Genomic DNA, 72,089 nt, shown 5'->3' on the forward strand with positions numbered 1-72,089 from the left:
TTCTTTTACCATTTCACCATCTCTTATTGTTAATTCTCTGTGAAAGAGCACAGTTTTGTGGTTTAACAAGGTAAGAAATTCACTCTTCACTCCGCACTCTGATTATATATTTTTTAACTTCTTTAGCTTACCCAAGAGACTAGAGCCTCTCTTTTCATTAAACGGATCTGCATTCTAATGTGTGCTATGGATATTAAAAATGCAAGCAAGACGTCTAGAAAACACCACTCAGCGCTAGATTCCGACTTCCCTTACAGCAATATTTATCTGAGGTAATTATACTTACCCCTTTGGAGTGTCTCTGACTTTACACTGGTGGAAATGAAACTAGAACTCGACATACCTGCCATTCACTTTAATTATTGCCATTTAAAAAAAAAGGTCTTAACAACAGAGTTGTACCTAAACTCTCTGCATTTGTTTCGATTCTAAGTAGTTTTTTTGATTTCCATAATTACAGTAAATTAGTGAACATCATATACTAGCAATACATGGCAATAATGCTAGTGCCAGGTGATTTTAACTGTAGCAACCTTGCTCATGTAACATAGCATTTAGATTACTATAATAACGTATGCTGTGATGATTAGGTAATATATGGAAAATAAATGCCATATTTTTGCAAATTGCATACACCCCACTCTCCGTCACCCCAAAAAGACATCCACCTCCTTTGGGAAGGCAGAGTGAAGGAGAAAATAATTCCTTTTTAACCAAACTGTTCAGGTTAGCTTCCTTATTTAGGATGTGCACCCCCACTTTCAATGGCCAATATTTGGGGGAAAGGTGTACGGTAAGCAAATAAATAAAGGTAAGTGTTGTCAGCAAAGGGCTTGATGATTCGAGCCCCTTCTCATTTCACTGATATCTCTGGCAAGACTCCTACTGCCAGAGGAGTATGACCAAGATTTCACCCTTAGTTTTATCTCCCGAAGCTGGAAATAAAAGGTAAATGGGAAGCTGAGAGCAGCATTTCTCAGAACCAGGGTAGGGAAATGATATGGCAGGATGTCAAAAATACATCCAAGGACAGGTCTTCAGCTGGTGCACACTGTTTTAACTTCATTAAAGTCAATGAGTCCCAGTATACATCTATCTATCGGTGGTTAATTGACAGCAGTAAGCGGTTCTGGAACTGACAGTACCTTGTGGCTTACAGACTTGGGAGAGATTTGGATAGTCCATTTTGCCTCATACATTTGATCATATCCTTCACTAAGATTCACTGGAAAACTTAGCAGTTCGTAACACAAAGAAAATGCCAGACTTGGCTTGCAGTGGGATATGGTCTGTGTAGCATCAAAATAGCAGGGGTAGCTTAAACCGGCTATGAATTTCTGGCAGACAGGGAGCTCGAAGGTACAAGGTTTCCTATCATCCCTGCTTCTCTTTGGGCTCCTGGCAGATGTTACACTTAAGGCGTGATTAATCATTTAATTGTGTCTTAAGTAGCAGCTACACATTTATGCAATGAATGGTGCGATAAAACAGGGAAAAGGCCATAACATTATTATGCATATTTTGTGCAATAACATTGTGGCTGGTTCCCATCGGGCCATACATGAAATGTGTGGCATTCCCAGGCCTGGAAGTGCCCTGAGAGTCTCAAAGGGCTCATGTGTGCTCCTGCAGCTGGGAACATACAGACCCTGACTGGTGAGCCCAGCCACAGGGGTGCACAACAGCCCTTCAAGGCTCAAATTTCGGGCTTCCCTTGGCACCAGCAATAGGGCATAGTTGTGGGATTGGGGATCAGATCCCAATCATGTGTGTCAGGGCACTAGGCGCATTTGTTGGGATCGTGGATCACGTCCCATTGCACCTTTAACTGAACGTCTGTCAGGGGCCCTGGCTACTGCACTAGGACCAGGATGGTAAATACTACCCTGCATTCGATATTTTTTGTGACAAACTTTCATCCCCTTCATTGAAGGGCTGCTTTACATAGGAAAGCTACTGCAATATAAGCTGAGGTGTGGATTTGCACTATACTAGCTAGTCCACACAAACTCCCTGTGTTCCCACCATTACTGTACAATAAATGGAACAAACTACAAAGGCATTTGAGAGCAGGGGTGGGAAAAATATGGCAGATTCAGCCCACAGAGGGACTTTGTCTGGCCTGCGGCATGTCCTTTAGTTCTGCCTGGCAGGACCCAAGCCCCAGGCTAAGCACACTGCCCCAGCCCCAGTCTGTCCCGTGCAGAGGGTCCTGGTCCCTGCAGCACTCATCCCGGACCTGCCCACAATGAGCGGCAGTGGTGGCCAGGCAGAAGCTGCTGCTGGGTGTGGGAAAAATGTGGGACCTGGCAGTAGGTATGGCTGCCTCCCCCTTGCTACTGCTGGGCCTTTCTTGCTGCTTCTGCCTGAAGTCTGCCCTGGGGCTTCTCCCCACCACCTCCACCACCAGCAGCACTGGGCACCCAGGCCTGGCAAGGCAGTGGTGACGGGGAGGAGCTGCAGGGCAGCCCCAGTGGCGGGCTCTGGGCAGTGGCAGCAAGAAGGACCCAGCGGCAGTGAGGAGGAGGCAACTGCATCCACTTCTGTGTCCCCGTTTTCTCCCACGCTCAGAACCAGCTTCTGCCCAGCTGATGCCACCTCCTCCATGCCTGGGCCACTGTCGCTGAAGCCAGGCAGCAGCTCCAGCCCCTCCTCAGGGTAGAAGGGTGGCCCATGGGTGGCACAGGTGGTGGCCCCAGCTGAGTTGCCTCTGCTGAAGCTGCCACCTGCCCGCATCCACGCCAGCTCCCTGTCCTCCATGGTCCCATTCCACATAAGGAGGTTTGGTGAACTGGGGTGGGGAGGGATGGGCTTGCTGTTGCAGCCCGCAACAGCTCCCCCAAACCTTCTATGTGGTCCACAGGCCCAAACAATTGCTAACCCTTGCTCTAGGGCATGTCTGAACTGTTGTGCCTGGATGTGCCAGATAGGACATGCTTCTATAGTGGCAAAGGCATGCCTTTAGCATGCACTAAGTGCCCACATGGGGAGTTAATGCATGGTAGTTCACACATTGGTCTACTTCGCAATTACTTTCCCATACAGACATGCCTGAAAGGTCCACACAGGCTTGATATTCCATTGATTTTAATGGCAGGTCACTTCCTGACACCATCAGATGAGTTAAGGAGCAGTGGAGGTGGGTTAATGTGGACTGAAAGCCAGCTCTATTATTCATACAACAATAGACCCTGGGCTTTTTAGATAACAGGATTCTCTATTAACTTATCAAGAAAAAAAGCATCAGGCAATTAACATGGTTCTTAGATAAAAATCAGTACCTAATGGTGTGCTCTACTATGCTAGAATTAATTTCCACAATTGAAAGAGTGACCTTCACAACCCACGAGCTACTCAAATGTTCATGTGTTGTGGGACTTCCTTTCCCTTTCATGCATTTTTATATTAATTATGGAGGTCAGGACTGGAAAGAAACTGTGGAGATAATGAGATGGAACAATACTCGCTGCAGTAGTTTGGCTAGGATTAATACTCTCCCCCGCCCTGGAAAGTCTTTGGGAGTTTGTTAGCAGGAAGGAAATCTCTGCAGGGATCTTTTTGTCCCATCTTATCACCTACCAGTGTGCTCCCACCACGGAAAATGCCACAGTGCCCATTCAAAAGCTGTCAGATTCAGAGGAGACTGATGCCCCGGTGTGGGCTCTGGTTCCCACCTCTGCTTCTCAGGTGGAGTTTGTAGAAACATAATTAGCTGCAGCCTGTATTATCTTTATAAATGAAATTCCCCAAAAGTAGAGAGGGACAATTTGTACCCTCTTTGCTTTGCCAAACACAGTCTGCTCATTCCCTCACCCCATGAACCCTTGCAGAAGAGGACATGGCCAAGCCAGAGACATAAGAAGAAGGGGGATGAGGCACAGTGGAGGAGAGGAAATGCAAACACAGGAGGGTTCCCCTCCATGCTTAGGCTTTGCTGGGAGGATATTCAGTCTTTACATATCAATAGTTACCAGAAATTCTCTCTCCATTAATTTGATATGAAATACAGATGTTACCTTTATGGCTCTCCCTCACTGTGCAAGAGGCTTTCCTGTAACGCTGACATAGCAACCTCTTAGGAGGTGCTCACAACTTGACCCTTAGAAAGGTTGGTTCTAGATGACCAGTCGATCAGAGGTACCAGGATCTGCTCTCGTAGTTCATCTTTTAAAGATCAGAAATACAATCCCACATGTTTAAAAGCTTTGCGGGTTGTTGGCACAGCCTGCCATTTATCATACTCCACACCCAAATGTACAAAAGGCTACACCGAATATGCCAAATTGCTTTGGGAGTCTTTGAGGCTGCAGTTTCTGTTACGGATCTGGGTGACATGTACAAACCTCTCGAGGCCCTCCTCTCACGGTTTGTACTGCCAAGAGAATTGCTAATGAATAGTCTTCTCTCCTGACCTGATTCTTATTCACTCACATAAGGTGCTAGGGCTTGAGGGCTCTGGATCTGGTATTCTGTATATACATACATAAACTAACAAGCATGCATGCTTACCCCAAGTTAACTCTGTAGCCAACTAACTCAATTCTCATTTTCACTGTCTTTGCATAGCTCCTCTCTGGACTTTCCTTATTTTCTAAGGCAGTGATAATTCTAGGACTTTCCATTTAGGATGGCTGATAATTGCCTAATGGGGCAGAAGACATATTTAAAGTGCTGAAAATGATAGAATTTGACATTAATTTATAACATCCGCTTATCCCCCAGCAACTCCCTGCACGCCAAATTCCGTCTTCAAATACAATGCATCTAAGGACAGCCTTTGGACATAAATTAAACAACTGAAACCACTGCAAACAACGGTGGGAGGAAAGACACCGTGAACTAGATTCTCAAAGGTACTTCCTAACCCAGTCCCACTGACTTCAGTGAAAATTAGGCACTGCATATTTTTACAGATCTGCATCTCTTGTGCTGTTGCTAAATGACAGCGGGGCAGCCTTCTCTGACTATTGTTTTCCATGTATTCCCTTACATCCTCTGCTTTTGGATACACAACCTATACCAAGACAAAGTGCCTTTATGCAAAGCGATCAGAGTTTACAGTGATACTGCCTAAACATTGCCTCTGCATGGTCCTCATAGAGTTAAGTCCAATGAGAGTTCAAATGAGTGCAGTTTTAAGGAAAGCCCTTCTGACAGCCCTGGAGTTCGTATGTGTGTAGGCTTCCTCCGTGAAAACCTATTATTTATGCTCTAGATAGCCAATATTCAGAAAAGGCTCTTCTTCCTCCTCCTCTATGAACTGTTATTTCATTAGTGAAAACACTGGCACTGTGAAATCATCTGAGAAGTCTGTGTTTGACTGCTGTTTAGCTTTACTGGACAGCCTGCCCCATGCACATTTGTTGGGGGTGAATAGAGTGGTTTCCTTAAAACCTGATATGCTCATTTATGTCTTGTTTAAAGATTTGGGCTTTTGTTATACATTGACTTACGAAGCTAGAGAATGCAATAGTACTTCAGAAACATATGTAAGTAAAGACTGTATCAAGCACGCAAGGGAAGTCAATCTAAGGTGGCACACAACACCGTAAGTCACAGGTGGTTTGGATTTGCTTTGCATTGAATGGCTGTCTCCTTGAAGGGGGGAGTGCGCTTTCCAGCCACCCTGGCGGGTGCTCCTGATTGCGCTTCAGGGGCCCAATCCTGCGCTCTCTGGGAACTTCCATGTCCAGGGTGTGTAGGATCAGACCCCTGATGCCCCAGAAGCGCAGAGCGTCTTTAGGCCTCCTCAGAGGCATTGGGTGTTGGCTGCAACCAAGACTGGGAATTTTGACTGATCTGTGCCAATGCTCCTGCTGCGACGTAAAGCCAGAGGTTCTTGGCTAGAGGGTCTTGCTCCTCCACTCAGGGTCAGACCAAGCGCCATATTTGGGGTCAGGAACAAATTTTATTCCATGGTCAGATCATCATTGACTGCAAACACCTTCCTTTTCAGTGAGGGGCATGGTCCTCTTCCTTGGACCTCTTGTGTATAATAACAATTTTTTATAGAAACAGGACATCAGCTGCCGTGGTCCCAGAGCTTTCCCTGCAGCAGGTTAAGGTGCTATTTATTTACATCAGGGTTGAGGGTAGTTTTACAAAGAGGTTAGATTATGGATGTGTGTGGGATAGCTTGGACAGGGATGATCCCACCTCAGGCAGCGGGTTGGACTAGATGACCTCTGGAGGTCTCATCCAGCCCCACTTCTAGGGTTCTTCCCAGGGTCTCCCATTTGCAAAGGTGTGCCCCGAGTTGGATTCTGGGGTTTCCCTGTTTGCAGAGAGGCACACCTGAGGAATCTGATCGGGGGTGCATCTCTGCAAACAGGACCAGGATGCTTTGGTTGAGAATCCCTGCTCCACAGCTATAATACACACCAGAACAGTATGATGCTAGGACCACGAGACCAGCCCATACAAATAGCAGTAAAAACCAAAGAAACCCATGTTATAGCTACCCAGCTAATATAAATATTTCCCATGCTGGTCCAAGAATAAGAATATAATCCACTGACAGTCCTCATTCTTCTGCTTCACACCACAAGTAACCTGCACTAGTGTTGTCAAATATCCCATGTCTGTATATCAGTCAGCTATAGTCAAGCTTTTGGCAGATTTCAATTTGATAGTGACCTTGAAGCTCTCAAGAACATCTTAATTCTACTGTGTTATAACCTATGGTCAAGCAAGATAGAAATCCTTTGGTGACCGGGCACAGCACTATCATCGTCTTTAGATGAGACCAGATTTCTCTGCAGTGTTGTATAATAGAAGTATGCTATAAGGACACATCAGGCCCCTTATTTAAATCCAGCCATTTTGTTTTGCTGGCAGGTCAATATACCTGAGACCTTAACTTGTCAACTGATGCAGGGAAATTTCAATCAAAATCTTTGTGGCATAAAACACATCTCTGCAGCAGCAGCAGTTTTTCCCCGAGTTTATTATGGCTACCCATAAACTCATATAAACTCATAAAATGTCCTCCACCTTATTTACTGATGTGCTACTGATATATAAGGTTTGGTTTACACAGGGAAGACTATCTGAATTAGGGTAGGGTGTAAATTTAAAGCAGAACAGCAGTTCCCAATTAACTACTCCAGAATAAAAGTACCTTTTCGGGTTTCACCTAGTCCATTTTCAGTATAGATTAAGATGATTCAGATTAAAGCACACTTACTTTGGTATAAGGGTGTGTGCACATGAACATGCATGCGTGCGTGCGTGCATGCACGCACACACACACACACACACACACACACACACACACACAGTGTTAATATGGAGACCATTCTGTCAAGGATTATGCCTATTGTATATACAATCTAGGAAAGAACAACTATAGAACTGTGAACTGTAGTTCCTGTTACACCGTTTTCTACTGGTGTCTCTCCACTGACATCACTGGACCTACTATCTAATATATACAGGTGTAGTTAGCTCAGATTCAGGTCCCTATATAGTATGGAACTGATAGACACTGTCTAACAGGGAGAAAGGAGCTCCTGGCTCAATGTTCCTTCTGCAAAGTAGCACCAACATTGGACTCACTCAGCCCACATTCACGGAAACGACAAGTGTCAACTAAAAACGTGGTGTGGAGGTTAAGAGGAGGGGAAAGAAATAAAGCCATTAAAAAAATCTTGGACACAATAGGACTCAAAACTCCTGACCTTCTTTCCAGCCCATCGCCCCCTCTAGTGCGGCTTGAGGGGCCTGCTGCCCCTGACCCCTTCAGGGTCGGACAGCCCTGACTTAACTAACGCATTGAAATTCTAGGGACAGCTGCAAAAAGAGCTCCAAACTGCCCGCAGACCATAAAAAATATTCAAAGACAGCCAGGTGGTTCCTTTGCCTGAACTGGACTGCAATTATTCCACAGATTGACAAAGTGTGTCAACACATCATTATCGCCTGCTTTTCGCTAGTGCAATTTATTTCTCAGCATCAACATCATTTCTGTTTCCTAAAGGCACGAGGTAAAGAATAACTACTTATATCTCAATCCCCACCAACAATTCACACTTTAAATAAATCTCAACAAATCCAAGAGGGCAAAAAGTTCCCAAATCCTATCAGCTTGGTGTTTCTTAAACCTTTATTATTTTTTTTTTAACATAAAGAAAACATTACAACTCTGTTTTTAGCATTATATACTTGAAATATCTTCAAGATCAAATAAAGAAAGCATAGCTCTACTATTTTAATTTCCAACTGGATCTGAATGTCTATGTTCCAATTTCTAATTAATGGTTTGGTCAAAGAGGTTTGACTTTGAAGATAACTAGTGGCTGCTATCTTTAGTTTCCCCGCCCTAGATCTGTCAGTAATACCATAAGAGTTTGCCACCTTTCTCAATCGCTTAACAATCTAGACTGATTTTATCATGTGAAATCATTTGTAAAGAAATGAGAAAATACATGAAGGTTCAAGCAAATGATGGCTAGCTGGAAGCCTCGCATAACACAAAACCTCTTCCCCTTTGGAAAATGAAGTGTAAAATTAATAGAAGGAAAACTTCAATATGCAGTTCAGGTGAGAATCACACAGAACATGTCGGAATCTGTTTAAGCCTGGACATTTCAAGGGTAACTTGCAAGGTCTCCTGAGGTGTGCTTGAACAATAAATCCAGTGGGCCTAGTTTCTCCTAACATTTTAGTGCCTTTTTGTCCAGATGCAAGAACTCAAGAGGGGCAAGAAAATACTGGGACTTGACTGGGAAGTCCATGTTTAAAAGAAGATAGCTAACAGAGTGATCTGATGCTGAGGATTTGATTTGAGTAGGGAGCAAAGTTAGGATCAGTTTTAGTCTGCTAATTCAAATAACCAAGGAGGTGGGGTTTGAGAAGACACAAAGGGCAGATAAGCAACCAATCCCTTTCGTTGGCCTTGTGCTTTTAAAACTTTCCCCCCGAACTCTGGATTTTCTGGGAATAACATTCTGAACTACTGGGGATAAGTACAGACAGTCAAAAAGCCCGAGGCTGAATCGATTCAATCTTCACAGGTTAGTCTAAGCTGTGTAGATTGAACTGATCAGCAAGTGAGCGGACATTCACTTTTGATTCTGGAAATGCAGGAATGCAGGCAATATGCCTGTAGTGGCCCAAGCCAGAAGTCAGGGGGGGAGGTGCTATAGCATGCCTCTCTGCTTGGCTGGAGCAGACAGCTTGGGCCAAGGCTAGCCTGTCCACCCTGCGAGGGGGTGGGGGTTTACAGGGGAGGTGCAAAGTATCCTGAGATGCTGGGGGACTGTGCATTAACTTGAATCTGGAGGGGATCTGGGACCAGACGCTCAATACACGAATTTAACCTAAATCAGTGAAGTCTGATACTACTTCCATCCAGGTCTATCTTAAACCAGGTGGCCATTTTGAGAGCAGTTTGTGTGTGCTGCACTTCTGGGCTAGGAACACACATTACACATAAACCGGTTTAAGTGATCAGAAACTGGTTTAAACCTGTAACAGAACAGATGTTCAGTGCACATAAACCAGTTTGAATGGTCGAATGGTTCGAAATGGCTGAAACTGGTTTGAGATAAACCTGGCTGAATGTAGTATCAGACTTGACTGATTTGGATCAAACTGGTTTATGCAATATCTGTCCCAGACCCCCAGCAACTTAAATCAGAGTCCCCCAGCATCCCAGTTGCTTTGCTGCCCTGAGTGGGGCTCTCTGCTCCAGAGCTGGGCTGGCCTTGCCCCTCTGCTCCCTGGCTGCAGCTCTGGCAGAGACTGCAGGCACAGTGGCATCTACCTGGTTTCCTCCTGCATCGCCCCCCCCACCCTTCCTCTCTCCCACAGCACAGACCGTAGCCAGCACATGGTATGCTAACTAATGCTGAGAGGTGGCCGTGTAAGGCAGACAGGACAAAGTGTCTGCTTAGGGCTTGTTGATTAGCTCCAACAAGCCCTAAGCAGACACTTTGTCCTGTCTGTCACGCCCCCCTCCCCCCCTCAACTCAGCACTATATAAGGGAGGGAGGGCTGCTCTAGTACCCCCTGGCTTCTAGCCTGAGCCACTGCAGGCATGTGCCTGCATTTCTTCAGTCCAGAGGGGATGTCTGTATACTTACAAACTGGTTCAGCCTAGCCAGGTTAGACTAACTTGCAAAGACTGAATCAACCCAGGCTCAGGCTTTTTAATGTCTGTCCCTAGCCCTGTTATGTTACAGATTTGAACTAGTTTCTGATCACTTACCTAGTGTATGTATAATTTCTGTCCCTGGCTGGTGCTCAAATCTACAAATCCTGTGGTTTCAGAACACAACATCTGAGTAGTGATTTATGCTAACCATTCTGCAACATCTTTATTTCTAAAGTGAAAGGCCACAAAGCCCCTTGTTCCTTACAAATCATTTCCATACCTTACACACATCTCCAGAGCTTCCTATGTAAACTTATCTCAACTTTAGAAGAAGTGCTGTGTCTTAGCTAGTTATCAAGTACCAAGCCCATTGTTAGCACATAACATATAAAATTAGGCAATCAGAACATTTTATGATAGTTGCAACTTGATCTGTGTTTAAGGATCGTTAAACATGAGATCAGGGACAATTCTGGGCAGCACAGAAGGTAAACAAAGCCAGTCTGAAATTTCTGCTCCTTCCCAAAGGGAAAAAGATGAGTACAAATCAATTATGCCTGTGTAGGAAGGCAAACTAGAGCCTAAATATTTAAGGAGATCAGATATACACCAACGTCACTTTGAATAAATTGTCACGGTTTATAAAGCAATCTTAATACTGTGCCCTTCCTAAGAGCTTACTGTGCCTATTTAGGATGGTATTTTCCATGCCACAATGTTTTCTGCAGGCTGTTCTCCCCTCCCAACTCATCTTTCAATTCAGTTGCCAATTAGATGCAACACTCACTGTTAAAACTTTTCTTTTTTTAACCTTCCTGGATAATGGTTCTTTCATAGTTGATTATTTCACACTGTGCTCCTTACATTAGACTGTGAGATGTAAACCTTCGTATATTCGAGGCCATTAAAGATTAAGACAGTATAGAGACGAATGTACTTTGTGTGTTTTAAATATACTCTGCAGCTCTGGACTTGGGTTGGAAAGTTAAGAGGAGAAAGAAAATATGGTTTAGTATATAGAAAAGGAACATAGTTCCATAACAGAAATATATTGATTTTGCTGTTCAGAGCTGTAGAGGCAACAAATTAGGTGCCACAGAGATCAGAGTTCAAGACACAGATATACTCCATGCTCTCAACAGCAGCTGGAAAAGATGAGCCTTTTCCTTACCCTGGTTTTGAACTGGCATAACTCTACTGACTTCAATGGAATCACTCCAGATTTACCCAATTGGAAATGTGCAGAGAATCGGGATCACGATGCTCAGATCTGTCCTTATAGCCTGCAATGAACTGTTACCAGGGTTGGTTTTATTATGGTTTGCATGCAGCTCCCCTGCCCTTTATAAAGGCAGGGCCATGGAAAGCCAGAAAATGCCAGGTGAAGATTACAGATACAAAAACCTGCCACGTGCAGCTTTTCTTTGTTCTTAGCCCCATCAATAACAATTGGAAACTCAATGAAAGAAAATGTCTGACTAAAAAGGAACCTTAATTTGCAGCATTTAGAAGACCAGATGGAAATGGGGATCGGTGAGCGCGTTGAGAGTGCTCTCTCTGATCTGCTGTATTCTGAATGAGGGATGACATAGTTAAAGGACCAATAACAAGATGTTATGTTCACTGATATATTAAATGATCGTATGTTCTACGTAGTATGACTTTTTTTTTTTTTTAAGCGGTGGATTCTAGAACCAGCACTTTTTTCCCCTTTGTAACTCACTTAAATGAATACCAGGTACAAGAAAAAATAAAAACCTGTTGTAAGGCTGCATTCTTCTAAGCAATCTCTGCCTTTGAAGTAAACCCTTTATAGAATAAACACTATGAAATGAATATAATTCAGACCCAAACTCAGGTCCAAATGCAGAGAGCTTTATATAAAATCATGGGCTTGTCATATACATCTACAGAAATGCACATAAATCTTTCTGTGCTTTAGCCATCTGTTTTGCCCAGAAATTGCTTAATGTGCCATACAAATGCTTTCAGACAGATAAAAAGCTAATAGAGAACTCAAGGTTTCATAGAGCTGAATCTTACATTGAACTAAGTGCTATTTTTTATACATACCTACAGAGGCTGGCATCTCCCCCCACTGTAAAACAGTTTCTTTTGTGAAGTGCCCATATATATCAATGTAGACTCATTCATCTTCATAGGTGAGTAAAATTCTGTTCCGTTAGTATTGGGGAGGATGATAATGGCATGTGGGCAAATAATTCCCTAGACCTGGAATCAAATTGTACGAAGATTTATATCAGGAAATGGATTGAAATTTTAGTGACTGCTGTCAGAGCTGATTTGGATCAGTGCCTCGACACAGTGGAACTTTCCAGCACAAGGCACGGTAAGGCAGGGGAATTCTCGGCATGGTGAAGAGTTCCGGCGTGGATAGGGTTCCCGCCGAGGATATGCAGATTTGCATAACACGATTGGCTGATGTTAAATTATTCCCACATGGCGGCTGGCAATTGGCTCGCTAGCCATATAAAAGGTTAGGGGTGTTTCCGCCCTAGGGGGAGAACTCCGCAATTTCCCTTGGAGTGGAACTCCAGTAGTTTGATCACCTGCCAACGACTCCCCGTCGTCGAAGCCTTACGACGTATCCTCCGTGTTGCATGCCTGAGTTGGACCCGAGCTACCCGGTCTACAAGAGCTCCTCGATTAGCGACTAGAGTTTAGAATTGTTGCAACTACGATTGAAGTGTGAAGTCACTTCTTGCCTGCGCCATATACGACTCTACAGTGTAAGTAAAGCTATCTCTGTTTTTCCAACTGATACGCGTCCTGTCTGTGCCTAATTCCGCTCCGGTGATAGAGAGTACCCATCTGCCCGTCACGGGATTGCAGCCGCAACCCAAGCTAGCGTTCCCGAGGATTCCCGATCCTCGGCCCCCTCTCGGCCCCCACGACTGCATCCATCTAAGTAGCTTGGCAGAGCAATAAAAACAACTGGCTCGCAACTCAGAGAAAGTAAAAGAAATCCCCATGTTAAGAAAGGCTATATAGTTTGCTAGATAACTTTCAGAGTAGGCTTCCCTGCCCTTTTAGATATTATAGTAGGTTTGTAAAGAAGTCAATGTTCAATATTTCACTTAATATTTACAAGTCTGCTTTGGTTTAAAGAGGCCAAGGAACATGTGAGACACAATGAGATTTACTGGCTTGTCCAAGAAAGGCTGGTATTATATGAAGCAGCAGAAGGCACGTAAGCAGTATTTGAATTCAAAATTGATTCTAAGTAAGAGCAGGGGGATAAGGGGAGTTGGCTGTAGCTTTGTTGGTCTAAGGATATAGGCAGACTTTGGGTAAATCTGATCTCTTTTATTAAACCAACTAAAATAGTTGGAAAAATTCTTCTTTGTAAATAAACTGTTGAGTGTGAACACCCCTCATCAGGCAGAGGGAGCGTCTGCATTTGTTTTGTGCTCTCCTGGATGGGATAGAAGCCAGTGTGCAAGGATGCAGGTCGTGAAAGTGCAAATGCATGACAGTGAGAGTCAGAGGGGCGAGAGGCAATGGGTGAGAGACACCTGGGGTGGGGAGGAAAGGGAAATAGTGAGCTGGTGACCAAATGTAGCTGGGGGAATAACACATTCAACCTCCTTGTTTTAGGAACCCAGTACTTGCATTTTCTCTGAGATTACCTTAGCAGAACTCCTGAGCTGAAACAACGGCTCATTAAAACCTTTTCGTGTAACAATATTTATGGTAGTTTGAAAGAGCCACCTGAGCTTTCTGAATGCAAGCATTTCTGCACACTCTTTTCTTTCCTTACATACAAGATTCGTTAAAACCATTAAGTGCCTGCTTAAATCCTATTCAGTGCACGAGCACCAGGGAAGATGCACCTCATACACGGTATACAGGCAGCTGGGAGTGCTCCAGAAATGCTCACAAAAACCAACTCACTTCCCAAGTGAAAAGGGCTTTATAATAAGTATACAGCTATCAAGTTGGGATTATATGGAAAGTATTTTGAAGACAAGGCAACAAAAAAAAACAACCAAAAACCAAAAACCCCAGACAATAAGCATTTCTAATTCCTATTCTAAAGCACTATCAGAAACCAGATCTTTCTCCTTTATTGACTTAAACGTTGCACTACCCCTGATATCAGCACTTTCACAGGACAAGACAAGTGGAACTTGACTGTCACTTTCACAAGTCAGCAAACACACAGATCTGTCTTTCCCAACATTTATGCATGCAGTCAGGGTACGAGGAACAGTCAAGAAGTATAGAAGCTGTACTTGCCAAGTTGAATACACTCAGGCCAACCACTTGAGTCCATGTCTCTGCAACCACTATCCCTAACACCAAAACAGATATCCAGAGCCGGAAAACAATTTTAATGCATTGCCTTGGTATTTGCATGAGCAATTGCAGCAGAGAAGAGATGGGGGGGGGGGGGGGAGAGAGGGGGAGAGAGAGAGAGAGAGAGAGAGAGAGAGAGAGAGGTGGAGAAGGGGAGAAAAGAGCAGGTAGCGAGTGTAATCTCAATTCAGCCTGTTGAAGCCTTTTTTGAGATAATTATCTAGTCTATCAGATGTTCCCTAAAACAACAAATTATCCAAACAGATACAGCCCACTGTAGCAGCACATTTATTTCAGATCCAGGATTCTTAGGGGAAAATGTATTTTTAGTAAATGTTCTCTTACGGTGGAGCAGACACACCAATAGAGTTGCAGTTCTCAGAAGGGTGCCCCAAATTCAGGGCGTTCACCTGGGAAATCTTTTGAGATGTACACAATTATATCAGGAGTCTGTGGCAAAACTAAATCCATTAAAATGACTCGCCCTTTCCCTTGCCTTTTATCTTGGGTGGTAATTACGTTAATGATCTCTTTGACATTTAATTATTTGCCAGGCTTAGCCAAGATAAAGATCCCTGTGTGCAGACAATCCTGGGCAGATTAATGAACTGGTGTGAACTTTGAATGGTGCCTTAACTAATACAGCTATTAGCTGTTAGATTAAATACTTCTAATATCTGAATCAAGTCCCCCCCCCCCCCCCGATATAGCAAGGAATCCCATATACTCATTAAGTATCAAGAAAGGTACCTGGTGACTGGAAACACTATTTTTGACAAAGTTGGATGGGTGGCCTGTTTGCTGGGTGAGATAGGGGAGACTGTGAGGGGTTGGGATGCTCTTAAGTAGGACTGCCCAGAGTAGGATACCATAATTGTAAGAGTTCATTTGGCCAGAAAATGAGGCTGTAGGATGCTTACAAATAAAACTAGTTTGGGGCACATGCTGCAGAGCTCATATCTAGATCTGGATTTCTCCAAAGCTCACAGGATTTGCTTTGTTCATATTGTAGCTGGGCTTTGATCTTGCAATGTAATCCAAACCAAGTACCTACGACATCCCCCTGATCTCAGTGAGGCTGCGTGGGTAGCACAGAGTTACCATAGCAGGACTGGAACATTTGGCTGCTACCTGCCCATATTTCTATGCGTTTCTGAATGCACTGTTTCTGGTTGAGGCCATTTCCATACAAGTAGGCAGCAGCAGGCTAGAAGAAGGTTACAAACAAAATAATAGCACTGGACTACATAGCATCAGGCCTCTCGCTCTTTTGGAGGAATTATTTCCCTGTTGGATTATCTAAGTTTTTAGAGGTTGCTCTGGGCACTATGGAAACCAGTAAGTTTATTTAACTGGGGCTTCCATTTCAGGTGCAGCATCAGAGTGGCAAACCCCATTTTAAAAAGTGAAGCTCTGATCTGGAATCACTTAAAAATGAGACATTGGCTCTACTCATAGGGGAAGCTATACATATATCTGCTAAGAGATGTAAGAATTGAGGCTTAAGGCTGAAGTAAACTTTACCCATACCTGGAAACCGATTACACATAGCTCCTCCTGCTAACATTATGGGTGCTCTAACTTGGTACAGCATCACAATACAAAGGTGGTATTCATCCAAAGACCAAACTGGCTTCTACAATCTGCTATGACATCCTTTCTGATTAGGGCCAATTTTCAAGTTAATGTAATTATAGTTTAATCAGCCTGGCATCAATATTAAAAAAACTTATGAAGAGACTTAAAAAATACCTAATTAACATAGCAGCTCTAGGTACTCCATTCCCAATGCATGGCTTAGATGTTCTTTAGCTCAGTCATAAACCTACAGAAAGCCTCAGGAAAAACAGGGATCAGGCATAGGAAATAGATCATAAAACTGAATCTTGGAGACCTTAAAGTGCTGGAACAATAACACTGTGTTCCTAGCCCAGACCCTGTTTTTTCAGAAGATCCAAAATAAGGTCCAAAATATTCAGCCGGTCACTATTAATTGACATCCATGAGAAAAAGATGGAAATGACTTGATTATTTCAGATGACAAGTATCTTACGTGTGTCAGCAAGTACAGGTCGTACACAAATCCCGAGTCCACATCAATGGCGTGAAATCCTACTAATGAGCCATAGATCACTTTTAACCGTTGTCCATTTTCAACTGTCAGGTCAACTGACAGTGGTTTGTGATGAAGTGAAGTGAAGGACTGAAAGAGAAAAATCAGGTATGTATTCCTAAAGCGTTGATAAGATTAACACCTGAGTGACTGGTTTTAGGTTCTTTTTATGACTATGACCTCGTTTCATGTGTACTAAATTTAGATGCAGGCTCAAATTCCTAAAAACGAGGCTCAAAGCATTACGTATCCAACTCCCACTGACTTTCATACGGACTTGCGGCCCATCATCATTAAGGGCCCCTAAAACGCCCTCATTTTTCAAACAAGGCCCATTGTAAGAACTTTTGAAATTTCCACCCTTTTCACTCATTTTCCTAGCTTGAGGATGAGTGGGGGAGAATTTTGTTTTGGTATCCAAACATATTTTCAAATAAGATATTACAAAAACTGGTCACTTCTTGTAAAACCATATCTGAAGTACTTATGAGACAACTGGCATTTGCAGTTGTCTAAACGATCTAAATTTTAAAAAGTGTGTCCGATCACTCCTTAATTAAAAATAAATGTTACACAAAGCATCACAAGCAGAAACGGACAGAAAGTGATAATGGCACGTTCAAACTGAGATGGCAGTCCACTCACCTTGAAAGCCATAAATTTGTGATACGGCTTTGGAGCCCAAGCATAGACTTCGATGGAGTTTTTCAAAGCAACAACAAAAAATTTGATTCTCTCATATTTCACTACAATATAAAAGGAAGAATTATTTTGCTTTCAGGGAGACACACACTGAAAATACTTGGGGCTCAGATTTGGTGATTTTATATACACCCTAAAATTTCACAGAGATGATTTGTGGACGGTCATGTTCAGTTAATTAAAGCATAAGAATGTGGCTTTTGATATTCAACGTAAGTAACATTACTTACAATAAATATTTCTTTGACTGAGCTTACAGGTCAAAACCTTTCAATGATACAGCCACTGCTTACTATTTTTATTATGTAGCACCCAAATGGGTGCTAAGTACTTTGCATACAATCAAGACAAGTCAGTGCCTTAAAAAGCATTTGATACATGGTCCTGATCCCATAAACACATTTACACACAAGTAACATTGCTCAGACTCAGGAGCACATAGAGGATGGGGCTCAGGGAGTCACTTGGCAGATAAAGGGGTATAGTGGCTGCCTCCACAGGAAGGAGGCAATGCAAAACTATTATTATTTTAATGAAGCCGTGACTCCTCTTCAGCCTGAGCTGCTTTCCAGCATTCAAACTTTTCACAGGTGGGTATACAGAGGCACAGACAGGTCTGTATCCTGCTTTCAAGTAGTGTGTTAATGGCATTTGATAACAGTAAGCAAGCTCTTCAGACTGGATATATGGATCATGTGGTCATTTTCTATTCCCAGACTGGAAGAGCATAAACCCAGGGTTAGGCTATTGCAATAAGTTACACCTACAGTCTGAGCTCATGTTCATTTACTTTTCCATTATGGAAGCCTTCAGTGGGCAGAGGACTGGCCCTTGTATACCCCTTGGCTCTGTTGGTATCAAATAACTTTACAAATGGATTAGTCCTCACACCAGTCTGCAACAGGGAGCCAAAAGTTCCTGTTACTTTAAAGGAGAGAGCAGCAAATCAAGCTTGCTATGTGGGGGCTGGCACCTGAGTGGCTAGGAAGCAGGCTAGCTGCTAGAGAGCTAGCTGCCAGAAAGCAAGCAGCCCAGGGTAGGAGCTAGCACCTGGGGAGACTGTCCTGTAACTCGCTGCTCCACGGCAAGCAGCTAAGAGGCAGACATCTAGGGAGTCCAGAAGTGGAAGCTGTGAGCAGCTGAGCTAAGCAGTAGCAAGGAAAGGCAAGCTGGTCATCAGGCCAAAAGGGAAACCCCAGTGGGTGGCTGAAGAGCCAACGTGGCAGGAAGGGTTGGGACTTTGGAGGCACGTAAGACCAGCACCTGAGCCCAGGCAGGTAGCAGGGAGAGGAGTTTCTGAAGGAGGAGGGCTGCAGGAGGCAGCCCGTCAGGCACTCAAGCCACCCAAGAGAGCTAGGATGAGAAGGCTCCAAGGGAAGTATGACTTATGGGGACACTGAGCTGGGGTGGGAAGACTTTTAGCTTGCAAGGCAGCTTGCTTATGTTTATGTTGCATTCATATTCTTATTAAGAACCAGAGGATGGGGCTGTGGCTACAGGGGAGGTATGGAGGCCACAGAGGGGTGCCTGGTGGGCACTTAGCCTGGGGTCAAGGACCCAGAGGGCTGTGGGTTGAGGCTAAGAGAGGCCAGGCCAGTGACAGAAGTCTGGCCTGTTGTCAGAAGACTGGGGTAATGAAAACAGCCTGGCCTGGGGTCAGGAACCCAGAAGGCTGAAGGCTGGGATAGGGTTACAGCCACCATGCGAGGGCCAGGAGCCCAGAGAACAGAAGGCTAGGGCCAAAGCCATAGCATGGATTAGGGCCAGACCCAGAGAAAAGAGAGGGCCTTGCAAGGGCCAAGGGGCCCAGATGACAGCTTGAAGTACCAATCTGCGAAGCACGGTGTGGCTGTAGGGGAGGAAGGAGGTCACAGATAGCCCTTAAGGGTGTAGATGGGGTCAGGAGTGCTCTCACTTAGGGCTTAAAGGATAGGACTGGGGGCCAGCCGGGTACAGGAAGGCCAAAGCAGGCTGGGGCTTGCTCTGGAACCCTGGGGCAGCCTCCTTTCTACAGTAAAATAATACCATCAAGGCATGGTAGGTGGGAGGAAGAAGGAAGGTGCTCTGAGGAGCCATGCGGTCACCAGGGTCATAGCCACCCATGGGGTCTGGTCCTGTTCCACACCCCTATGAATGAAGCAAATATATTACATCCATACTAAAGTCTCAGAGAGGTTACATCCTCTATTGCATTCGTATGGCACGAGCTGAGGATGGCAAAACTTATCCCACCACCAGTTCTGCACATCATTGGTCACGTTTCTTACCTGGCTGGTTTTGGAGGTCCTAGGCCGACTTTGCTGTACAAACATAACGAAAATCCAATCATGAGGGACTTGGTCACCTAAATAAACTGACTCCACTTTTATTTCTATCTACTGAGATAGGAATCAGCACTAGCATTTGTCTGCAGAAGGGATCAGAGAGAAATGACTGGGTAAATCCTTTCTGAAATAATTGAATAATAATAATAATTTTAGGAAGGATTTGATATGAAAAAAAATACTAAAACACACATTAGCTTTGCTGGGTATGCTATCCCTCACCTCTCATGTACAGTTACAAGAACAGTGACAGACAGAGGCTACATTTTTAGGCTTTATTCTCATCTCAGCGTCCATGTGGAGGTTACGTCTCCATGCACTGGAGCAGTAGTGGATTCCCAGTGTTTTGAGATCACAGGCCACTTATGAAGGGAACAATTCTCCAAGTTGATTAACCTCACTGCGATCCTTCCCAGCAAATGCAGAACTCTGCACAGCAAACTGAGCCCTTCCTGTGTGCTTCATTTTAATCCTTAGCATTTGCCTTGGAAACAGAACGGAGCTTTACATCCTTACATATTCCCTTTCTTCCCATTGCACATTCAGTGTTTGCATTGAAAATTAGAGCCAGGCTCTCAAAAAGGATGCAGGTGTTACGCAAGTGAGTGACAGCTCAGCACTGAGAGAAGAGGGAGGGCTGAGCCCATGCCACTCAGCGCCTCTGCATTTTACACTGGTACCTAGAGGCAGTTCAGTGAGTGGATGGGGTTGGACAAGCCTGGGGTAGCAATGAGACCCTCCAGTCCAGGCAGAGAGAAGTAAAAACATCATTTTCTTCCTCTCTACAGAAAAGAAAGCCATAAGGGCAAAGGTCAGAACATGCAAGGATTTGCCAACAGGAAAATAATAGCGGCTGCTCTCCCAAACAGCTTGCAGCCAGTTTTATAAGCAGCCAAGCTTGCTTTAGAGGCAAGTGGAGCAGGCAATTATATAGGGGGAGTGCTCTGCAAACTCCAAGGGCTTCTCCACAGCCTCAGCAGGTGTAACCAAACTCTGGCCAAGTGAAAGTTGCAAGGTGAAACTATTCTAATGGGCTTTTTGTCCAGAGCTAGCAGGGGGCACTCCGAGGGAGCGATGGTTTCTGTGGCTCAGAGAGAGCCTTCTGCTCCAATGTTTGTTCAGCTGAGTTATGGGATTGTATAACTCTCACTCATCCGCCCAGCAGTTACAAAGCAATGTGCATTTAAATCTAGGAACCTTTTATTTTTTTTTTTTAAGTAAAACCTAAAAACAAGTAGCTAGAGCCAAGATAAATGGTGTTTCAGCAAGACTACTATGAAAATAACTACAGGTTCCCATATATCATTTCACTTTTTCTCTCCAATTTAGTCATTGACTATGGCAATTTTAAAGTAGTGTGCTGTAAAACCAAAAGAAATAAGACAGAGTATAAGACCTCTGCCATTATCGCATCCTTCACAACCCCACAGACATCATTTTGCTACACTGCTTGGGGAGGTGCCATTTTAATACAGCTCCTTTAAATATAATCAAATCTATTTTATATTCTGCTCTAGTGCCCATCAGGGTGCTAACATTATAATAACATCACACCCTACTGGTGTTCATCTTCAAGAGCTGTTTGAGCCAGAGGCTGAATAAAGATTTTTGAGCTACTCTGGCATTAACTGCATTTTATAGTCACTTAAGTGTAGTGTAACTTTAAAAATGTATATTTGGTTCTTGTATAATATACAACACAAGGGTGAACTGGAGAACACCCAACACAATCAGTTATCTGATTGTCATTCTCCCCTTGTACTCGGCCTTAGTGAGGCCGCAGCTGGAGTATTGCATCCAGTTTTGGGCTCCACAATTCAAAAAGGATGTGGAGAAGCTTGAGAGAGTCCAGAGAAGAGCCACGCGCATGATCAGGGGTCAGGGAAGCAGACCCTACGATGACAGGCTGAGAGTCCTGGGGCTCTTTAGCTTGGAAAAGCGCAGGCTCAGGTGTGATCTGATGGCCACCTACAAGTTTATCAGGGGTGACCACCAGTATCTGGGGGAACGTTTGTTCACTAGAGCGCCCCAAGGGATGACGAGGTCAAATGGTCACAAACTACTACAAGATCGTTTCAGGCTGGACATAAGGAAGAATTTCTTTACTGTCCGAGCCCCCAAGGTCTGGAACAGCCTGCCACCGGAGGTGGTTCAGGCGCCTACATTGAACACCTACAAGACGAAACTGGATGCTTATCTTGCTGGGATCCTATGACCCCAGCTGACTTCCTGCCCTTTGGGCAGGGGGCTGGACTCGATGATCTTCTGAGGTCCCTTCCAGCCCTAATGTCTATGAAATCTATGAAATCTGCAGACATCCCATAGATGCTGTATCTGATTTACCAGCAGGTATTCAGGGCTAATCAAGGAGATTGGTATCAGGGAGGTGAAAAATGTCAGTACAGATCAGATGCCAGCTGATCAGAGCACTGAAATCATTGCCTGTGGAACCACACACAGCTACCATTCAGTTTAGCTAGGCTTTGCAGCTAATAACACCATGTTGTCATATTAATGGCTACAAAGGCAGGGACAATCTGGAATTAAAAGGAATGAAGAGTCCATGATGCACAGCAGGGGAGTTTGAAGAGAGCTCAAATCCATTAAAGCCCATGTGTAATGTTTAAAAACAGGTTAAAAAAAAAAAGGGTGGGGAGGAGGGGAGTGTTTGAGAGGAGCTGTGTAGAGAGATTTAGGATGAACCTAATGAAGCTTACCGACTTTGTAGTATATGCAGCCTTCCAAGTCTCCCACGGACACCCAGCCTTGTCGCTTCTCCACTTCTGGATCGTTGTGCAAAATCTTGTTTCTTAACCATGATAAATAATAAACCCGCAGCTTATTCTTTTTACCTGACATTTACAGGAGAGAAGATGAGATATACTATTTTATTTCTGTGCAGTGCAAACCTGCAGTATTCATTTGCTGGAGCTTACATGATCCAGTGCAGGGAGCTTTTACTGTTACAAGCTGGGCCATGCGAGAAGAGAGGCTATCAGTGCAGAAGGTAATACTGTGTTTTGTGTTGACATCTTACATAGAGATTGATACACCAATGACATGCCAGCCCTCTCCATATCTGCACTTTTATTTTTTGCCTCTTTCCCAAGTTTTCATGCAACAGTCTTTCCTCCACCATAGAATTTTTTTTTTCGTTTGCACCTAAAAAGGCTCTCCCAGGGCAAAGGGAGAAATACAGACATTTCCTTAAAAAGCCATTCTGAATAGATACATTTCTTTAGCTCTGATTACTTTACAGCCTCTTGTGATTGTCAGAACCCAGTAGTTAAATGCCTATGTCACAGTGGAAGGTTTCATTGATTTGATGCCTATAACGCAGTGGAATTTCTCGCCACAGTGGAATTTTCCGCTATGGTGAAAAACCCCGGTGCAGTAAAAGTTCCCGCCAACTTTATGCAAATATGCGCACCACCATTGGCCGGTTCTAAATTAGTCATATTTGGTGTCCAGTGATTGGCTTATTAGTCATATAAAAGTTAAAGCAGTTTCCGCCCAAGTCGGAGAACTCCGCGCACATCTCGGAGTGAACTTGGCGGACTGATCACCCACCAACGACTCCCCGTCGCCGACTGTGTCGACGTACCCCCGTGCCCTGCAGGCCCGATAAGCTGTTCATGTCAGTTCGTCTGACTCGGAGAGCTCACGTTTGCAACTGTAACCTTAGTCAGTTCTTCCTCCTGCGCTGTGTACATCGATGGCGTAAGTAAATAATCTCTTTGTTCAAACAATATGCTTCAGTGCCTAATTCCACTCCATCAGTCAAAAGTACCCGCCTGCTGTTTTGGGGCTACTGGCCACAGCCCGGCCTACCACTTGACCGCCACAGTGATAACATCTATTCTCTTTTCCTGGTCGAGGTATTTATTTCATCATTCTTTACCTTTGGATGTCAGAGGCATATAAGGTATATAGCAATCTAGACTCTGGAAAAAGGCTCCAGATGTTGCATCACATAGAAATTTGGACATAGGCCATCAGGGAAGTATAGTTTTCACCTGTGCTACATATGCTGTGTCCAGTCAGCATATTAAAAGAAGCTAATTCATCCCTATCTGTGTGACGTTCTGATCCTGTAAAGCACTGACCATCCTTAACTCCCCCTAAGGTCAATGGAAGTCATAGACCTCAGCAATTCTTGCAGTCTTATGTACACAGGGGATGCAGATTTTGTTTTGGTTAAGTAACACAGCACTGATACTAGTTTGCAGGGCAGGGAATGGCTTGATTTTGTAGCTTGTTGGCTGTACGGTAATATTATATAACGACCAGACAAATAGGGGCATGAGCTGGCAGCGGCACAAATAGAAGTTGTGGCTGCTACTTTGTGCCTGAGTGCACGCCCCTGCATGTGTGCTTTGCTGAGGGACAAATTGTCCCACTGTGGGCAAACTGCCCTTGCCCAGCTCTTCCCAGCTATTCAGCCAGGGAGAGCTGGAGGCTGGGGCCAGCATCTGTGCTGGCCTCAGCAGTATAAATTGGTGGCCTGGTAGTGTGCTTGGAGCAGCAGGAAAACAACTCAGACAGCACAGAGGCCTGGCTGGCAGCTAGAACATTGCTCTGGAGGGTCAGGCCTCTGTTTGATACCCACTTTTTTTGCGTGGTTTGTGCGTTTTTTTTTTTTTTTTCTCCAGTGACTTTTTTGCTACCAGGGAATCCCAGGAGCAAATTTTGCCACTGCACTAGAAATTTGTAGCATATTTTACCATTTACTGCATGCGGTTTGTGGCACCACAAACCGTGCACCCCTGCTAGTCTGGATGCAGCCGCTTTGTATATCCCCACAGACCATTTGACATATTAAACAGGTAGTAAAATGTCCTGAATCTCCTCTGAATCTGAAACAAGAAGGTCTTAGCAAGTGACGACAATACAAATGTACTTTCCTGTGAACAGCTCCCTTACGGTGTCCTACAGGAATCAAGTGTATAACCTACTTTACAACCTAATTCTTTGTAATTTCTTCCCACCCCACAGTGGAACAGCTACTTTTAGACAGCAAACAAACCTGAGATGGTAATTAGCACATTGAGTCCTTCCAGAACATCCATTTGCTGGAATCGTTTCCTTGAAATCAGTGAGTAAACTCGTCCTTGACCACTTCTGTCCAGCAGCCACAGCCCATTCTCCATGCCCACTAGTAAGTTTACTCCTGTAAATAGATGAAAAACAACCATAAATCATCCACTGAATCACAGCCCGTTTCAACTCTAATTGCTTTTCTGTAATTGATTCCCTTCAGTCTTCTGTTTCTTAACTCGACTCGTATTTTCTCCATCACTATTCAGTCAACCTCCTGATCCAAGTGACTTAAAAAATCTGATCCTCTAAGGATACACTCGGGCCCCTCCCTAGCATAATATTTAAGTACCCCTGTAATTTCATCTTAAGTACTTCCGATGAAGTCAACCTGTACTTAAAGTGCAAGGAAAATGTTTTGTGGATGAGAACTTCCAACACCGACTGTGACCGTCACACATTTTCTGCTAACCCTCTCAGTATTATGGAGGATGATTTCATTGTCCCTTTGGATGTACAAACCAGCCCCAAAACTTCACCCTCAAATTCCATGAGATGTGCAGAATGCAATAGAAAAAGGATAACAGATGCTAGGAAGTGGGTTTTTCAAGAGTAAAGTATTCTGTGATTTTAAAGATAGTTCTGAATACCAAATTAAAGGAATTAATTCATCCAAAAACTAATTGCTCCCACAGAAGTTAAGGCTCCAGTGAACTGCTGACATAAACTGATTTACCCGGAACAAGAATTCTGTTTGGCTGGCACGATCAGTACATTTCCTAATCGGTAGGTTCTACTGGAAATAATGAAACAGCATAAGGTATCGCACTGTAAGATGCAAACATTTGCATTGGCAACACTCTGCCGAGGACCTGGCACTCTTCAGCCTGAGCACGCACGTAATTACAGACCTTGCTACGCAGCTCTGTTCTTAATTTAAAATCTTGGCCTTCTTTAAACACACATGAAGCAGAACCCGTGAAGCTGTAAACTGGAAATTTGCATTTTCTTTGGATAATGTTTCTCCCATTTTATTCATAAATTTTATTTTTCATTTCAAGCTCAGGCTCAGCTGGAGGGAAAATACTGTGTCAGCTCCTCGGACCTCCTGCTTTTCTTGTTAGATGGATGATTAAAACAATCTGAGCATATGGGCACTGAGAAATGGGGACCAGGTCCTTACTGGTTAAACTGGACAACTCTACTGGAATTAGATTGGCACCAACTGAAGATATGGCTAGAAGTTTCCTTTGTAAAAGGGTGATCCTACAAGGGATCCCTCTTGGGAAGTCAGTGAAAGCAGGACTGATGTTTTCACAGGATCAAAGTAAGACAAGAATATTGATCTGTGTGAGTCTCTAGCTGATAACGTGCCCACAGAAAGACTCCATGGAGCAGGTAGTAGATGTGAGGGCAGGGCACGAACTGCAAAGGTTTTACATTTGGAATTACTGCCACTTGAGGGATCACTTGGCAAACCTCTGCACTTCATTCTACTAAGGAAGATAAACTAAGTATCATGCAACTCACTGTGGGAATTTCTCTGACAAGACCTTGAAAACCTTGATCCTATGGGAGGAAATTATGATCCCTTGGCTTTTTCTATGAGTAAGATATTAATTCTGCACCCTAACCAATGTGTCCTCCCACCCTGCTGCAGGGAACTCAACAGGAATTCATCTGGCTTTCACCTTCCACCTCAGGGGTGGCTTCAACTGAACGGTGTGTAGGCATGTAGCCAATGAATCACTTTGGAACAAACAATGCAATAAACCAATGTAAAATCTTAACTTAGCAGGCACTGTCAGAAATACGCTCCCTATCTGTTTTTTACCTGTACATATACCTGTCTACATCTAAGCTTACCCCACAAAGCAGCACAAAGGATCTCCTAGTTAAATTTCTTCTTGTATTTGTGAATTTCTGGACTGTCGATCTGTGGACGGATATTGGTTGGGTTGACATTGACAACAGAGCCTTTCCTTGCGTTTTCTCTCCTGACAGGTTCTGGTTTTGCACTAGATGCTGGGAGAAAAGACATACAGAGTCATGAAAAATGGAAGCCACCCGTAACACTGTTTTCAGCGGTGGCAGATGACAGAACAAGGAGCAATGGGCTCAAGTTGCAGCAAGGGAAGTTTAGGTTAGATATTAGGAGAAACGTTCTCATGAGGAGGGTGGTGAAGCATTGGAACAGGTTACCCAGAGAGGCTGTGGGATCTCCATCCTTGGAGGTTTTCAAGACCCGGCTAGACAAAGCCTTGGCTGGGATGATGTAGCTGGGGCTGGTTCTGCTTTGAGCAGGGGGTTGGACTAGATGCGACCTCCTGAGGTCCTTTCCAGCCCTCATTTTTTATAGTTTTATAAACATCTCACATGTGAATTGCTTGTAGCAAGTAAAAAGCTACTCCAAGGATCGTCATACTTCAACACTTTCCACAAAACTTAAGATAGCATTAGCAAGAACCATATGTCTACACAGTTTCTGAAGTATGCATAAATAAGTGTTTTAATAATGCAACGACAGAGCGGGACATACTCCATCGGGAACGTGGGCAGAACAGTTCACTTAAATCCAGCACCGTCAACATGGTTTCAGTAAGTAACTAGAAAATTAAGGTTTTAACTGCCAAAAAAGAAGCCTCCTTCTTTTCTTTGCAACCAACTAGCCATGAATTTACAAAAAAACTAGCCAATTTACAAAAAAAGGAAACACACTCACAAGAAGTAAATGTTGATCCCACGGGACTGGTGGGAGGGGAGATTTGTAGAAGCTGAGGGTCTATGAATGAAGCAGACATTATGCATCGATGCCAGTATATGCATACTATATCATTAGATGCAGACACTAATTCTGCAGCCAAGTTCTACAGTACAAATTCAATTCCTGCATAGGAAGCCTAAGGAGAAAGTTGGGACAAAGCTCCTCACCAGGCACAGCAGGGCAATGAAATAACTGGCCCCAAGGGGAAGACTAAGGGGAAGAGGCACCTCACTGGTCAATCCCTCACTGCTCCCTGATTTGGAGCAGGGCATTACTCAGACTTTCCAAGGAGGATACTGCTGTGGTAGCCAGTGCCGTTTTTGGAGGCTCTCTCCCATGATGGAGTATTCCTTGCACCCACTAACATGCTCTCTCTCTCTCTCCCCGCCTTTCAAGCCACCCTTGGACTGGTTCTGCTAGCAATTTTCCATTGATGTTGCCGATGCACGTTTTTTCAGTCCATGCCCTATTTGCATAGTGTTTAGTGTTACAGAGCATAGGGAGGATGAGCCACTAAGGCAGCCACTGGTGCAGGGCTGAGCGCATTTCACCGTGGGAAGTGGGGAAAAGAACGGTAACTGCCAAAACATTTTTTGCTTGTGCAGAAGAGGAGTGACAGGAAGGAGATGAAGAGCAAGGGGGACAGAGGGATGGGAGGAATGGATGGAGGAACAGATTCACAAGTTCCTTCAGCCATGGCTTTATGGCCTCCCTGTAGAGCCTGGGACTGCTGCCAAGAAACAAGCCTTGCCCAGTCTCTCCTGCTCTGCACGTGCACGCAGTGATGAAAACTTTGCAAACTCCTGGGCATGTTCCCCCAGCACAGTAAGGTAACTAGTAGGGTGAAAGTGCTAGACTTTAGGAAAGCTGATCTCAATGCACTCAGGCGATTAGTCAAGGAAGCACTGCAGAGTAGGAGTTTTGATGGGATGGGAGCCCAAGAAGGGTGGCTGTGCCTAAAGGAAATGAACCTTCGGGCACAAAGCAAGACGATTCCCGAGCGAGGCAAAAGAGGGAAAGGGGCCAGTAGGCTTCCATGGCTGACCAGAGAAATCCAGGGCAGCCTAAGGGCCAAAACGGGAGCACATAAAAAGTGGAAACAGGGTGAGATCACTAAAGATGAATATACCTCCTCTGCTCGTGCTTGTAGGGAGGCAGTTAGGCGGGCCAAAGCTACCATGGAGCTGAGGATGGCAACCCAAGTAAAAGTCAACAAGAAATTGTTTTTTAGATATATTGGGAGTAAAAGGAAGGCCCAGGGAGGAATAGGACCGCTGCTAAATGGGCAGAAACAATTGGTGACAGACAGGGGGGACAAGGCTGAACTCCTCAACGAGTTCTTTGCCTCAGTGTTCCTAAGCGAGGGGCACGACAAGTCTCTCACTGGGGTTGTAGAGAGGCAGCAGCAAGGCGCCAGACTTCCATACGTAGATCCTGAGGTGGTACAGAGTCACTTGGAAGAACTGGATGCCTTTAAGTCAGCAGGCTCGGATGGGCTCCATCCGAGGGTGCTGAAGGCACTGGCCGACATCATTGCAGAGCCAATGGCGGGAATATTTGAACGCTTGTGGCGCACGGGCCAAATCCTGGAGGACTGGAAAAGGGCTAACGTGGTCCCCATTTTCAAAAAGGGGAGGAAGGAGGACCCGGGCAACTATAGGCCAGTCAGTCTCACCTCCATCCTTGGTAAAGTCTTTGAAAAAATTATCAAGGCTCACATTTGTGAGAGCCCGGCAGGGCAAATTATGCTGAGGGGAAACCAGCATGGGTTTGTGGCGGGCAGATCGTGCCTGACCAACCTAGTCTCTTTCTATGACCAGGTTACGAAACGCCTGGACACAGGAGGAGGGGTGGATGTCGTATACCTGGACTTCAGGAAGGCCTTCGATACGGTATCCCACCCCATACTGGTGAACAAGTTAAGAGGCTGTGATGTGGATGACTGCACAGTCCGGTGGGTGGTGAATTGGCTAGAGGGTCGCACCGAAAGAGTCGAGGTAGATGGGTCGGTCTCGACCTGGAAGGGTGTGGGCAGTGGGGTCCCGCAGGGCTCGGTCCTTGGACCGATACTCTTCAATGTCTTCATCAGCGACTTGGACGAGGGAGTCAAATGTACTCTGTCCAAGTTTGCAGATGACACAAAGCTATGGGGAGAAGTGGACACGCCGGAGGGCAGGGAACAGCTGCAGGCAGACCTGGATAGGTTGGACAAGTGGGCAGAAAACAACAGGATGCAGTTCAACAAGGAGAAATGCAAAGTGCTGCACCTAGGGAGGAAAAATGTCCAGCACACCTACAGCCTAGGGAATGACCTGCTCGGTGGCACAGAGGTGGAAAGGGATCTTGGAGTCCTAGTGGACTCCAAGATGAACATGAGCCGGCAGTGTGACGAAGCCATCAGAAAAGCCAATGACACTTTATCGTGCATCAGCAGATGCATGACGAATAGGTCCAGGGAGGTGATACTTCCCCTCTATCGGGCGTTGGTCAGACCGCAGTTGGAGTACTGCGTGCAATTCTGGGCGCCACACTTCAAGAAGGATGCGGATAACCTGGAGAGGGTCCAGAGAAGGGCAACTCGTATGGTCAAGGGCCTGCAGACCAAGCCCTACGAGGAGAGACTAGAGAAACTGGACCTTTTCAGCCTCCGCAAGAGAAGGTTGAGAGGCGACCTTGTGGCTGCCTATAAGTTCATTACGGGGGCACAGAAGGGAATTTGTGAGGATTTATTCACCAAGGCGCCCCCGGGGGTTACAAGAAACAATGGCCACAAGCTAGCAGAGAGCAGATTTAGACTGGACATAAGGAAGAACTTCTTCACAGTTCGAGTGGCCAAGGTCTGGAACGGGCTCCCAAGGGAGGTGATGCTCTCCCCTACCCTGGGGGTCTTCAAGAGGAGGTTAGACGAGTATCTAGCTGGGGTCATCTAGACCCAGCACTCTTTCCTGCTTATGCAGGGGGTCGGACTTGTTAATCTATTGAGGTCCCTTCCGACCCTAACATCTATTAATCTTTGAATCTATGAATCTATGAGTACTCAGTCCCTGGCCCTGGCCTTGTGCTCAGGACCTCTCTGAGCCATCTATGCTCCCAATTGCTGAGGCCGGCCAAGCACAATGCCGGGCTGAGTGGGTGGGAACCTTTCTTGGCATTAGTCCTGGGCTGAACGGGGAGGCAGCACAGACATTGCCTCAGAGAAGAGAGGGGTCAGAGGTAACCGGTCTCTTCAGAAAGAGTGGCTCCAAGCAACTGAATCGAACTCTGGGTCCCTTTGCCCAAGGAGAAACGAGGGCTATTGCAGTGAGTCTTGAAGCTGGAAGCTGTACCTTATTATTCACGGATTTGTTCTGGGCTCCCTGACTATTCTATGTAACCTTTTGCTGGTTTGCTGAGGAGTCAGAAATCTGGCTTTGCTGGAGGAGATCTGGCAGGAGATAGTTCTGGTTGTTTATGCTCCAAAGCCCTTCGTGGGTGCTGGAACTTTGTTTCCCTCCAAATTTGTCCTGCACAGGAGACAAGGTTTGGAAGTTACAACTCATTGTCCGGCACACTTGCACCCTATTGTGTAACATGTGGAAGTGTAACTCAGCCTAAGATCACCGATGTCAGATCCAGGATCTGAACTCAAAAGTGTCTTGATCCCAGCATTGCATTACACCAGGGTTCTTCATTAAACCTTTCACTTGCATTAGTTGCAAGGTTGCATTATAAAAGTGTCACATTCATTCAAGATGTGTCAGCTTTGCCAACAAAAGGCACTTCCGTGTTGCAACATTCCCTAATAGGACCGCAGCCCATTGCTAACAGGCAACTCCACGTAACTTAGGCAAGTTACAAGCCATTGCATAAGCAGGACCTAGAGATATAGCAGGGCAGAAGGTGAGGGGGGCAATGGCCATCACAAAAAAAACCAAACCCGAGGACAGGGAAACCAGGGCCACCAGTTCTCAGCTAGAGGAGGAGACGCAGCTTGAGCTGGGATCTGTAAACGGTCATGGGAAGGGCAAGCTGCGCTCCAGATGGCAAGGACAGTATGGAAGGAAGCACCCCCCAACTGTGAAGTATCAAGGAGAAGGTCGGGGCTGAGGACCAAGGTCATTTCCTGAGATACAGGAAAGGATGAGATGCTAAATTTCATATCAGATATTTCTTCCTTTGTTTTATCAAGGCAAAAAAACACAAGAGCCCAATTTCTGGCTAGCTGAATCCAAGGCAGTTCTCAAGGCAGTTCACTGCCTGTGACAAACAGCCTGCTGAAACCTTATTGAATGCCAGCCAATATATCTGAAAACAAAAGAAAGTCGTTTTAAATAGAAACCATTTTCCATTTAAAAGTCAAGTAATTAATTGCAAGTTAAAGGGATGCCACGAATAATTTTCTATTCTTCTTGATTGTGTTTTCAAAATTCATCATTTATTTATGATTTTCTCTTGGAAGCGGGGCCCTCGGTGCTCTTCCCCTAAAAGGTTTCTTCATGGGGTGCGGGGCGGGGGGAATGCCATCTAATTCTTTCCCCCAAGGTCAAAGGACCAAATGACTAAAGCTCAGTGGTCTAGCTTGGGGTTAGAAAACGGGTGCCCTTTTCCTAGCTCCGTCTCCGAGACAGCAGTCAGGATGTTCGATCTCGCTCGGCTTCACCTTCACCCTCTGCTGAATGAGAACAAATTCACTCAAGTTTGAAAAGTGCTTTAAAGGGATGTATAAAAGAAAGGTGGCTCCACAAATGCAAACATTGCCCTTATTAGTGTTTCTGTTTCCCAGACAGTGACAGAGAATATAGCTTCTTGCAGTGGTTTGATTTTACTTGATTGTGTCTCTGCCTTATACCCACAAGACTAGCCTGTGCTCCGGAAGCAGCGGGTGCCTGTAGACATGGGGGAAGGCTGCTGTGGTGTGCTGCAATTACAGTGCATCAGGACAGACTTCATTAATTGATTAATGGAGTTTACTGGAGTGTGCCAATTAGCACACTCTGGCAGCCTCCACGTCTCCTGTATTAGCGACGAGCTTTAGTTAAAGCGCCCCTGCTGCCATTTTGATATGTGAGAGGCTGTGGGCACTTTAATTACAGAGGCTCTAATTAAAGTGCCCTCCCCCCAGAGCATGTGTAAAAATGCCCAGTGTTTCCTTGGTAAAGCAGTGGAGCTGAACCCAAAGAGGGCAACTGAGAGAGCCCCACGATGCTTTGTGGGCCTCCTTTGTCTTTAAATGAACAGGCCTGATGCGATTCTCCTTCAGGCAATATTTTAACAAGTGAGAAGATATTTTTCTCTATGCTGTAAAGGTTATAAAGTAGATCAAGGCTGTCAGCTAGTGGCAATAATCCAAATGATGTATTATTATTGATAGCAATGCTTCGTTTAGGCTCTGCTAAATGAAAGGCTTTGTGCCTTTAATAAATGTGTTGATATGAAAAGCTCCTATACCCGGAAAGTAACTAGTCTATGAGTGGATTATTATAAGGAAAAAAAAAACCCTGATATAGGACTTCTTTATTTTAGTGTTTGTACCTATACTTTGCAAATGCAGATCGAGACTTTACAGGAAATGCCCGACTGCTGTTGAGAAGAAATGGAAAGGGCAGTCCTCGTGTGCGTTAGCAGTTATGAGGGCTCTGACTCCCCTACACATCATACCCACTGCCTCAGCATGGCCAAATTACCTTCTGCTCCACAACGATGCTTTGAGGTTTCAGTTCAATTCCATCCGGAGCTCTTGTCCTTGAGAAATCTGCCACTCTATTACTTAGCGGTTGCCTGGTAACAAATTTCAATTAATGAGCAGAACCAATCCAAGAGGAAAAAAACCCACCCAAAACACAAACATTTTCAAAGTAACTACTCATAATTAACAGTTACCAGCTACGCTTTGAAATTTCTTCTTCCGTGATTAGCTTGTGCACATATCTACAGAGACTTTATGCTGACGCTCACTTGCAAGTAGAACCCCTTCCTATCTTGAGAGATTACTTTAGTTTCCCCCCCCGCCCCGAGTTTCCAGCATCATTTTGTCAAACATCATTTCACTTAGGCAACTGATATTTGGCTCTTAACTATGTAACGTTGTCCAGAACCAGCCTTCCTACCCTGAAGAAAAATCTCTCAGAAGGTATCGTGCTTTGTCCCACTCGGTACAACTACAACCAAATGAATAGCCAAGACTGGAAACAAATGGGGAGAACACCTATTCTTATAGCAAAAGTTGGCCACGAATGATCACTATTTCCACAGGGCACTTTTCTTCAAGCACAGTTTATTGACCTAAAAGCTAGGGCAATGGTCGATTACCCAGCAAAGAACTGTCCCCATATTTGTATACGGTGTTTGTGCTACTGCACTCACATTATTACAATCCTTTAGGCTTATTTTATTTGTTTTTCCCCCTGGTGTCTGTAAATTGCTTGAATTCTGGATCCTGCTGTGAAGTTTTCCACTACACTAGTTGCATTGCATCACAGTTGGTGGGAGACACTTTTCGTACTTAAAGGCAATAACCGAGGCGGCAGGTCAGTGAAAGGGGCCGTCATACTGAAGAAAAACGGAACTGAAAGATGTGTGGTGATTTCCTTTTGCAGGCAGGATTAAATGAAACATTTGCATATATAACAAAAATGGAATGAAGCACAACGGGACAGGGGAGAGTTTACTGAGGATTATTGAGATTGCTATTATGAAGAAGGTGAGCAGGATTTGACCTTCCAAAATATTAATATCCACTTTTATTAACTAGGACCAAAGAAATGCAGAGGGACTCCCTGTTTAAGATTTGTATGCAAGTTTCCTACATTCAGGCTGACATATGGAATGGATCTTTCAAAATTAGCCCGAGGAAATCCTTTGATTTAGAGGGATTTGGAGTTATTTGAACACTACACATGTCCTAGGAGGACGTAGTCTGAGTGAAGTGGGGACATTATGCAGTGTGGTAAACATGTACGTACACTGGACAGATATATAGAGAGTTTGGTTCAGCTAGGTCCCATGCTCTGAAGTCCTTTACTAAAAAGAGAGTGGACAAATTCTGGCTAATCTCACACATAAGCACAACAGAAAACTAGCAGCACGTGTGACTGCTGAAGGCGCAGGGAAAGACAGCTGTCCTTGTTATGGCTCTTGTGGGGACATACACAGAGGTTGTTCTTCAGAGGACATCCCTATGCCCCAGCATTAATGGACATGTCTCATTCATGCCTTCTCTGAGACAGAACATATTATGTGAGCTGTGGCTCTGTCTCCTTTATACTCAGCCAAAATATGAGCATATAGCAAAGCAGCTTTGCAGTCTAATTAGGGACAAGGAAATATTCCCTCTGTGAAATGGCCAGCTAGACTCTGGCCTTAAGTTTCATAGTTTCATAGGTTTCATAGGCATTAGGGCTGGAAGGGACCTCGGAAGATCATCGAGTCCAGCCCCCCGCCCAAAGGGCAGGAAGTCAGCTGGGGTCATAGGATCCCAGCAAGATAAGCATCCAGTTTCATCTTGAAGGTGTTCAATGAAGGCGCTTGAACAACCTCCGGTGGCAGGCTGTTCCAGACCTTGGGGGGCTCGGACAGTAAAGAAATTCTTCCTTATGTCCAGCCTGAAACAATCTTGTAGTAGTTTGTGACCATTCGTCCTCGTCATCCCTTGGGGTGCTCTGGTGAACAAACGTTCCCCCAGATACTGCTGGTCACCCCTGATAAACTTGTAGGTGGCCATCAGATCACCCCTGAGCCTGCGCTTTTCCAGGCCAAAGAGCCCCAGGGCTCTCAGCCTGTCATCGTAGGGTCTGTTTCCCTGACCTCTGATCATGCGCGTGGCTCTTCTCTGGACTCTCTCAAGCTTATCCACATCCTTTTTGAATTGTGGAGCCCAAAACTGGACGCAGTACTCCAGCTGCGGCCTCACTAAGGCCGAGTACAGGGGGAGAATGACGTCCCGGGATTTGCTTGAGAAGCATCTATGGATGCAAGCCAGCGTTTTGATCGCTTTACTAGCCGCAGCATCGCATTGCAGGCTCATGTTCATCTTGTGGTCAATGATGACCCCCAAGTCTCTTTCTTCCATAGTGCTAACCAACATAGCACTGCCGAGCCTATAAGGATGCTGCGGGTTTTTTTTCCCCAAGGTGGAGAACCTTGCATTTACTGGCGTTGAACACCATCAGATTCTCATCCGCCCACTTGCTGAGCCTGTCCAGGTCAGCCTGGATCATCCTCCTGTCTTCTGGTGTGGATGCTTTGCCCCAATGTTTGGTGTCATCGGCGAACTTGGCCAGTCCGCTTCTGACTCCAGTGTCCACATCATTAATGAAGATGTTGAACAGTATGGGTCCAAGGACAGAGCCCTGGGGGACCCCACTGGTCACAGGACACCACGTTGAGTGACTTCCATCAATTACTACCCTCTGGGTCCGACCCCGGAGACAATTTTCCAGCCAGTGGATCGTGGGGGACCCAAGGCGTCAATTGGCCAATTTCTCCAACAGATGATAATGGGACACCAGATCGAAGGCTTTTTTGAAGTCAAGATATATGACATCAATCTCATCTCCCTTGTCCAGGTGATAGGTCTCCTGGTCGTAGAAGGAAATGAGATTGGTCAAGCAAGACCTACCCGCAACAAACCCATGCTGGCTATCCCTTAAGATGTTGGCGTCGGCCAGTCCATTAAGGATGGCCTCCTTAATAAACTTTTCTAAGATCTTCCCCGGGATAGAAGTCAGGCTGATGGGCCTATAGTTAGCCGGATCCACTTTCCTCCCTTTCTTGAAGATAGGCACCATGTTGGCCTTCTTCCAGTCTTCGGGCACTACACCAGAGCGCCAAGAGTTTTCAAAGATCCGCGCTAGAGGCTGGGCTATGATGCTCGCCAGCTCCTTGAGTACCCTGGGGTGAAGATTGTCAGGGCCGGCTGACTTGAAGGTATCCAGCTTCTCAAGATGTTCCTTCACAAAGTCAGCATTAATGGAGGGCAGGGGATCACCCTCACCCGGACTTCCCGGCCCTGTAGTGGGCACGGGCGTCCCATGGGGCTGAAGAAAGACCGACGCAAAGTACCTATTTAATAGGTTGGCTTTTTCCTGGGCGTCAGTTGTCAGTTGCCCCATCTGGTTCAGCAGGGGTCCAACGTTGCCCCTGCTTTTCCTCCGGCTCCCCACATATCTGAAAAAGGACTTTTTATTGTCCTTGATGCTCAAAGCTAGCTGGAGTTCAGTTGCAGCCTTGGCTTTCCTGGTCTGCTCCCTACAGGACCGGACCAGTGCAGAATAATCCTCCTTGGAGGTGACTCCCATCCTCCATCCTTTGTAGGCCTTTCTTTTTAGCCTCAGGAGGTCTGCTAGGTCCCTGGAGAGCCAGGGGGGCTGCTGTTTCTTCCAAAGTCCACACAAGTGCATGAAAAGACTCCCACTCTCTTAACAGGGCTCTGGAGATGCTTTATAACACAGGAAAGGTTTTAACCTAAGAGCGGTGGCAATGGAAGCTTTCCAGGCCATGAACAGTTTCAGGACTGGCTACAGATTTTACTTTGACCCTTCCCCATCCCTACTTTCCTCTACTCAATTAGAGTTAATCAGGGTATGTTTCCCGCAGGATCTACTTTCAATTGAAAGGTTGCTCAGCCAATGTGGAGGGACTCAGTTAATAGGCAATGTGACACTTCTGATTTTACAGAAGCTCTTGCTATGGCTCCAGGTATACAAAGACAAAGCGCTAGTAAGGGTCACGCTGTTCTGCTCCTTTCACAAAAGGCCCTGTAGCACTCAGTCATCAAAGCCATGTACTAATTTATGTAGATTTAAAGCAGTGATTCTTAAACAGGGTGCTGCAACACCCAGGGGTGCCTTGAGATCCTTTCTAGGGTGCTATGGGGAAGCACACAGTGTTAGCACTATTTGGCTGTATCCAGACGAGTACGGCTGCTTGTTTCCCTGGGGGCCAGTACCAGTAGCATGGCATCTTTCCCGGAGGACAAGCAGCTTGCTTGGCATGGGTGTTCCCCAAGGACAAGTAGTAGCAGGGCAAGGTATGCTGCTGCTATTTGTCCTTGGGGAACACCTGTGCCATGTGTGCTCTGGCACATGGTAGGTTGCCCCAGGTGGGGTAGGGAAGGCTGTGGCCAGCAACTATGCTGGATCCAGCAGCCTTACCTGGGGTCCTGGGGGCCCTGGGGAGATGCAGCCATAGTGCTCCTACAGCTGGCAGCATGGCCTGCAGCCGGAGCATGGCTCTGCTCGGCCAGGCTCCTGTTTTGGGCGGTGCGTGCTGCTGCCACATGCGCCACCTCGCTTTTTTTGCCGTAGGTTTTTTGACCCAGGGATCTCCCGGGGGGAAAAACCCCACGTGCTGCAAGGTAGCAGCGTGGGACAGACCGGCATGTGTGGTGCATGGTGTTACAGATAGGTCTCCACTGCCACATACCACATGCCTGCGCTCATCTGGATGCGGCCTTAGTTGTGCAAACATGATTCACAAGATAAACGCAGAGATTTCAAGACGGAATCTGTATTGTTAAAAATGAGCTGTTCTGGTATTTCTGATTTCCTTGAAATAGAAGAATTGCTCTATTATAGTCAAAAACAGAGTGACAACTAAGAGCTGACATTTTCCAAAGGGTGCCTTGAGTATATCAAGGGGTGTCTTCAGCCTAAAACGGTTGAGAACCACCAACGTAACGTGACCGTGACAAGGCACTTCAGAATGATTCTAGCAGGAAGGGGCCACAAAACGTTAAGGCTTAAATAATGTATATCTCATAGCAAGGCAATACTTTTTTTCTCCTTCAGATTTTCTGAGGTCAGCTTATGATTGATTTAAAAAAAATCCTTTTTCAAATCACTGTGGGTGGGTTGGAGGAGAAAAATTGGGGAAAACAACTCATTCAATTAAAATCACTTTCAGGTGGCTCAAACAAGTGGCACTTCCTATATATTTCTCCTCTTCCTCCCACTGTGCCTTGAAAATGGACTCAAAACACACGAATAGGGAGCATATGCAGGCCTGAAAACTCTGCTTTCAGAGCAGCCCAGTGGAAACAACAGGTAATAAGCCAAACAATTGCCTTGCCAAGCAAGTTATACATCTCTTCATCTCTTCCTGTAGGTTGACTAAACCCTGTACCATCAGGTTAGACCAGAAGCAGTCCCATCCCAGGGAGCTCTGTGCGACTGCGGTACATTTTGAAAACATCCTAGAACATGAATTAACTAGGCAACTTCTTTGAAAGAAAATCAGAAGATGCTGGAAAGAATTTGGTTTGTAGTTTCAAACAGCACACTTCATTGATTGATCACTTTGCTCTAAGTCATTTGGAATAGCCATTTCGTTTCACTCAATTAATTCTCAGCAAAATATTGTTACGTCTCAGCTCTGTATTCTTGGGCAACCCTGGCACAGGATGCAGTCTGTCCGACTCACAAGGACTCCCCCCCCCCCTCCCCTCCTCTACCTAAACGAAACTGATTAAGATGCAGTGAGAGACGCACCTAAAACTCTCCAGATAAGGGTGATAAGAGTGAACAACTGCCCTCGGTCTCATCTGCATCTGAGATGGAACCAGATGACCGTTCATTTACATGAGAGATGGAGAACAGAAAGCCTGAAGCAGAGACTGCAGTGAATTCTGGGACCAGAGAAGCAGGAGACCGCTGCATGATGGGGAATCTGTGCTTCCAATGTTAATTAACCCATGTTCACACACACCCAGCTCAGCATTTATCAGACCAGTTCTAATCTGGATTTGCTAAGGACTTTTCTCCCCCCAGACACACACACACAGCTCTAAGTCTAATAGGCATCTCGGGCCGTACATTCCCCGGTCCCAGTATGGGAGACCTATTTAAACTTGATTGACTAAAACTCGGTTGCCGGGTTAGGGAATGCTGAGGCAAGAGACCGAGTCCGAGGGGGTACGGGCAACATTTGAACAATGGTTAAGGGTTCATCACAGCATCCAGCCTGCTGGAGCCCTAATCCCAGGTGTTGTCGTATCTTTCCCGAGACGACTGGTGGGAGTCCTCTCCACAAAAGGTTATGAGCACCCCAATAATTGCTTTAAGTCTGTTAAAAGACTATAGTAAAATCTGGAAAAGTCATGCTAAGCTGAGGCTTGTGCACAACAAGTAAAAATCCAAAATCCTGATGCTGCAAGCTATCTATTGTTCCTGAAGAAACCATGAGATATCCCATCAGGATATCTGCCACCCATAGGAATCTCAAGCTGGCTCCCAAGTATTTGGGTTACTCCCTAATCTTAAGTGTTTCCTGATTATCAATCAGTTTCCTGAGATGGTCCAAACCAGATAACCCCTTGTCGATAGAAAAGACAATGATATATACTACTGAGGGTGCTTCAAAGCAGCTGAACTGAGGGTATAAAAATCTGTAACTGTGTGTGCTTAAGAGGAGAAAGAAAAGGAGAAAGAAAGAAGAAGAAGAAAACTCCTGTGCTGACACCATCCCCTGTCGTTCTTGGGACGCTGGAAGAACAGATCGTCTCTCTCTTCAAGGACTGTGCTACGGACTGTGCCTGTCAGCTTTGCAGCCTGGGTACCATGGACTCGGTGAGATTCCCAGCGTTCTCTCTTCTTTCTAGGCATAAACTTCTGAACCTGAACTGTATCAGTTAAGCTTGAGCTAAGTTTCCCCAAATACTTAGTGAAACCAGGGTAGTATTGTCATTGTTTGTGTTTGTTTTTCTTTTGCATGTCTATTACTACTAGTACTATTATATATTTCATATGCTTAGCAATAAATAACTTTTATAGGCAAACTGGTAGTAATTGGGTATATTTTTACTTCTCTGCTTCTTTTTCCTCCTGTGCTCTGCAGCAACGCTTCTTTTACCTATGCTAAAGATCCCTGTGAAGCCTAAATTATTGTGGGGTTTGCTCATCAAGAGGCCAAGATTGGGACATGCTGAGTTTGAAACACATAAGGGGATCAGCTTGTACAGGCTGATTGACCCAGTTTGACTCAGACGTGCCCTTATGAACTGAATGCTGGCCCATGAGGGTGTCAGCTGGACACCCAGCCGGATTCAGAGGGATTCTGTTCACCTGTGTGCTTGTGTCTGACTGCGTTTTATTGTTGCTCTTATGAACTGATTCTTGGCATATGAGGGTGTCAGCCTGTCCATGCTGATCAGCCCGGCCAGATCAGGCGTGTCACGTTAATTTGTGTGTGTTTGTGTGTATGACTGATTTGGTGACTGGAGGAACCCAGTCCCATTGAGACTGAGTCCTGCAAGATAGCTCCACTGGGGGTGAGGGCTTGCAGAAGGGAGAAATACAGCTCCGTATAGTAACACAAGCAGCACACTGACAGAATCACCAAGACCCTAGAAACTATCCCTAATAAATGAGCACACCCCAACGTAATGGGCAAATTTGGTAACAATATACATTTTGAATGATTGGTAAGCACCGCAGTCAAAAAAAATAAAAGCAAGAGAGTGTGCATGTGAGTGTGAGCTGGAAGCTACAGAAGAATGTGTCATTGTAAGACCAACTTGGTAAAAAAATTGCAAATCCGAGATGTATGATCTGATAACTGCAATAATTCTGCAGCACTCAAATATTCAGAAAATATGATTGATGAAATTCTAAACTGGTGGAAATACAGTGCACTGAGTTCAGTGGAGCACTGCACAGTTAGCGCTGAAGATGCGGGCCCGGTTCTCCTTCAATACTTAGAAATATATAAGAAAAGCAAAAAACCCCAACCTTGTGTGATTTACATCATCATCATCACTGCTGCCTACTTCATCACTCGATGATGCATATTCTGCTGCTTTCCAGAACGAGCTGGCACCGTCCTTTCCCTTGGCAAAGAAGCCTGGACTCTGAATAAAGGAAATTCAATTGCATTTTTCCAGTGCAAAACCACAGGAGCAACCATGTCATTGCACTTCCAATTGGTGCCAGCATAAGTAGTTACCATACCTTTTATGCTGCGAATATTTATTAAAAAGATGAGACTCTTCAATGGTACAAAACTGAAGCTTGAGATTTCAAAAAGAATAATGAGCTAAACTGAAATGACTGCAATCCCCTGGCAATGGAATGTGGTTAATTTTAACTAAGATATTAAATCAAAGGCTGACATATCTCACTGTATTTTAGCAGGGCATCCTCAGAGTCATTAGCAGTACAGCTGCTGCTCATCTGATCCATTTAAAAAAAAAAAATCAGCTACATCTCAGTTCCTGGGTGATAATCAGGCTTCGTCTTCATGCTATTTAAAGGAGGAGTTCTAATGCCTGTGATGAAAACCCTTGAAGGGAAAAGCATTGTGCACAGGAAAAACATGAAATGTCCCACTTCAAATTTTGCTGGAGCGTTCTCACAAGCCTGTTGAGCCGTGTCTGTTCCTCCGGGGGGTTGCAGACAGCAACCTCGGTAGTGGCTAAAGGCCAGCATTTGGCCCTAAATTGGAAGGACCATCTCTAGTGAGACTCAGTGGCCAAAGCCCCCTGAGCCCTTGGCTTCCACTGTGTCTGTGATCCTTGACACCACTCATTCGGATCGTAGCTTTGATGCTAATCTAGAGGGAGATCAGCTGAGAGCACAGCAGCACTATTTAACCCTGGATGTGGTAAATGGATGAGGTAGTGATGAGGTAGAGGTGAGCTTAAGGGCAGCCTCATTACCAGAATCTCGGAGATCCTCATCATCTTTAAAGCACTCATAGCCACAACATCTCTGTAAAACAGAGGCGGGTCATTCTCAGTTTTATACATGGGAGCTGAGACTACAGCTCAGCCCAGCTTTAGGCACTCCAGTCACACAGGGGCTCTCAGTTCTCCCAAGTCATCGACAAGCATCACTTAACTTTCCTCCTCCATCACTAATGGAAGTTACAAACTTTAGGACACCACCGCCTTGCTTTAAATTTGACGTGTGGTCTGGCTCTGCGTTACTTCAAGCCATCGAGACCCTTCCCTGCAACTTTTAAAATACCAACCATTCCACTTCTAATCTCTTGCCAAAGGCACTATTAGCTCCAGTTATCTGAAGTGAGAGGCAGCCAGCAAACGTTACAAGGCTGATTTAACAAATAAGACACACACAGAAAGTTCCACTTTACATTAATGGCATATTATCTATGTCTTGTGAAGGGTTAATAAATTATCAAGCATGTTATGCCCAGGAGTGGCATATGTTCAAGCTGGTTATAAGCCCAGCAGTACAACACGTTCCAGATAGTTATAAGCCATGTCTATCAGCCACCTCGTTACCTTTGGCTTCAACAACAATTGATTAATCATTTATTTAAACACAGGTTACACTCGTGTTAACCCTTTCTAAATGTCTGCGCCATAGAAACTGTGAACAAAACAGAAATAGTATTGATAGTGAAAACCACCCCCGTAAAAGCGACTGAAACTTGGGTCAGAGGAGGGGTGTTTTCAGACTTCTTGCATCGCTGCACGTGGTTGGGGGACAGGGGGTTCTCTGCCTTAGACAGTCCTTGATTCCCTGCAAAAGAGTTGTAGACAGTAGCGTTAGGGTTTAGCTATCAGAGAGAGCTCTCTGCCTGGCTGTATAATTCTGAAATCTAGTGGAGAGCGATACACTTCTGCAAGGGGTGAGACGAGCCCTGTGGAAACCACACAGCCACTGCATATGGTGGAAGACAAGCAGATCTGCACGCAGGAACCGAGCACGGGTCAGAAAGGACATGCCGGGGCTGGGACTGATGTGTTGGCCTCCACAAGCCTTCACTGTTCTCTTCTGTATATGAACTAGGGATGGAAGTGGACCACATGCAAACACAGAAGTGCTTTGTGCAAGGGTGGGACAATCTAGCCTGTACACGTTAGGATGCAATAACCTCATTTGTATATTGAGGTAGTTTGACGATCATCATTATCCGTGCATTATACCTTTGATGATCATCATTATACGTACATTTTCTATTTGATTCCTAGCTTGTTACCAGTCGCTGTTTGAATCAACTATGCTGGAAGATCAGTTCAACTGTATTTACAGCCCTTTTCACATCACATTCACTGTTCCTCTGGGTTTGGAACAGTAACAAGCTCTTCCTTGAACATCACTTGCCAAAATAGCTGCAATTTAATTGCACTTAAGCACCCAAGGAGACTGTTTAAACCGCAGGGGAGGTTTTCTATTCTTTCCATAGCTGGTGAGGCTTGCATTTCTCCTGACCAGAATAGCACATGAGTTACACATCATGCAGGCAGAATTAGGCCACTGCATGATTGTTCATCACTAAATTTTTATTCAAACATAAAATGACCTAACAGTAAAAGAAACAACCCGTGTGTTCTTCTTGAAGCAAAATGCTCCTACTTTGGTTAGTCATTTATAGCAAAATAGCCTTGACTGTAGAAATCTAATAAAGAAGCAATTTCTCCTTCATTTAGCATATGCTTTAAATTACCAAAATGAACCTCCCTTTAAAAATACTTTTTTTGTTTCTCTTTTAATGACATACGGAGTTCATTTTGGTGAGTATCTGAACATTTTTACTTTACCAAAATGGGACTGGTTTTTCCTGCTTTATGATAACACATGTTAGCACAAGTGGGTTTAAAATGCCACCATTTTATAGCGCGTATACACGATGGACAATCAGGTTCAATTAATATAAATGGATTCCAGACACAACCGTCACAAACTACTTATTCTTATACATACAATTATATGATATAATTTAATGTATTATATATAATATAACAATTGTTTGTGTGTATAATTAAAATACATTTAGAGGCAACAAGAGAGGAATAAAGCTGCCAAGCTGCTTACTTTCTCCTCAGGGCCCCAAGCCAGCTGGAGTTTCAAGCCACTTATTTAGGAGGAATCAGACTTTGTCATAAATCGGCATTAACCTCACATTTGCTGTAATCACAGGGTGAGCTATGCGAGTCATCATGCACAAGTCATGATACAACACCTCCCATCAGCTTGCAGTTTGCTTGCACTTCATGTGGTTGCTTCTATCTCCTACATTTTGCCCCTTTCCCCCATTCCACTCTGTTTTTAATAAATTAATTATAATACACTGAAAGAATGTTTCAGAAGATGCTGAATGAGAATCCTCATGTTTTCTTTAGCCAACACGATATCAGAGTGCAGAAGCATTAATGTGCAACAGCTGCTAAACTGCATCATCTCGTTAGCAAGCAATGCAATAAAGTAGCACGAGTTTAGGAAGAAAACACCTGCAAGTCAGCATTTGCCTTCTAATTGGGCCAATCTACCTTCTGAACCAGCTCTGCTGACTTTCAACACGGTGGATAAATAACAACACAACTGATTTTTTGTTAACTTCCTAACTGAGACCATTCAAATGTCCTGCCTGGAAACAGGCTCACAGGCAGCTTTTGGACTCAAAAAAAGAAGAATTTCTCTCTTAGGAAAACAGGCCAGGAAACCCAGAAAGCAATCAGAGTCTTTTCTGTACCAGGTATGCAATTAAAAAATCCCACAGTGTAGAGAGAAGAGATTTCACAACCAGGATTTCGTGCAAAAGGAGCCTTGCATATCTTAACTGATAAAGCGTTGACCTAAGAATCACCTGAGGCTGATCTGTTGCTCTGTTGAGATCCCACCTCCCATTGCTTGCTAGTCGGAGAGCTGCTGCTGCTGCTGCTGCCTAGTTTCAGAGCGTGTCCCCCCAGGGACGGCTGGTGGGCACTGCTAAGCAAAGGAAAAAAAAAAAAATGTCAGTACATTTTGTGCTTCTGTTCCAAGGCTTGAAAGCACTTATGAACATTAATGAACTCATGCAAACACCTCCTCACAGTAGTTATTAGTCCTCCCATTTAGAAAGGAGGAAATGGATGTATAAGGAGATAAACTGACTTTTCTAAGGTGAGGATAAAACAAGACCTAGAAACCACAGGACCAGGACTGCCTAACTCGCAATACTACGGTTTAACTATCAGCTCATGTTGCCCTTCTGTACAGAATCATATAATTCTTAAACGGAGAACACTTACTACTCATGCAAGTTACCTGAGATGATGTTTTCCCACTTCAGCTAGTCAAGAGTAAAGTGTTTCGAAAGCAGGCCATCCTGCTTTGTCATGTCAGCTTAATCTACTTTCCATTGGGATCACAGCGCTGTACCTTTTTTAAATAAGGGCATAGCCATTTGGGCAGACATCCTGGTGACAATGTTCCAGCACTAGGCTCTGTGCAGTGTGGGATTTGGGGCCAAACTAACACATTTCTAAAGTTCTTCTGCCAATCTCATCATATATCTGGGTATTTGTGAGCCAGTGCCATTTTCAAGCTGCTGATGGGGAGAATGAGGCTGCAGGCACCCGTACAGACAGTCCTCAACTTACAACGTTTTGAGTTACAACGGTTCGCACTTACAACGTTTATAAATTGACACCCTGTTTCAACTTTATGATGTCAGTTTTGACTTTACAATGCTTGCTCTGATGCAATGCCACACCAGCGAACAAGTTCACTGGGTCGCCCGTGTCCCTGGAGAACATCTGTCCAAACTTGCTTGGACACTTTCTTTAAGAAAGCAGAGTAGACTCCAGAAAAACCTGCAGCCAAGACTCCTGAGAAGACTCCAGCCAAGAACCCTTCAAAAAGTCCAACCAAGAGCCTTTCAAAAAGTCCAGCAAAGTCACCTCAAAGAAATCCTTCCAAATCAATATGATTGCTATTTATAATACAAATGCATTAATGTAGCTATATTATTAATCTAGAATTGATTGAGTACAAAATTCTGGGTTATTTTTGGTGAAAATAGGGAATTAAGCTTTGGTTCAGGAACCAATCCCCATTTATAACATTGTTTCCTATGGGAAAAATGGTTCTGAGTTACGTTTTGACTTAAGACGCAGTTTTCAGGAACCAATTATGTCGTAAGTCCGAGGACTGCCTGTATCACAAATCAGAGCTCACATTGTGCATACACCAAGTGATGGACAACGCACAGATCTCCAGCACTTGCCTAGAGCCTGATACACACTAGCCATTGCATGCATTATTCTGCATCTCCCAAAGCCATTTACAAGAGTGCCAAGGTGATGTATAGCATGCTGCCAAATGACCACGGAAGAAGTTTTCTTGTATTCTTCATTGGTCAAGTGGTTGCACAATATTCAGAACATCAAACATCAAAACCATCCAGGTCTGTTCACCATGTTCAAGATGCACAAACAAATCTAGAACAAATGGACCTGTTACCAGAAGCAGGCACTATACATTTCAGAAGCCTGAAGGATCAGGCCCTCACAAAGATCATATGTTATAACCACACTTTAAGGGAATTATCATATAGCACGATGAAAATTATCCCCAAGGAAAAAAAAAATATATAAAAGAAGAAGCAGAGTGACAAGAAGTTTTGTTTCTGTTAAAATAACACGTGGAGCATTAAGGGTGCAGACAGAAGTGCAGCTCCCCCGTGTAACTCAGAACGCTTTGCAGGAAGTGTTCTGAGTTATAACGATCCCCTGGGCCAAACGGAAGTTCACTGTTGCCTCCAAGGGGGAGCCTGCAGCCAGTTTCCCCTAGCAATGGCCCCTCCTTTCTCCCAGCCTGTCCCTGCTTCAGAATGGGAGGGAGAAATGGAGCAGAGGGAACTTGATCTACGGTTTCCCCAGCCAGCTTTGGAGGGTGAGGTGGTTGAACTGCAGTGCCCCCCCCCCTTCCTTGGGGGGGCTCCAATACACCCACCCCACCCTTCAGCAGGGGCTGAAAACCCCCCAGACCAAACTCTCTCCATTCCCTTTCCCCTCTCCCATTCTGAAAACAGGCTGGCACGCAGCACAGACAGAAGTTACAGACAACACTCTATTTTGAAACGTCTTCATCTGACCCCTCATGCAATGAGGGGTCAGATTTTCACCCGATCAGCCACTTTTTAAGCTGTCTGCACTTGTTTGGTCACAGCTATACCTGCTTTCTGTGATCAGACTGGGTGAAAATTGTCACTTCTGTCTGTGCCTTAAAAGAAGAAGTACAAAATTGGGCTCAAAATCTTGTTTACGGTTCAAAATCAGAACATTTTGCCAGGTGTTTTATGAGTAACTGGCTCAAACGAGGGAACAAGTGTAATTGCCATTAAATTAAATATGAACCTGTGTTGATCATACAGTTACTGAAGTTATGGCTTTGTGTTTAATGAGCTGACTTCAGATTTCCCATTGATAATAAGTGAACATTAGTTTAAGCCCAATACACAGAAGTGCTTACCTTGAAGAACATCTTTGATGGCCCACGTGATCCCGGTAACATTTAGAGGTTGTTTTTTTCTGGAACCTTAAAGATTTAAGCAAAGGTTTTAGTTTGCAACTCTGGTACCTTATGCTCAGTTAATAATCCCAATGTATGCCCTGTATTAACATGAGAAGCAGACTTAAAACACATAAATCATAATGCTCCAGTGGGACTTTCTGGGGCGTATGTCTTTTTATGTAAAACCACATGATTGTTGGCTCAGCATTACAGCGGGCGGAAATGCACTTGTGGGATCAAGAAAATGTGTTCTTACTCACAGATGTGAATTACTTCCAATTGCTTGAAAAGAGTACCACACACACACACACCCCCCACCTGTGAGGTACTAATATATGCGCAAACTACCCTGCATTTACTCCTCTGGTTTTCGTCTACCTAAGAATTCTTTGAATTATATAAACTAATGAACTATCTTTGATGTGCAACTAGCTTCTTCAAAGGAGCAAAAGAAACTACATATTCGGTCTAACAGACTCAGCTATTATATGACCTTTTATACACATATGCACACACAGTTCTATCAGATAAAATGAACCTTATCCAAATCCATGCATTTGTGCATTTAAGAATATTATCTTTCCCAGAAAAATATCTTTTAAGGCAACACACCAATTCTGAACTCTTGGGGAAAAGTTACTATTATCCTATCAGTCTTTTCTAACCCAACCGTAAGGATCAATACAGAAAAGGGTCCATGTAATCCTGACTCTATTGAAACCAAAGGAAATTTTGACATTTATTTGATTAAGGGCAAGATTTCACACACAGTAACGTGTTGGATTTAATCTGTGATACCACTTCCTATCAGTAGTTATGATATTAAACTCTAGATTAAAATTTGGGTAAATGAGAGAAAGAACAAAAGATAATAGGAGCTGAATTCTCCCCTGGATGTTGTTCTCTGTTTTATGAGCCCATCATTGAGATACCAAGCACATGTGCAACCCTCCTGGTTGTGCATATAGAGATTAAGAGCGCTAGTCAATGCTTACTGAAGAAAGACCAGGGAATGAATCAGACATGAATAACAAGGGTTGCCTGGGACTTAAACACCTTCCATTTCCAGTACCTTTGGGGGGTGCTCTTCATTTTGGCCTGCACTCCAGAATACAACGTCCTGCCCAGGGTTTACTGGTGTTACTACCATGTCTGACAGAGAACTGCTGTGGTACGTTTCTTTACTGCTCCGGAGGTTTGCACCCTTCAAACAAATGAAGTGCATGCTAAAGACATGACCAACAAACTCAGCTATACATTACCCTACAACAGCCCTACAAGCAATAACAAACATTAGCGGTGTAGTCAGGTCTTCAGCCAAGTTCGTGTGTCCCTCCACGAAATGACCTCGGTACCTATTTCTTTTGCCCACTGTGAAGGACGTTATTTATTTTCAAGATCTGGGATGCAAGGCTCTTCCAGTGATAGGCACCAAGCCGATATGTTTTCAATAGAAAAACAAGCATCGCCCACACATCTCCAAAAACAAAATCTACATAAAAGCTAATAGTTCATTAGGAATGTATCACCAACTGCTAGTGACTGGATGGTGTTAAATGGATTTTGTAAATCAAACAGATTCCAAAATGAATATTTGATGCAAGAATTCATTTCCAGTATGGAAGTAGCATATAAAACACCCAGCTACTTGTTATTTTAGGATTTAAGTATCGCAAATATATTCCCCAAACTAACAGCTTTGCCCGCCAGCTTTTAGATTTAAAGATGAGAGCAAGTGGGGAGTGTGATCTGAAATCAAACTTCTGCCAAAGTTTAGGGGGAACTGATAAACTGGTTCCAATTTAGGGACTTCTCTGCTTAAGAAAAATCCTGATGAAAGCAGGTGGCTATATATGAATAGCAACTGATTGAACTGAAAGGGAAACAGTCTCTCATGTGTTATTCATTCCAAAGGGGAGAAAGTTAAAAACCTTTAAAACTCACACTTTTAAAAAAAGAAATATCCAGTCCTTGCCACTTGAGATTCTGGTTAGAAAAAAAATAGAGGAAAAAATATTGCCCCTTAGATCCTGCACTAGGATAACTAGACTCTTCAAGGGAGGAAGGGGCAGGAAGAGGCCAAACAAGTCAGCTGAAAAAAAGACAACCCACTGCAAGAGAGAAAAACCCATCACACCAGTCTTACACTACCTGAAAAAACAAGCTTTTGGGAGGCAAGAATCGAATATTCAATCACATGGCAAGGCTAATGCTTGAGCTGGGCTCATCTTCAGGAATTACTGCATGGGAAGCCAGTTGACATTATAGAAATAGCAGAATTATCAGAGAGGTGCCTGCAGCTATATTATCCTGTGCTCTTATCTCGTCAGATCTCTCATGCAAAGTAGGACTGGAGCTCTCCAGAGAACATCAAGGTACTGCAGGATATGCTATTAGTTATTCATTAGTTGACATTCTTCCTCTGAGTCAAGATGAACCAACATCTCAGCACGCTAACATTGTGCTGCTTGGAGGTAACTCTTTAAAATGCAACATGATGAAACCAGGGTCCTGATCACTTGCAATCCTTAGAGATACTATGACAATTTTTGTGGGAATAAAGGTGTTAACCCTTATGTCCTGACCAAATTACACATTACCTACTTAAAACCCATCTGTACATCCCTTTGGCTGTGATCTCCATTTTCTATACTGCTCGAGTATGCTGTTAAACAGTTGTTGTGATTCCCTCCAGAGGTAGCTGCAGTTCAGGGCACTGACAGATGTCCAACTCCCACTAACTCATGGTGCTTTGCAGGAAGCGCCATGAGTTACAGTGTTTCTCCCCCCAACCCAACAGACATTCACTGTTGGGTCCAAGAGGTCATGGGATCAACCTGCATTTTGGGAGTGGCTGCTTGCCCTCTCCCCTAGCCTCATCCCTCCCCCCTCCCAGCTCCAGTGCCATCTTCAGAATGGGAGGAGGAAAGGGAAGAGAAGGAGTTTGGTCTAGGCTCTAGGCTTTGCCCAGCCTGCCTGGAGGGTGGGGCGGATGGACTGGAGCCTGCCCCCATCTCAGGGGGCTCCGATCCACCCACTCCACCCTCTAGTGCAGGGTGGGCAAGCCCCAGACAGAGCTCCCTCCCCTCCCTTCTCCCCCTCCTACTCTGAAGATAGTACTGGAGGCGAGACCAGGCTACATCAACCTAGCCCTGTTCCCCGTACACACTGACAGAAGTTAATGAAGGCGCTCAGCTTCGGAGTGCCTTCATCTGAACCCTCAAGTAATGAGGGTTCAGACTGTCATGTGATCAGGCACTCTCAAAGTGCTCTGCAGCCCTGCACTTCTGTAAAGGTGCAGCTATAGAGCACTTTCAAGTGGCCAATCACGCGACAGATGTAACTTCCATTTGTGCCCTCAGTGACTAAAGACGTTTCCTTATATATGTTTTTCCAATACAATACTTTACCACGTATTCTATTAATTAATAAATTGATTTTTCAAAGTTCCCCATGACACTTAGATAAATAATACTAGGTACACATGCGATTACTATTTACTTCACCTATCATGAACTTTCAGGGACCAATGCAGTGATTTATATAAAAAGATACAATATGCAAAACAAATAACTGAGAACTGTGCACAGAATTTCCAGAACATAATGCAATGTGATCATTAAATTTATCTCCTACAGGATGAGCTATGTTCTGTGAACATTGGCTCTTCATTAATATTCCTTAACATATATTGAAGGGAACACATTAGAAAAAGCAAATCTCATCTTATTCTTTCTATCATAGGAAAGGAAACTCAGTTGCAAGAAGACAGTCTTGTCCATTTTATCTGGTTAGATATTCAGGTGCTTTATCCCACTTTTGGGAAAATAAGTGCAGTCACCTTGGCAGAAAATAGCCTCTTCAGCAGTAAGTACATCTAATAATCTGTGTCCTTTTATTTTGACAGAATTACTTTCTCGCTCAACATCATCGCCACTAATAATAGTGTTTATTTAACCAGAATTATCTGGAACTGCAAAGTATTCCCTAAAAGGACCTAACCTAGGGACAGGAACAGGCTTTATATCAAGTATGCTATTATCAATATACAGGATGATTTTTTCTCACCCCTAATTCAACAATATACTTAAGTCTGTGACTAAATTTAAGCCTACAAATGCCATTGAGGACAGGACTATTCACGGGCTCGAAGTTATGCTGAAATAGTTTGCTGAATCAAGGCCCCCAGACTGAATACATCCAAACTATGAGATGGTGAAATCCATCTTTGTGCAGAGGACCAGGCAAGCACAGTACTTAAGACCTGCTTAAAACCACCTGGTGAAACACCACTTCCTCCACAGCCTAATGGGTGAAGATTACATTTTACATTGGCTTCAAAGAGGCCAGAAAGAGATTCGATGGAGGCAAAGCAGCGGAGGTCCCGTAGCAGCTATGATAAGCCACAATCCATTGTTCTGCTATGTCTTCACCAAACCAGGGTCTGACAGAGCTTAGGCAGGGTATGGGCTTACCTACTATGCACAGGTAAACCCGCTCTGTACAGGATGATCTGCATTTATGTGAATGAACCACTTTGATAGGAAAAACCATCTGTTGAGGATGATTTTGACCTGATTTCAGTTTCCTAGTACAGTATTTCCATTAGTAGCTGTGTTCCATTTCACTCATGTGCAATCTCTTTGGAGGGAGTGTGTTTCCTTGGTACCGTGAAGAAGATGCTCTAGGACCAGAGAGGACCCCAAAGGGCTCCTTCCTTCATTATAATGGAGCATAATATAACATACAACCGCAGTGCTGTATTGGTTGGAATTGCTTTACAGAGATGCCCAAATTGCAGGCCACGTGCCTCTCCTGCTCGGACCGCTTGTTACATGGCAGCATGAAGAAGGGATCTTGTTTTGTGTTAATTTATGGTTATGTTTGTCACAGAGCTCAGATCAGCTCAGAAAATAATGCTCAGCCAATTATCGTAACATAGTTAGTCTTCTGGTTGTAATTTAGCAAAAACATAGGACATTAATAGCATACTGTGCATTTTAATATATGCAGCGGAAAATATATGCTAGCAAAGCCTTCTTAAGTGAACCACAAAGCTAATGAAAACTGAGTTAATCCCAGATTTATGTGCTAAATTTCTCCACTAACCAGGCTGCGGTAGAAATTGAGTAGGGAAATAAATTCAGTGATTTTTACAAATAATTCTCTTCAGGCTCCATGAAATGCTAAAGGTAGCCCAGACTATATCATTCGGTGACATCAGAGGTAACCATAGGGCCTGACTGGCCACAGATTTGAGCAAAGTGAATCCAAAAACTGGTGGAAACTGTCACCACACTGGTTTCATATCTGCTTTGTACGGCTGATTATGACACTTTGGCACATGCAAGGCACTTTGAAATCAGGCCCTCTGTACCTCAGTGCTTGTAACGTGATTTCTTGTTTAAATCTTTAGGGGTGAATTCAGGAAACCATTAAGAACCTCCGCTCCAGAGACAATAATTTCAAAAAATAATCAAAACTTATCTCTATGCTCAATGGCAACATATAACCACTCCCATCCCGGCCTCTGAAACCTGCGTTTGTGAATTAAAACACAATGCGTGTTGCATTCAAAGCATACATCTGCAATTTTCATTTTAGCTTTGCAGTTCATTTTCAAGGCAATGTTATCATCTTTAGGGGAACGAACAAACTTGGCACCTGTATGTATAGTTTTACCAGTGTTTTGTTCTAGCTGGCCCATAAACTGCCTTGCGGCACGCCGTTACAAAGTGAATGTAGGAGGAGTTCCCAAACATTTAGCTAGTAGCATCCACAGCTGTTTGCCAAAAACTGTGTGATGGAAAAAAGGTGGAATTAATGCAGTATGCTCTGCCCCTCTGAGCAGCCTGGCATGACAGAGACATCTTGGTTTGGAGGAGGTGTGTCAGGTTGGAGAGGTGGAATAGCTGCTCTTTGCTTGCCAACCTCAGTGAGAAACAGTGCTTGAAAAAGCAAGGGGCATGAATGATTCACCTAGCAGCACTAACACCCATTCTGCTGTCTCTGTGTCTGGAGCGAGAGCAGTGCACAGTGGAGCCAGTGACAGTATAATGCCCCAGGGAACTGTGTGGCTGTAAAGCAGATGATCACAGGAGGCTCAAAGCAAAGCTAATGAAGTCAGTGACTCCATCGAGCTTTGAATCAAGTTCAGAGAGACTTGACTTCAGTACCTAAGCCCGCAACCCTGACTTGTGTGAATATGGCATGATCACTAGCAGCCCCGCTGAAATCAATGGGATTACAGGAGTGAGTTGGGCTGGAGAATCATAGAGAAGTAGGGACACTGGGAGGCCAACTAGTCCAACCCCCTCCCCGAGGATTATCCCAATCTAAACTATCCTGTGCAAATCACTTAGGATGAAGTTTTTTTCCCAGCTCTGAGAGGGAGAAAATAGTGCCCTCAATGTGTGACTGAAAAGGGCCCAAAGCCTTCTGACATCCTGTAAGCATTTGAAATAAGCAGCCTGGGCTGTGGTTGCTTTTACATCCAGGCAGCAAAATCATAAAATAGATCAACTTTTCCAAGGCTGAAGTATGATTCAGTTCAAATGACTATTCAGGGATTGAATTGCCCCGGTTTGGTTGAAAATGTGCACGGCAAGAATGACACAAATAAACACATTGCCTCATTCCACGGTGCCCCCAACTACTATGTTCATATCCCTCTCTACTAGAAGAATAGGAGGGATGGATTTGTAGACACACAATAGAATAGAATTAATGGTGCTAATGGGAATGTGAACCAATGAGTTTGTGGAAGAAGAGAAAAAATGGAGTTGAATCTCCTTATGTATAAAGGTGCAAAACAACTTTGCAGCTTGGGCTATGGGGAAGTCAAAAGGACATGACCCGAACCTGCCAAACTAACAGAGTGGGACCATCCTGTCCTAGTCTAATAAAAAACAAAAGCTTAGCACAAAAGTAACGACAAACCAGGCTGCTGAGTCAGCCCAAAAAGGGAAGTGACCCCTGAGGTTACAAGTCAGAAGACCCTTAAATTTTGCTAACATAATCATAAATTAAAGACATGTGCTTTACTAACAAAGTCATGGCAAATGCTGATTGGTATATGTTGTTGCTATGCTTATGATGTCATATTTTCTATATGAACTTGCCTCACCTGTTGTATGGGGTCAGACCTCTTCACAGTTCTCCAATTGTGTATGAGTCTGTCCAGAATGCATTCTCTAAAAAACCAAGCTTCTACTGACCTGACCCAAAGGTTTGCTGCGTGTGTTTACCACGACAAGTTAAATGAGCTAAAATGGTGCTGCAATTACTTCATTCACCACTACTAGTGATTACAAAATCATAATGCAAGACTCTTTTGACCTTTAAAACAAATGACACAGTTTTTTACAAGCCAAGAAAAGCAGCCTCCCTAAAAATCCAGGGAAGGGAAGGGCAAAAGTCAAGTGCTATCATTAACTGCATCATTATTTTCCAAAATAAACGTGCAACCTTCACCTCTGTAGCAGTGAATGGCATCACTGGGGCTGCTCATATTAAGCTGCCATCACTGCACTATCATTATGGGGCTGATAAGGAAAAAGAAACACTTTGGGATACACTAGAGGATGCATTTATTTCCCAGTGTCTCCAAGCTGAATTGTGCATGTATGGGTTTTTGAGGAGGAGAAGGAAGGTCGGTGATACTGGAAACAACAGGGATAATAAAAGCATTGCTCTCAAGAAACTTGTTTGACACCCTAGCAGGCATCATGGATGAAATCCTCCTGGCCACTCTGAACTCAAAGCTCCCATTGATTTTTTAACAAGGCCAGACATTCAGATGCCAAAATAAGAGAAACAGCATGGAATCGATCCCAGAAAAGGAGAGGGGGGAAATTGTGAAATCTTTTCTCGGGAAAGACACTCATGGACTCTGCTGAGCTTTTTGCCCAAATGAGGAGTTCAATACTAGGACCTGCAGAAAGCACAGGTTGAAGTTGATCAATGTAAATCAACTTCAACCAGAGTCTGGAAACAAATGCCTTAAGTCAAGAAGCAATGTTTTAGGAGTAAGGAGAGTAGCTTAATTATTCTTGCCCCAGAGGGCAAGAATCTCTACACATTGAAAATGTACTCCAGCCCCAGATAGCTGAAAAAGAAATGGCTATGCTAAAGAATTTGGAGAAATGATAAGACCATTGTTGAGAATAAATTCCCACTTAAGGTGTGCACAAATGTGCACACACACACTTCACTTTTGCCAAACCTAACTGAAGTTGAATGTGGAAGAACTGAAGCTGATTGCTTGTTTCGTTGGGCTGGAGGGAAAACAGAGTAACTGTTATTAGAACATTTTAGACGTAGGCAATAGGTAACAGTCATTTATGTGCAGAGACTATTAGAAGCAGCAGCAATGTCACCAATCCAATTTATCACCACCAATGAAGAACACTCAGCTGAGCCTACAAGATTAAAAAGATTTTTTTTATTATTCTGAGCAAAAAAAGTAACAAAAAACAAAACCAAACAAACAAACAAAAAAAACACCCAGGAGTCTCCCTGCAATTGAAGTATCTGATGGAATTTAAATACAGGGAATGTTTAATGTTGCATTCAAGGAATATTGATGCTTACATAATGCATGGCAAAGTATTTAGTAATGCACCATGGTATAAACAAGCTGGGATAAAGGGAACCAGTCATCCCATGCTCATTAAACTGTGTTGATCCCCAGTTACTTGGGAAATGCTAGTTTGGGCTGTGACCTTTGGTAGACATTACTGCAGCCCAAACATCTCATAGCCACAGGTGCAGGTGTGAGACGGGAGATGCATGTGCAGACAGACTGAGTCTGAACTCTGTACTGTGCACATTGTTACTTATTTCCAGGACCCATCATGTGTTTTTCTTTACATGAATGCAACAAAAGCTTATATTGTATCAAAGTGCCGCAAACTAGAACAGCGGTTCCCAGTCTGTGGCATGCATACCACCAGTGGCACGCAGACAACCTGTCAGTGGTACGTGTTAACAGACTTATTATAATGATATGACAAAACTTTGCTGGTGGTACTTAAGGGTGAACTGAGAAATTTGCTGGTCGTACTTAAGGTCATATCATTTTAAATTGGTGGTGTGCAATCTGTCAGAGTTTGGGAACCGCTGGACTAAAGGATGTAGTCCTGGAGTTGGGACTTTGGAGACTTGCACTTCTATTCCAGACTGTGCCACCAACTGAGTGGCCTTAGTTGTGTTGCCTCCCTTCTCTGTGCCTCAGTGAAGAATGCAAGAGCTGCCATTTACTGGGTCATTGGTCCATCTTACCCAGTATACTCTCCCAGACAGTGGAAGAGTGCATGCTGCAAGGGAGAGTGAACAGGGTATTGTCATAACCCAATGATTTTTAGTGCCTCGGCACATTGGAATTGTCCCGCCACATGGAGCTCTCTTTGCACGGTGGATTTCTCAGCTGCAGAGAGAAATCCCTGGTGCAAAGGGTTCCCGCCACACATATGCAAATCCGTACCCCATTATTGGCTGATTCTAAATTATTCCTACATGGCGGCTAGCAAGTGGCTTGCTAGCCGTATAAAAGGTCAGAGCATTTCTGCCCAAGTTGGAAGACTCCACCATCATCTCGTGGAGAACTCTGAGCACGCTGTGGAGCCTAGTAAACTCCACGTGTGTCTTGGAGGAGGACATAGAGGCCTGATCAGCTCTTAGCCACTCCCTGTCATAGTGTAATTTGATGTATCCCCCGTGTGAAAAAGCACTCGTGGAGTCGTATATCGACGACTCATCTCGGTTCGGTGCGGTTTGGAAGAGATCTCACTTGTGTTTGTTTGTCTGCAACTGCAACTCAAGCAAGTTTCCTCCCTGCACTGTGACCATTGGCAGTGTAAGTAAAGCTTTCTTTATAAAACCAATACGCTTCTGTGCCTAACTCTACTCCGTCAAGGAAAAACCACACCTGATGGTCCGGGCTACTGGCCATAGCCTCAGACCGCCCCTCGGTCCCCACAGGTATGACCAGGGTTTTTCCCATTGTTCTTCTCTCACTCGCAGCCTCCAGCATTTAAGGTCTAGCAAGTTCTGATTCGGAGGCTGTACCCTGAACTCCTATGCTCAATAGCTATGGATGCACCTCCAAGAATTTGTCTCGTCCCTGTTTAAATGTGGCTAAACTGCCACAAGATGCTATGCAAGCTAACAGTGAGTTCCACACATGAATTACACTGTGTTAAAAAGAACTTCCTTTGTCAGCTTCCCCTGCTCACAGTGGGATCTCAGTACTCACCTCCCTTCTGCTTCGACGTCTGCTACTAAGGAAAAGCTCAGCAACTTGATTATCTTTATATTGTTAATACGAGAGAGAGAGAGAGAGAGAGATGGGGGGGGGAGAATAGGCCTTACTAGGAGCTGTATTCTGGCATTGTTTGCCCTGAACAGCCCCACCTTCCAAAATAGAGGATAACATGATGGACATGGTATACAGCTGTTAATAGTAACTGAAACAGAAGTATTATGTGGTATAGCATATGCTTTAACCTTATTTCACATAATACAAGTAGAGTGTTCTGTCTTCTTAAGCAACTAGAATATTTCGGTTAACATTTTCTGTTTGAGTCTCCCTTTGTCTAAATGATTTTAGTAAGGGCTTGACTTTTGGTTATGATTTTCTTTTCTTTTTTGGATTTGAGGTTATAGTTCTATAATTTTAAAACCAACTGTCTGTGAAAGTCTCTAGATTTTGGAAGACTATCAATACACTTTATAATATAAACTGTATCCATGCTAATACTCTGGTTTGCTTTGGTGACACTATGTAGCCTGGCTTTGTAATGTAACTTGTCTAGCTCAGAGCTGACTTAGGATGTGTTCAAACTGACCCTTTAATTCAAGTACTGTATTAATTCCTTTACTTAAAAATTAGCTGAGTCATTACTTTGTCTTAAATGCCTCCTTTTAACCTACATTTTAAGATAGAAGCTTGCAAATCACTACCACCTGGTGTTGATCAGGGCCAAGAACTTGCAATGTCCAATATCTGAGTGCTAAGTAGTAATTTATCTGACTGCTTACCCCTCTTTTCTCTTTCCTCTCCATCTAGGTTTCACTGTTATGGCTTATCCACCTGTTACATATTGTCTGAAGTCTACATTGTGATCTCTATGGGGCATGGGCCGTTGTCCTGTTTGCACAATTCCTGGTATGATAGGGTCCTGATTGGGTCCTATGGTTGCTATCACAATAGTAGTAATACATTACTTATGAGCTGTATGCTTCTCTGCAAAGACATCGTCATTATTACAAATCAGTGACCACTGCCCGGTGTATTTACTATCTACAGCCAAAAATTAGGAGGGCTCCCCCAAGACAGGGCTTCAGGTCAAGGCAAAGAAACTTATGGCAAGACACAAAGGCAGGAAGCATGCTCCTTATCCTCAAGGATGGATAGTTAATACATCATGAAACCAAACAGATCAATACAAGTCAATGGAAAGACTCTTCAGTTTGAGGTGCAACCCAGAACAGTCTTCCAATGTGGTATGAACCTTCCACAGGTCCCCACACAATTCTGCCCCAAGCAATTTTACAAAAGAGAAGGACAGCTTACCTGGAGTAATCCCTTGTTCAACTGGAGATGGTGGGCTTCATATCTTCACACACATGGCTCACATGACCATTTATCAACTTTTGTTACTTGCATTGTGGAAAGACCTAGAGACTCAAGCCCTTTTGTGCTAGGCACAAATGCCAAACAAAACAAAGATCGATTTTTCAGTGGAGAGCTTCAAAGATAACAGGTAACTGATCTGTTCGGATCAGAAATGAACTCAATCTTGTCTCTACTAATAAACAGAGCACACAGGCCTCAAGCTGCAACTAAATCCATCTCTAGTGAAATCAATGGCAATCTTCAGAGGCACAAGGACCCACATTTATGGATCTACAATTGCAGGATTGAGACCTATGTAGGCTTTATGGGACCCAAAGCATTGTAACAAAACAGATGGATCTGTTTCTTAACTAACCCCCTACAGAATCCACGTGACTTGAAATGCTACTGCTAACTATTCTTATCACAGAATAGTGGGCACCTTGGGAAGATCTGAAGGAAGAGAGAGCTCTCGTATTATTGAAGTGTGAATTATCAGTGGGGAAAAAGCCACTGAAGGAATAAGAGGTTGTAAGACCAATAAACTATGGACACACAGTTAGTGGAGTTTTCACTCCAAGCCATGAGACAAAGAGAAAGTCCAAGACGAAGTAACTGCTAAGAAATGGAATGCAGGAAAAAACATTCATGGTTTTTTTGGTTTGTTTTATTTTTCCCCTTTATGAAGATGAAAAGTTTTAATTAAAAAAAACCAGAAAAGAACAGAACAGAAGAAGCCTATGCCAATTAAAGTAACTGATAGAAATCTGTGGTTGTTCTGAAATATTTAATACCCAGTGTTGAGTATTTTATGCAAGAAATATTTGTGCTTGTACTGGTGCTTCATTTTACTGTACAGAAACATCTTGGACCAGATTTGTCTACTGCCAGTACAGGCCTCTTAAATGAGGCCTTGATGATCATGCTCTATAGAAGTTAGTGGGATTTTCACTACCTTTCTGGGTAAGTGCAGATGTCACACTTACAACAGTCTAGCCCTCGTTAGGTCAATCTAACTGTTGATCTTTACAGACATTCAGGGACATTAGCTGTGGCAAAAAATGGCCAGACGGATCTTAATTAGTTCACCCAAGGCAGCAAATTATGTCAGATGGTTTAATGGTTTAAGCCCAATCTGCTGAACATCTGCACAAGTTCAGAGCACAGTCCTGAGGCTGGGAAAGCCCAGCCACTAGCCCCAGCTCTGGGGCCACACTCCTTTGACCCTCATAACCCTGACTGGGCTATTTTCAGCCCCCAGACTCCCCCACTTCTGGATAGGCAACAGCAAACCCACCAAACCCTACTCCGTACAGATCCACCAGCACCTCCAATGATCCCACCGACCCCAAATTACTTAGATTGGGGTTCCTAACATATCTCCCAGCACTGGTGAACATGTGCACAAGCTACACCTGAACTACAATCACGCAGCTTCAATTAAGTCACATTATCATGGATTAGGTATGGCTAATATCTGCATGTACTATATGTGACTAGCTTTTTAGAAGAGATTAGCTCGTTGGCAAATCTATCATTGTCACAATGAGAGGTTGGGTGCTGACTGCTTGGGAAAGTAGATTCCCAAATGTGGGTTCTGGGAAACTGAGAAGATGACTGTAGGATCCCTTAAAAATCTGGGCCACAAAAGGCAAGAGGTAACAGGTAAGGCATGACATCTGGATCTAGTTCCAAAGTCCCTTAAACCTTTAGGAAGCTTGGATAAAAGGTATGGTTCAAGACGCACTTGGAATAATGGCCGAAACGCAGTGTTACATTTCCTGTCCTATCTTTTGTTAAGGAAGGAAACGTTAAGTTACAGAAATGGGATTGAGGCAACCAACGAGCTCTGCTTTAGCATATTTTTACAGCAAGTTGTAGCTTGTAATGGTCTATCAACATTAAGCAAGACTTGCATCATTTCTGGATTGGGGCTCCCATGTTCAGACCAGGCATTTACTCTGCCACAGGGTCATTGCATGCCCTTGCACATTCTGCACCTCACATTTCCAATCCCATCTAGCCCCAGTCCAGCTCTGACTGGAGTAAATGGGAAATAACCAGAATTCTCAGCTCAGGCCATACCCGGTCCTAATACCTGACTTGGAGTAGGACTAACAGGCTTCATTACCAAAACTAATGATGAGTGTAGAAGAGGGGTGCACTGAAGAAACCTCTGGAGGCCTCTTCCAGTGACACTTTTCCGTGATCCTATTTGAAATTCTCAAGCAAAACCTGCCTGTAAATACAGAAACATTCTTCATCAACAGTAGAGCCCTCGGATGGATAAACAGGGATGGCCTTGTTCCAGATAACTCGAATGGCAAGATAGATGTGTTATTTTGCCTTGGTAGTGATGGGAGCTATTCTTCAGTGACCTGATGAAAAATGTTTTGCATTGAAAAACATGTCTAACTTTACTGGACCAACTGCATGGCTGTGATAAAGATCACTCACAAAAACCCTTGCTCTTGCATTATTCTGCCTTCTAATTTGTACGCTGCATACTTTTGCTGTACTTGCTGTCCGAGCATGTAATAGGACTTTATCTAACCTCAAAATCGCTATACAACCAAACTGTCTAAGAACCAAGATGCACATCACAAACTGAAATCTCTAATTGTTCATATTCAAGCAGTACAAAGCCCAGCTGGCTTCCATGCCACAGTTAGCTTGTATTTGTAGCTAATATTGAAGTACTCTTCTTCAGCTTCTTGTTTTCCAGTATATAAAAAAAAAATCCTCACCCCACTGTTCTCCCCTTTGTAAGGCACTTGTGCAAATGCTTCCTAAGTTTCTCTAACTTAATATTAATTTCCACTTCAAGAATTACGTTTTGGGGCAAGTGCTTTGTACAGCCTCCAATTCCAAAGTTTTCCGTCCTCTTAAACTTTTACCATGCATAAAATGTGCAGCAGCACACAACACAGAAACAGCTGCTTTGCTGCTCTGCTTAACGAGTCGCATTGCTTTTGCTGTTTGTCGGCACAAGGGACCCAGCAGAGTCAGCTGACTGACACTAGGGTAAGCACCACACCACCTCAAGTTTAATCTCACTTTCTAGTCCAGGATGACAAAATAAATCTTTGTTACAGCGAAACAAGAGATCAAAGCAGTAAAAGGTAGCAGTGAAAGTTTGCTGTTCTTATCAACATTAACTATAACGGTGGAAGGCCAAGTCCTTCTTACATCTGTGTAAATCCACAATAATTCCAAGGTACTGGTCTCAAGTTGGAGTTACACCTAATTTAACAGGAGTACAGATGAGGACAGATGTGGCCCAGCAGGCAGCATTCAGAACAGGAGATCTTTTCAGAAGCAGTGTTGCATTAACATGCAGGATTACCATGCACACACATGCGCATAAATAACATATTCACAAAACCCAACACCTTAATTCTATACAAAACATAAAGCGCTTTGGTTGTCAGGCCCAAACATTTGTCTTTTGTATTGCAAAGCACATTTCTTTTACATTAGAAATTTCATTCAGCTCTAACTATTTCACTTTGGGGAGGTGTGCAATGGGATATCTATCCCAGGAAATAACCATGTGGTTTCTGCTTACCCGATATCGGAGCACCATTCCCACTCCCTCTCTGGATCACAAGTTCTGTCCCACTCTGGCTTGCAACACCGAGCTGAATATCCAAGTTCAAAGTCAGTCTGGCATTTACAGCCTTTGCGCTTCCAGTTGCAGTAAGTCTGGAAACACACAAACCACAACTTCCCTATTAATTTGCATTAAGATATCCAGCACTCAGGATCTCTCTGTTCTGTGGAAATGCTTTTCCTTCTCTTGCCCAGTCACCTGATTTTTCCTTTATCTAGGATCAGTTACTAGATTTTTCTTTTTTCTAGACATTTCCTCAGGCATGAATCAGGGGATCGAATGTGTTTGCAAGCATGCATTACATCACCATTCTAATAGTGGAGTAAGAGTTTGCTACTAAAATTGGGACTTACTTTCTTGAAATGGTTTCTGCTAAGAGTGTCTCACTATTCTCTCCAGCATTGGGCCTGACCCTGAATTGAGTTCCATGCATAGAGATGTTTGCAGCATTGCCAACATGGATGGTTCACACTCGTGAGATTTACAAATTATTTGAGTTTTTTTTTATTGGCCTCCATTTTTTTTTCAGCTGATAGGGTACATGTGGGTCATACTGTCAGCTTTTCTTAACAAAACCCAGGAAGGGTGTTCTCCCATACAAACATGATTCCAGGCATTGTGGCTTTAAAGGAACATGACAGTTCACCAGGGATCCTAGTTTTCTGTTTAGTGCAGAAAAATGCAGATTTTCTCATTTTAAGGGCAGGACCTGGCAGAGCAGGGTGAGGAAGCCCAGTGAGCCCCATGCCACCACGGTGAGGCACCCCCTGCCTGCCTGGCAGCAGCAGGGGTGACACCATGAAGTTGTGTACCCCACTGCTGCCAGGTGGGCAGGGAGCACCTTGCCATGGTGGTGTGGGGCTCATGGCAGTGGCACCAAGCCTTCTAGCCCACCCTGCCAGATCCCGCCCACAGGACCAAGGAGGTCCCCAGGGGGAGGTCAGCAGAGCGGGAAGCCCCGAGCCTACAGCCACCAGCCTGCATCTGTATGCCCTCGTGGGCTCTGCTCCATCCGTGGCACCCATGGAGAGGGGGAGCTGGGATCCCTGCTGTGTTCAGGCCACAGCAGCCCCTGCCTCCCCTGGTTGGCAGCCAGTGCTCAGGCACTGTTGGTGGGGGGCAGAGGGCTTCTGACCTTGCCCCCCACCCCGCACCCCTCTCTCGCAAGGCTGGGGGTTGAAGGGGCTGTGGGTGGGGAATGAGGGGTACCAGCAGGGCCAGGGGCTATGGCTTGGGAGTGAGGGTTAATGGCATGAGCTGGGTACCGGCCTATCAAGGCTGCTCACTGCCACAAAGCAGCTGGGGAGGACAGCTGCAGCTGGACCTGCATACTGGTGAACAAAGGGGGCAGGGGAATCTCCAATTTTCCATGATAAGAAACCCAAAAATCAAATGCTAAAATGTATAGGCATTTAGAATTTAGTTTGTTATAGTGATTGAGAGACTGGTAGGTTTCCAAATTGCTTTAAAATTGTAAATATATCAATAAAACTTTGTGTTCAAGTGATACACACAGACACATATGGCTACACATATGCATATACAAATATAATGTGGTCATTTAAAGCATGGGAAAACTGAAATCTTAGGTTTTTAATTAGAGTATTTACTATTTTTAATCAGAGAGTTTGCAACTTTTAAACAGAGAAAAGCAGAATCCCTGGAGATTATGACACTCTCATTAAAATGAAGAGTTAGTGGCACTGCCTCTGTCTCTGCAGGAACTCATTTCAGGAGCTTCATGGATTTTGCTGCTTGCTGTAGTATCTAGAAGAGAGATCACGTAACAATTTCTAGATAATCAGTAGATCCCAGTTGGGCTAATGGGCTTTCTTAAATTATTTATATGCTATTCAGGTCTTGGTGGTGGGAAATCATTATTCTGATGTATTTCACTATGTCAATCTCCACCAAGGTTTCACAAAGATTATGCCATTCCTACTTTCATGCTTCAAGTGCAGAAAAGGGCAGAATCCTGAATGAATGTAATCTTGTACACTAGTCATTTTTGGCAGTTAAAATAATGGACTTGTGGCCAGTGACAGCTAATATAATTTAAAGCAGCCTGCTGGGGACTAGGCTTGGTACCTAGCCAGCTCAGGAAATAAAAATGTGAAGCTGAACTTTCTGCTGGTTTTGCATTCTCCTCTTCAATTATGTTAGATCCGGGCAAGACTGGGGGCTTTTGCCCCAACAGGCTTATCAGGCACTATTGTTTCAAGTTTATTCTAAATAGAAGACTGAATATTACTTGAATGCAAATTTATCCCACAAGCTAGACATAAGATGCTGGCAATCACTGTGCACCATCATACGTAACCAGGGACCCACCTAAATCACAGTTTCACAGATTTTGCAGATACCGGAAAAAAAAGTCCATGATTGCTAGGAAATCTGGTATTGGTTGTGATTTCATGCAAAATTAGCCCCATCCCCCCCCCCCACCCCCCCCCCAAAAAATACCAGTAGATCACTGATGTAACCAACCAGATTGGTTACATCTCCTTGACAAGGAGATGTAACCAAGAAGAAGAGCTGGCCAGATGACATTTTCATCTTAGGATACCCCAACAAGATGCAAGTAGTTTTCACCCTGAACCAAGATGGTCACATCAAGGAGATGCAACCAAGCAACCACCACCAATTAGTGGTGAGGGGTGGGATCACCAAGGCCCCTCTGCCCATCAGCAGTGAGGGGCAGGGCTGTCACAAAATGCCCACAAAGTCAGCTCGGTGTGCTGCAAGCTGTGACAAACCTTTTGTCTCACTGCTATTAATGCAGGTCCCTAGACATAACACAGCTCAAAATACTTGCTATTCAACTCTGATTTAGCAGGTTTAGATCTATACAGTTCTCCTGCACCAAATGTTAAGGGAAGTCACTTATTAGTAGGAAGCGCTGGAGCACTTGAGATGCTCTGGGTGACACTTGCTGTCATTAGCATGATTACAACCATTATACAGAAAAACGAACTAGTCATAACTACAAGGCATAAGTGTAACAGCAGTATTTCCATTCATTTACTCAGCTAGAAGCTGGCAATTCTCTTTTATTTATAAATAGTCACCCCAAAGGGATGCATTTGTCCATATTTCAATAATATGATTAGGCAAGTGCACTTCTCTATTCCCGGATGGTGAAATATTCTGGATGTCATTACACATAGGGTGAATTTGGAAGAGTGAAACACAAGCTCAATGCTCTAGATGAGGAATAAGCTTCTTTATATGGAGAGCTATATGTCATGTCACACAGGATTGATGGCATTTAGAAATGGAGCTATATATCATCACGAGAGGAGATACGTTATAACACTGCTCGGTAGCACAATCAACCATTTTAAACACTGACAGAAGAACAGCAAGACAAGTTTGTTTTCCAGTGTTGCCACCGATTCTTGTTCTGACCTTTACCAAACCCCTTGGCCAACCTGAGCCTTAATAAGTGAAGAAAATTATGTCTATCACAAGCATGCTGTGTTTTCAGTCTCATTGATAACAGTCCAATTCACCAATGCATTTAAACATTTCTCTGACATAAAATGCATGGATAGTCCTATTCATTTCAGTGGGGTTGCTAAAAATAGGTGGAAGCCTACCTATCTTGCTGAATCAGACTTAAAAGCAATGTCTAAACCAACGTTTCCCAACTGGTGTGCTGCGGCACACCGGTATACCATCTGCCAGGCATGTCCAAATGTGCCACATCATTTTGGGCTGGAGCCAAGCCCCCCGCCATGCCCCAGCCAGCCAGATGGGGAGCATGGCTCCAGCCAGTGATTCAAGCGCTGCGCCACCTGCTCCACACCCTCGGGAGAGAGGCCACTTAAGAGTGCCGTGTGGTGAAAAAGGTTGGGAAACACTGGTCTAAACCCCAGCTATAATGAGAGTGATGCTGTCAGCCTATTCCAAAGCAAAGAATAGCTGTCACCATGATAGGTATGAACTGCAGTAGAAAGAGCAAATTTTATAGGGCAGGAAAGAGGATTGCTTTGTCTTGTGCAGATCGATCATGTCCTGTCTATACTGGTGGCTGAGGGCATGCATCCAAGACGAGCAAAGGTGTGCTAGGCACTTAAGTGCCTGAGTTGCTGTTGAAACGATAGATGCTGCTGGGACTTTGTGTCATCTAGGATGTCAGGACACACAGAGCCCTGTCCAGAGGTCTTATTAGTTTCAATCTAGGGTTTGAACTTAACTAGAAGGCCAGATAGGGCATTATAGGATTGTTTCTTGTTGCTATTCTCTTTGCAACACATTGCAAAGGGGACAACAGTAAACCATGGAACAGAGCCAGTACCCTTACTCTCACTGGGTTGTACCTAAACACCAAAAACCATCCTGAACAAACCAAAGTATTAGCATTTGATTTCTGCTGCTCTATGATTAGGGTTCCCAGCTGTTATCACAATGCAAATGATCAGACATTCGAAATAACCTGGTGAGCATGGGGCAAGTGCCGTTTCAACACCTTAGTTTGTCAAGGGGAAGAGGCTTCCCCCCATTTCTCTTAATTGGAAAATGTATTGAATTCATTTGTTATCACACTTTACTGAAAACAATAACTGTTCTTAAAAAAAACAAAAACAAAAAACAAAAAAAAAAACTTTTTCTGCAAGAAAATAGCATATTAAAACGGCCTTCTTTTTTTTTTTTTTTTTTTTTTTTTTTCCAGACATCTGATCCCAGCAGTTTTTCCTTCCTGAGTGCAGAGGAGCTGGATCCAGTGTTCTGTAAGGTCCCTTCCAGCCTCTAACTACAAGCCTATGAAAAAACCTAGTTTCATGAACCTAGGAGTTTCATGACGAGCTGCTGCTTATTCAAAGTGGTTCAATCATCTCTAATTACCGTTGTCACTGGTGACTTTTTGTTGCAAGGAACTTAAGCCAGGATTGGGGTCTTCCATGGTGCCCTGTACAAACTTACGAAGATGCAACCTTGCACTGAATATTGAGCAATCCTACAAAAGTATAACCAGATTTATTGGTCCATTCCAGCTTATATTCCTTTCATCATGAGGAACCATGATTTTCTCAGGGGAAAAGCAGCACAGTCTATTTGATATGGCAATAGAATAAGAGCTCATAAATAAGGCTGAGATCCTGGCCCTGGCATTAACCCTAGATGAGGTCACTTCACCTCCCTGCCCCTCCTGTTCTCTTATGTATTTAGTTGGAAAGCTCTTTAGGGCAGGGATCATCACCCCATATTTGCCCAGCGCTTAAAATACTGGGGCCCTGTGCTCCTGCTAGCCTGATAATATTTCTCCCCTTTGGCAAAAGTCCTTCTTAAGGGAAATGTCAGAGCTAAAAAGAAAATGGATATGCATAGGTTCTTTGTTGCAAGGCACATAAATGTTTCAAAGAACAATAAATACTGGTCACAACCAATGCTCACTTAAAATATGGATGCCTGATTCCCAGCCATTAAGGACTTTCAGCATCATTACTTCTATCTGGTGAAATAAATTTACTAAGCTCTCATGGTAGCCTCAGCAGTGCTTGTGGGTTCGCAGGGAAAAAAACCCCACACATCGCTGACTGTCTGAGACCTGAATTTCTTGTGGTGAGATGGAGGAACTGGCGAGGAGTTAGCTTTATGTCAGGGCTCCATTTCCTGGGTAGTGTTATTAATTTATTTATTAAAACATTATGAATTATTGAAAAGAAAGCACCAACCTGAGATGTAGATATCAGCAGTTCTGCGTCCCACCTGAATGGTATGTTCACTTCAGCAGAACTTTTAACTACCAATAATGTTTCATAACTTTTACTTTTATTATTATTCAGTTCAGCCGAGTTTCCCCCCCCCCCCAACTCTGTTTACACATTTTAATGAGGTTTTAATCTTTCTTGACATATTTTTTAGATTATTTGTTTTACAAAAGTAAAGTGCCTTAAAGTGTAATTGAGGAAAGCAATGCCTCTTTCAACCTGGGTCTGCATCTCCAATTCCCCTTTCTTAATATTTCCCAACCCTTAAAAAAAAAAAAAAAATCCTCTAGTGAGAATGAGTATGGTGGGGGTATTACTTTTTAAAATTAATTCAGATAGCGCACACATCCTTACGACAGTACCGTGACTGCTACAGTTCTCCTACAGAACAACTGATTTTCAAATTAACTTTGGCCTTTTGAGGTTTGAAGCATTTTTAAATAAAGGAGTAATGTAGGAACCATCACTGCAAACCTAGAGCTGACATCAACCGTGGCAAATTAATAAGAAATCCCCTAACAGCAAGCAGCCTGCTTTCTATTATGTACGGTTCCTAGTGTGGTTGCTTGCACAACTGTTTATACTGCAGGTTGGAAGAGCTCTGAATGTTGGGTACATGTTCAACTCTTTTGAGTACCGAACTTATCTGGAAAATTTGGCCATAAATGTAACAATGGGACTTGATGGGTGCTGCAAGCTTTTATAACTCTGGCTTTCATTTGCCGGTGTAAGTAGGAGCAAGAGCTCGATGACATGGCCTTCTAACAATCTTACTCATAGAGACTTTTCTCAAGCTAATTCTAAATAGGAAATCACAGCAGAATACTTTTCCAAGAAGCAACATTACCGTAGTTTCTGACTAGGATGATAACTTATGAAGAATGAAAAAAATAGCAGTTTTTTTAGAGTTCACCTGGTCAATAAATTGGTTATAACCATCTATATAGCACAGCTTGAGTGATATATTTATAGCTATCCAGAATACCTTCCACTAGTGTCTGCACCAAGATTACAACCTCTATTTTTGAGCCTCCCCACCACACAGACCTCCTCCCAGTTTACTGGCTCATGTCCCAGGGGGAGTGGGGAGGAAGGTGAGGGGGAGCTCTGGGTGCTTAAAGTGTGAAATTTGACCACTTCTGCCTCTGGCTTTTTGAACATCCGTACCTAGCCAAAGAGTGCTTAACACATCAGGTTAGAAATGAGCTTGTTCACTGAGTCCAGGACCCTGTAGTTGCACTTCACTTAAATGGTATTTAAATTTAGACACATGTTTAAGATCTTAACACCATAGTGGCCCCTGAAGATTTTCTGGCCCACAACTGCTTGCTATGCACAATACATGCACGACTACTTTATATGTAAGAGACTTAATAGGATATTTCCCGTTTCATTTTCTGAGCGGTAGAAGTATTTAAAGAGCATTAATGTAGTCAAACTTAATTTACCTCATTTTTTTTACCCATGGCTTGCAATCATTTTTCACCATCCCCATGCTAGCTAGCTATTGTTTTGTAAACAAATGGCTTCATTCAATTTGGTTTCAGATTGAATTGTTCCTTATTGGAAATGTCAGGTTTCACAGTTGGTTAATGAGGATGCTAGCGGAAAGAGAGAGAGGGGCGGTGGCCAAGGGAAAGCACACTTCATTAGGGAACCTTTGCAGGGACCACCCGGCTGTAGTTCAAGTCAGATCCATGGGTCTGTGACCAGACTCTGTAAAATGTGGTATCTTGACTATAATTACTGAGGTGATGTCCTAGAGGGAAAATCTTTGCACATGTTTAAACTGGCTGAGTTCCTAGCTCCATTACCGGTAAATCATCTGGCTTCTCCTCCACACTAATCACACCCTGCCCCCATTACGCTGGAAGAGAAGAGGTTAAAGGAAAAAGCAACAGAGAAAAGGTTTTCCTTCTACTCTGTGGTTTAATAATCAACGCTGTCCCACAGCCTTTCCTCCTTGGTTGGTACACCTAAGGACCCCCTGGCCATTTCAGTTTCCTCAACTACTGGAAGGCAGCAGCATGAAAGTACCTGACACGCAGGTGTTGCCCAGTAGCTTTCCCTGCAGCAGAGCTACGGGGATGCCAGGGACTCCTGCTTCTTGCACAAACATGAAAGTGTTCTGTGCATGGGGAAATCACTCAGACATTTTCAGGTACTTTATGCAAACAAGTAGCTGAAAGGTGGGGGGTGAGGGTAAATGAAGGAGAGGAAGACCCTCGAATAAACTAGTACTTGACTTATTTCTAATACACTGATGCCATTAGGCAGCAGAAGGTCAGACATGTATGAAATGCTTCTGAGGATTCCTTCAAAGCTGGCCCTTTCTATCAAGATGACAGTAGCCTCCATAGATCAAGCTGACATACCCATGGATTCTCAAGATCAGCAGCATTAGACAACCCTGATTCCCCACAGCGAGGGCATGTTTTGCAGTGACATTGTTCAGTGTGCTTTCCTCTGCCTCCAAGATTTTCTTCCCACTCACAGAAGAGTGTCATTTGGGTGGCAAAGGGATGACGCAGAATTGTCCTCTGGTTAACTTGCCATATAGGGTGTCTATAGACATGCTTGTTGGTGTTCTAATTAGAACATGGAGCAGACTTGATTAAAGGGGCCTACTCCACCACGTTCCAATTAGAACACTCCAGCATTGCCTTGGTGTCATGCCTATTAAGCCCCCGTGCATTTCAGAATGGCCACAGGGGCACTTCACGTAATCTCAATGAAAAAGCTCTAGATAAAGTGTTTTCTTCTAGGTTGGCGGATCTCCTCCGGCGGGCTTTAAACTAGGCTCGTCGGGGGCAGGGGAGTACGAGGGCAGGGGAAGCTGTGGACCACCAAACCATGTGGCACCCACAAGGACAGCCCAGCCTGAAGAAGGAGAACATTGGGAACCTGAAAGCCATGGGGAGACCAGCACAACAGAACAGGTAAGGAACAAGAAGGTAAGAAACAATGGGCCCCATGGGACTGGGAGCGGGGGGGCAGCAAAGGCGCCAGTCGCAGGGCTCAAGTGCCTATATACTAATGCTAGGAGCATGGGGAACAAGCAGGATGAACTAGCGCTCCTGCTTGCACTAAACACCTATGACTTAGTGGGGCTAACAGAGACCTGGTGGGATTCATCCCATGACTGTGCGGTACATATTGAGGGCTATAGATTGTACAGAAAGGACAGGTCGGGGAAGAAGGGGGGGGGGGGCTGCACTTTATGTCAGTGAGCAATATACATCAACCCTCATCAAGACAGAATCCGAGGCTGAGGAAGTAGAAGGATTGTGGGTTAGGCTACATGGGGGGCAAGGAGAAAGGGATTTGGTGGTAGGGGTCTGTTACAGACCCCCACACCAAGGGGAAGAAATAGATGCGGGGCTCCTGAGGCAACTCTCGGAGACCATAAAAGCTAAAGAATCGGTAGTCATGGGGGACCTAAACTACCCGGACATCTGCTGGGAGACGCAGACAGCAAGGTCCCATCGCTCACGCAGGTTTCTAACTTGTGTACAGGACCTCCACCTGACACAGGAGGTGCATGGTCCCACTAGGGGGAATGCCATACTGGAT

General features: G+C 44.1%; 1 pseudogene; it reads right to left on the reverse strand.

Moving 5' to 3' along the window:
* Positions 1-11,811: 11,811 nt before the first annotated feature.
* Positions 11,812-27,183, reverse strand: LOC132243803 (mitogen-activated protein kinase kinase kinase kinase 4-like; annotated as a pseudogene).
* Between the last annotated feature and the right edge of the window lie 44,906 nt (positions 27,184-72,089).

This window comes from Alligator mississippiensis, chromosome 11 (assembly GCF_030867095.1).
Source record: "Alligator mississippiensis isolate rAllMis1 chromosome 11, rAllMis1, whole genome shotgun sequence".
Taxonomy (NCBI): Eukaryota; Metazoa; Chordata; order Crocodylia; family Alligatoridae; genus Alligator; species Alligator mississippiensis.